The 72,089-nt window shown below is 32.4% G+C and overlaps 4 protein-coding genes across 4 annotated transcripts; 3 read left to right on the top strand and 1 right to left on the bottom strand.

Annotated features, from left to right (window-relative positions):
- The first annotated feature begins 12,477 nt into the window (after positions 1-12,477).
- LOC142235924 (uncharacterized) lies at positions 12,478-17,739 on the top strand. Its single transcript, XM_075307172.1, has 2 exons — positions 12,478-15,334; positions 15,518-17,739. The coding sequence occupies exons 1-2, from the start codon at positions 12,478-12,480 to the stop codon at positions 17,737-17,739; spliced, it is 5,079 nt and encodes a 1,692-aa protein (XP_075163287.1).
- A 921-nt stretch (positions 17,740-18,660) lies between these two features.
- LOC142235923 (uncharacterized) lies at positions 18,661-24,590 on the bottom strand. The gene is made up of 2 exons (XM_075307171.1): positions 22,452-24,590; positions 18,661-18,744 (listed from the first exon to the last, which is right to left on the bottom strand). Exons 1-2 carry the CDS (start codon positions 24,588-24,590, stop codon positions 18,661-18,663), a joined length of 2,223 nt encoding a protein of 740 aa, XP_075163286.1.
- Positions 24,591-24,798: 208 nt separating this feature from the next.
- On the top strand, positions 24,799-31,112 carry LOC142235922 (uncharacterized). The gene is made up of 2 exons (XM_075307170.1): positions 24,799-26,208; positions 30,933-31,112. The coding sequence occupies exons 1-2, from the start codon at positions 24,799-24,801 to the stop codon at positions 31,110-31,112; spliced, it is 1,590 nt and encodes a 529-aa protein (XP_075163285.1).
- A 1,227-nt stretch (positions 31,113-32,339) lies between these two features.
- LOC142236838 (uncharacterized) lies at positions 32,340-33,175 on the top strand. Its single transcript, XM_075308126.1, has 2 exons — positions 32,340-32,435; positions 32,510-33,175. Exons 1-2 carry the CDS (start codon positions 32,421-32,423, stop codon positions 33,104-33,106), a joined length of 612 nt encoding a protein of 203 aa, XP_075164241.1. The 5' UTR covers positions 32,340-32,420; the 3' UTR covers positions 33,107-33,175.
- Positions 33,176-72,089: the final 38,914 nt, after the last annotated feature.

Raw genomic sequence — 72,089 nt, 5'->3', positions numbered from 1 at the left:
AGGTCGGATAGTATTGCAAATGGGCCATATCGGACCACTTTTACGTATAGCCCCCATATAACCCGACGCTCAGATTTGGCTTGTAGAGCCTCTTGGAGCAGCAAAATTCATCCGATCCGGTTAAAATTTGGTAAATGGTGTTAGTATATGGTCTCTAACAATCATGCAAAAATTGGTCCATATCGGTTCATAATTATATATGGCCCCCATATAAACCGATCCCCAGGTTTGACCTCCGGAGCCCCTTGGAAGAGCAACATTCACCCGATCCGGTTGAAATTTGGTACGTGGTGTTAGTATATGGTCTCTAACACCCATGCAAAACTTGGTCGAAATCGGTCAATAATTATATCTAACCCCCATATAAACCGATCCCCAGATTTGACTTCCGGAGCCTCACGGATGAGCACAATTCATCCGATTCGGTACGTGGTGTTAGTATATGGTCTCTAACAACCATGCAGGAATTGGTCCATATCGGTCCATAATTATATGTAGCCCCCATATAAATCGATCCCCATCGATCGATTGGTCGAAATCGGTCAATAATTATATATAGACCCCATATAAACCGATCCTCAGATTTGAATTCCGGATCCTCATGGATGAGCACAATTCATCCGATTCGGTTGAAATTTGGTACGTGGTGTTAGTAAAGGGTGATACGGTCAAAATTTGGTCAATATAAACTTGACGTATTTCTTTCAATTTTGCATTTAAAAAACCTGAACACCCCTCATTTTGAAGGTGTGTGTGTGTAGAATGTTGCTCCTATTTTGATTTTGGAATTCACTCTTCAGTTGTCAAAATGCCGTCCAAGCAAGAAGAGCAGCGTATCAAAATTTTGATCGGGCATCGCGAAAATCCGAGCTACTCGCACGCAAAGCTGGCAAAATCTCTAAAAGTTGCCAAATCAACCGTTACAAATGTAATTAAAGTGTTTGTGGAACGTTTGTCGACAGCCAGGAAGTCTGGATCGGGGGGAAATCGAAAACCGGAAGCCGCTGAGACGACAAAGAGAGTTGCCGGTAGTTTCAAGCGAAACCCTAACCTCTCTCTCCGAGATGCTGCAAATAAGCTGGGTGTATCGTCTACAACCGTGCAGCGAGCCAAAAAACGAGCCGGACTATCGACTTACAAGAAGGTAGTGACTCCAAATCGCGATGATAAACAAAATACGACGGCCAAAGCGCGGTCCCGGAGGCTGTATACGACGATGCTGACAAGTTTGACTGCGTGGTAATGGACGACGAAACCTACGTCAAAGCCGACTACAAGCAGCTTCCGGGACAGGAGTTTTATACGGCAAAAGGAAGGGGAAAGGTAGCAGATATTTTCAAGCACATAAAACTGCCAAAGTTCGCAAAGAAATATCTGGTTTGGCAAGCCATCTGTACCTGTGGCTTGAAAAGCAGCATTTTCATAGCTTCCGGGACTGTCAACCAAGAAATTTAAGTGCCTTTCCTGAAGAAACACGGTTGTTCCGTACTGTTTTGGCCGGATTTGGCATCTTGCCATTACGGTAAAAAGGCCATGGATTGGTACGCCGCCAACAACGTGCAGGTGATTCCCAAGGACAAGAACCCTCCCAACACGCCAGAGCTCCGCCCAATTGAGAAATACTGGGCTATTGTCAAGCGGAACCTAAAGAAGACCAAAACAAGTATATACAGCAGTAAGTTCGGCCGGGCCGAATCTTAAATACCCACCACCATGAACCAAATATTAGGGTTTCCTTTGAAATTTCAGGAGGGCTTGAGGACTTCAGGACACTTCCCGAACATAAATTTAAAGATTTCACCTATGAGGACTATATCAATTCTGGATTTATAAGAACCATTTTTGTTTGAGTTTTAGAGGAATCATTAACATCTCTTGTAAGTGTGCAAGAAATTTATAAAATAACGTCTTGATTTGAAATCTTAAATCTGTAGAAGTAAAATCTGGAAATTTTACATTGAGTTTCAAGCAATTTTCATGATCAGTGCGCCTTCTACACCCTCAAGAACTGAAGTCGGTCTATATGGAGGCATTGCCAAATGGACCGATAAAAACTTAATCCGATACACGTTTTTGTGAGCCTAAAATACCAGAATATTTACAATTTCAGGCAAATCAGATAAAAACTACGGTTTCTAGAAACCCAAGGAGTTAAATCGGGAGATCGTTCATATGGGGGCTATACTAAAATATGGACCGATACTCACCGTTTTCGGCACACCTCTTTATGACCCGAAAATACCTCTAGATTTCCAATTTCAGGCAAATAGGATAAAAACTTCGGATTCTAGAAGCCCACGAAGTAAAATCGGGAAATCGGTCTATATGGGGGCTATACCAAAATATGGACCGATACTCACCATTTTCGGCACACCTCTTTATGGTCCTAAAATACCTCTAGATTTCCAATTTCAGACAAATTGGATAAAAACTACGGTTTCTATAAGCCAAGACCCCAAATCGGGAGGTCGTTTTATATGGGGACCATACCAAAACATGGACCGATACTCACAATTTTTGGCAAACGTATTTGCGGTCCTACAATACCTCTCGATTTCCAATCTTAGGTAAATTGAATAAAAACTGCGGTTTCTATAAGCCCAAGAAGTAAAATCGGGAGATCGGTCTATATGGGGGCTATACCAAAACATGGACCGATAATCACCATTTTTTGGCACACCTCTTTATGGTCATAAAATACCTATAGATTTCAAATTTCAGGCAAATTGGATAAAAACTACGTTTTCTATAAGCCCAAGACCCCAAATCGGGAGGTCGGTTTATATGGGGACTATATCAAAACCTGGACCGATATAGCCCATCTTCGAACTTGACCTGCCTGCAGACAAAAGACGAGTTTGTGCAAAATTTCAGCACGATTGCTTCATTATTGAAGACTGTAGCGTGATTACAACAGACAGACAGACAGACGGACATCGTTATATCGTCTTAGAATTTCTCCCTGATCAAGAATATATATACTTTATATAGTCGGAAATCGATATTTCGATGTGTTACAAACGGAATGACAAACTTATTATACCCCCGTCACCATTCTATGGTGGTGGGTATAAAAAAACTGCTAAGGACGAGCAGCAGTTCAAGGCAAACTGACTTTCTGCGCCGAAGAAGGTGGACAAATTCTGATGGCAGGTGTCAAGCGTGAGGCCCGACAATTCGGATTTGGAAAAGCGAAAGCCTAACTGAATATTTTTCCTGAATTTTATACTAATTGAACTTGAAAAAGAAATTTAATTTGATTTTTTAAATAAACGATTTCACCGATTTACACGCGTTTTCCCTTGACCAAATTTTTACCGTATCACCCTTTATATGGTCTCTAACAACAATGCAGGAATTGGTGTATATCGGTCCATAATTATATGTAGCTCCCATATAAATCGATTCCCAGATTTGACCTCCGGAGCCCCTTGGAAGAGCAAAATTCATCCGATTCGATTGAAATTTGGTACGTGGTGTTAGTATATGGTCTCTAACAACCATGCAGGAATTGGTCCATACCGGTCTTAGATATATAAACCCCTATTTAAACCGATCCTCAGATTTGACCTCCGCAGCCCTTGGAGGAGCAAAATTCATCCGATCCGGTTGAAATTTGGTACGTGGTGAAATTTGGTACATAGTATATGGCCGCTAACAATCATGCCAAAATTGGTCCGTATCGGTCTATAGTTATATATAGCCGATCCCCAAAAAAAACTTCCAAAATATTATTCCTATAGAAAATTTCGTTAAAATTGTATGACTATAGAAAATTTCGTTAAAATTTTATGACTATAGAATATTTCGTCAAAATTTTATTTCTATAGAAAATTTTGTCAAAATTTTATTTCTATAGAAAATTTTGTCAAACTGAATTTTTGTGTAGTATATAAACCCTATGGATTAATTTACAATTGAGAAGACGGTGTTTAGAAGTTTTAAGATACCTTGGCAAGTGTTACCGCAACCCAATTAATTCGATTGTGGATGACAGTCTTGAGTACTAGTTTCTATGCAATCCATGGTGGGGGGTACATAAGATTTGGCCTGGCCGATCTTACGGCCGTATATACTTGTTTAATTCTAATCCTAACGACAATGTCCATAAATTTTTCTCTAATGGTGATTCTTTTTTTGTAATTTGTCAGGTAATAATATTTTATATGATATTTTATTAGCGGCAAATACTCTCTGCTTTAGCCGATGACATAAAAATTTAATCGGACAAAAAAATTGTAACCTTAATAATAACAAAACTGAAAAATGCTCACTGTTGCTAATAAAGGATTTACAATTGCCAAAGTAATGCAACAACTCACAATCGGATTATAGTTTATTTACGTTTCTTTAGGAGGCAAACGGAACTTTATGGTTCAAAGGTAAATGGCTCGTCACGGCGATGGATGAAGAAGTGTTAACAACGAAGTATAATTAGAAAAGTATTGAAACAAGGATGAAGGCGTGAACTAAAATCACAGAGAAAAAAAGCTAATATAAAATATTCACGTTTTATCAGTTATCCAGGGATTATTAACGTCTTGTTCCATTGTATGGAGAATTAATACGAAGTAAACTTAGAACTTACATTTACAATGTAAATTCTTTCAATAGACAGTCATATAATAGATATGAATATGGGTTATAGGTTTCATTATCATCGGCAACTCTAACCACAACCCAACTTTATACGCAATCCATGGTGGAGGGTACATGAAAATCGATCTGACCGAACCATAGACCATAGAATGGTGATGGGGGTATAATAAGTTTGACATTCCGTTTGTAACACATCGAAATATCGATTTCCGACTATATAAAGTATATATATTCTTGATCAGGGAGAAATTCTAAGGCGATATAACGATGTCCGTCTGTCTGTCTGTTGTAATCACGCTACAGTCTTCAATATTGAAGCAATCGTTCTGAAATTTTGCACAAACTCGTCTTTTGTATGCAGGCAGGTCAAGTTCGAAGATGGGCTATATCGGTCCCGGTTTTGATATAGTCCCCATATAAACCGACCTCCCGATTTGGGGTCTTGGCCTTATAGAAATCGTAGTTTTTATCCAATTTGCCTGAAATTTGAAATCTAAATGTATTTTACGACCATGAAGAGATGTGCAAAAAATGGTGAGTATCGGTCCATGTTTTGGTATAGCCCCCATATAGACCGATCTCCCGATTTTACTTCTTGGGCTTCTAGAAACCGCAGTTTTTATTCAATTTACCTGAAATTGGAAATCTAGAGGTATTGTAGGACCACAAATACGTATGCCGAAAATTGTGAGTATCGGTCCATATTTTGGTATAGCCCCCATATAGACCGATCTCCCGATTTTACTTCTTGGGCTTCTAGAAACCGCAGTTTTTATTCAATTTACCTGAAATTGGAAATCTAGAGGTATTGTAGGACCACAAATACGTATGCCGAAAATTGTGAGTATCGGTCCATATTTTGGTATAGCCCCCATATAGACCGATCTCCCGATTTTATTTCTTGGGCTTCTAGAAACCGCAGTTTTTATTCAATTTACCTGAAATTGGAAATCTAGAGGTATTGTAGGACCACAAATACGTGTGCCAACAATTTTGAGTATCGGTCAATGTTTTGGTATGGTCCCCATATAAAACGACCTCCCGATTTGGGGTCTTGGGCTTAAAGAAACCGTAGTTTTTATCCAATTTGTCTGAAATTGGAAATCTAGAGGTATTTTAGGACCATAAAAAGGTGTGCCGAAAATGGTGAGTATCGGTCCATATTTTGGTATAGCCCCCATATAGACCGCTTTCCCGATTTTACTTCTTGGGCTTCTAGAATTCGAAGTTTTTACCCAATATGCCTGAAATTGGAAATTTAGAGGTATCTTCAGATGATAAAGAGGTGTGCCGAAAACGGTGAGTATCGGTCCATATTTTAGTATAGCCCCCATAAGAACGATCTCCCGATTTAACTCCTTTGGTTTCTAGAAACCGTAGTTTTTATCGGATTTGCCTGAAATTGTAAATAATCTGGTATTTTAGGCTCACAAAAACGTGTAGCGGATTAAGTTTTTATCGGTCCATTTGGTAATGCCTCCATATAGACCGACTTCACTTCTTGAGGGTGTAGAAGGCGCACTGATCATGAAAATTGCTTGAAACTCAATGTAAAATTTCCAGATTTTACTTCTACACATTTAAGATTTCAAATCAAGACGTTATTTCATCACTTTCTTGCACACTTACAAGAGATGTTAATGATTCCTCTAAAACTCAAACAAAAATGGTCCTTATAAATCCAGAATCTGATATTGTCCTCATAGGTGAAATCTTTAAATTTATCTTCGGGAAGTGTCCTCAAGTCCTCCTGAAATTTCAAAGGAAACCCTAATATTTGGTTCATGGTGGTGGGTATTTAAGATTCGGCCCGGACGAACTTACTGCTGTATATACTTGTTTTTTATTATTTTGATAATGCAACTTAATTATAGAACCGAAAAACACTATCATTAATTCATTAGCCAAATGTGTCTAAATTGGCAAGACGATATAATAAAGTTTTCTTCTTTCTTTCTTTCTTTCGTAATTTCTCAGATTTAATTCATTATTCATGGTCTGAAGAATAGTTTATCGCCTTTTAAATATTCTAAGGCAGTTTATTGTTTTTGTTTGGTTAAAATTTTATAGAATTTCTTCACCCCTAATAATGATCTTGATAAAATGGCATTTAATGATATTGTTTGCTAATTAATCAAATGGCCCAATACACATATACCAGCTGCTGATGTTCTAAAATATATTAAAAAATCTCAATACTTTCAAAATATTACCAACGCTTTGAGTATTTTCGCTTCTCATCTGCTAAAATATAAACTTAATTTGAATTTGTGTTTTTTTTCGATTTTTTAATTTAAATAAATAAATTTGTTTAAAAAATTTTAACATTCTCCTTTAAGCTGCTGCTATTTCCATAAACATTTAACCTTGACTATGGTAGAAAAACAAATCGATAGAGCATAAGAGATAACCAATCTGCCAATACTACTAAATCAAATAAACTTCTTTGTCGCTTAAGTAATACAGACATGAAAGATATATTTTATTAGCAAAGAAAAAAAAATCAATAAATATTTGCATTAAATTCGTTGACAAATATTTTAAATTCATTTGATCAAATTCCCAATAAAAACAAAATAAATCTTTGACATTCAAATTTTATGCCAAAGAATTTCAAATCACATTAATCTACCATTTAAAAACAAAAACCATATGATTGATGTCAAATGTAATAGTTAGGAATTCTACATCTCGCAAAAGATTCGTTATCAACACAGAAGAAAATATAAAGCAACCAATTTAGAACAAAATAATTAATTTTGGCCTGATTTATATACCCTCCAGTAGAGTCCAATCGATCTCAAAATGACTTACAATTTTGCAAAATTTTATTTCTATAGAAAATGTTTTCATATTTTGTTTTTATCGAAGATTTCGTCAAAATATCATTTCTATAGAAAATTTTGTCAAAATTTGTTTTCAATAGAAAATTTTGTCAAAATTTTATTTCTATGGAAAATTTTGTCAAAATGTTATTCTAAAGAAAGTTTTGTCTAAATTTTATTAAAAAAAATTGTTATTTCTATAGAAAAGTTTTTCAAAATTTTATTTCTATAGAAAATTTTGTCAAAATTATATTTCTATAGTAAATTTTGTCAAAATTTTATTTCTATAGAAAATTTTGTCGAAATTTTATTTCCATTGGGAATATTTTCAAAATGTTATTTCTATAGAAAGTTTTGTCAACATTTCATTTCTATAAAAAATTTTATCAAAATTTTATTTCAACGGAAAATTTTATCAAAATTTTATTTCAACGGAAAATTTTACCAAAAATTTTTTTCTATAGAAATTTTTGTCAAAAATTTAATTCTATAGAAAATTTTGTCAAAATTTTATTTCCATTGGGAATTTTTTCAAAATTTCATTTCTATAGAAATTTTATGTCAATGGAAAATTTTGTAAAAAATTTATTTCTATAGAAAATTTTGTCAAAAATTTAATTCTATAAAATTTTTGTCAAAAATTTAATTCTATAGAAAATTTCTATTTACAATTTTATTTCCATAGTAAAATTTGTTGAAATTTTATTTCTATAGAAAATTTTGTCAAAATTTTATTTCAATAGAAAATTTTGTCAAAATTTTATTTCAATAGAAAATTTTGTCGAAATTTTATTTCCATTGGGAATATTTTCAAAATGTTATTTCTATAGAAAGTTTTGTCAATATTTCATTTCTATAAAAAATTTTATCAAAATTTTATTTCAACGGAAAATTTTATCAAAAATTTTTTTCTATAGAAAATTTTGTCAAAAATTTAATTCTATAGAAAATTTCTATATAAAATTTTATTTCCATAGCAAAATTTGTTGAAATTTTATTTCTATAGAAAATTCTGTCAAAATTTTATTTCAATAGAAAATTTTATTTCAATTTTTATTTCAATAGAAAATTTTGTCAAAATTTTATTTCAATACAAAATTTTGTCGAAATTTTATTTCTATGAAAAATTTTGTCAAAAATTTATTTCTATAGAAAATGTTGTCAAAAATTTCTTTAGAAAATTTTGTTAAAAAATTATGTTTATAGAAAAATTTGCTAAATTTTATGTTTATAGAAAGTTTTGTCAAAATTTCATTTCTATAGAATATTTTGTCAAAATTTTATTTCTATAGAAAATTTTAGCAAAATTTTATTTCCATAGAAAATTTTGTCAAAATTTTATTTCTATAGACAACTTTTGTCAAACTTTTATTTCTATTGAAAAGTTTGTCAAAATGGTATTCCTAGAGAAAATGTTGTTAAAATTTTATTTCTATAAATAATTTTTCCAAGGTGTTATGTTACCAACATTTTATTTTAATACAAAATTTTTTCCATTTTTATACCCTCCACCATAGGATGGGGGGTATATTAACTTTGTCATTCCGTTTGTAACACATCGAAATATTGCTCTAAGACCCCATAAAGTATATATATTCTGGGTCGTGGTGAAATTCTAAGTCGATCTGAGCATGTCCGTCCGTCTGTTGAAATCACGCTAACTTCCGAACGAAACAAGCTATCGACTTGAAACTTGGCACAAGTAGTTGTTATCGATGTAGGTCGGTTGGTATTGCAAATGGGTCATATCGGTCCACTTTTACGTATAGCCCTCATATAAACGGACCCCCAAATTTGGCTTGCGAGGCCTCTAAGAGTAGCAAATTTCATCCGATCAGGCTGAAATTTGGTACATGGTGTTAGTATATGGTCTCTAACAACCATGCAAAAATTGGTCCACATCGGTCCATAATTATATATAGCCCCCATATAAACCGATCACCAGATTTGACCTACGGAGCCTCTTGGAAGACCAAAAATTCATCTGATTCAGTTGAAATTTGGTACGTGGTGTTAATATATGGCCTCAAACTCCCATGCAAAATTGGTCGAAATCGGGCCATAATTATATATAGGCCCCATATAAACCGATCCCCAGATTTGACCTCCAGAGCCCCTTGGAAGAGCAAAATTCTTCCCATTCGGTTGAAATTTGGTATGTGATGTTAGTATATGCTATCCAACAACCATGCAGGAATTGGTTCCTATCAGCCCATAATTATATATAGCTCCCATATAAACCGATCCCCAGATTTGACCTCCGGTGCCTTTTGGAGAAGCAAAATTCATCCGATCTGCTTGAAATTTGGTACATGGTGATCGTATATGATATTTAACAACCATGCCAAAAGTGGTCCATATCAGTCCATAATCATATATAGCCCCATATAAACCGATCCCGAGATTTGGTTTTGGAGCCTCGTGGAGGAGCAAATTTCATCCGAGTGAGTTGAAATTTGGTACATGAGCTAGTATATGGTCGTTAACAACCATGCCTAACTAGGTCCATATCGGTCTATAGTTACATATATATATATATATATATATATCCCTCAGATAAATCGATTTCCAATCACACAAAAATTGGTCCATATCAAGTTCATAATTGTATATATCCCCCATATAAGCGACCCCCATATTTCAATTCTGGCTCTCTACGTACCGTGCAAAAAGTCCATATCGATTCGTAAGTATTTGTAGACATAACTATACATAACTTTTTTGTCTAATATATACCACGTATGGACTAACTCACAATTTAGAAAACGATGTTAAGAAGTTTTAAGATACCACAACCCAAGTATTTCGATTGTGGATGATAGTCTTTCGTAGAAGTTTCCACGCAATCCATGGTGGAGGGTACATAAGATTCGGCCTGGTCGAACTTACGGCCGTATATACTTGTTTTTTTTTTTTTGGAAATTTTTCTTAAAATTCCATTTTTACAGAAATTTTTCTTAAAATTCCATTTTTATAGAATTTCTTTTCTTCAAAATTTCATTTCTGTAGAAAATGTGTCAAAATTGTATTTCTATGGAAAATTTTGTCAAAAAAAATTTTATTGAACTTTTTGTGAAGATTTTATTCCTATACAAAATTTTGTCAACATTTTATTTAGATTAGATTAGATGTATGTTTATTGATATATATTATTTACAATTTGGTTAACCACTATATGTACAATTCAAAGAGTTTAAGGTTTTTTTTTATACTTTTTCTACTTAAACATAGCACTGGAATTAATGAATTAACTTAATGAGATTAATATTTTAATTGAAGGGAAAAATTTACAAAAACCTATACAAATTTTGTTAGTTAAAAATCTTATAAACTAGGCTCATATCTTAGAAGACTAGCTCGGAGATATGATTATATTCAGAATATGAACATTTGACATTAAAACGTTCTATTAAATCGTTTATTTTGACATGTACAAGTTCGATTCCAGCGTCCTTGTGTAAACGGGCCGTAGAATAATATCTAGGCAAATTATTGATCAGTTTTAAGATTTTATTTTGTATTACTTGAATCCTCTTAATGTGAGTTATGGCTGTTTTACCCCAGACGGGAGCTGCATAATATATAACAGCCTGGAAAATTACTTTAAATATTAACATTTTATTCCTGTAAAAATTCTACAGAAAATATTGTCCTAATTTTTTTGTAGAAAATTTTGTCAAAATTTTATTTCAATAGAAAAAAAAAATAATAATAATTGTATAATTAGATATAATGCATTTGGACGTCAATTGCCTGTTTCGGTATCAGGCTAACATGAAATAGAAAATTTTGTTGTAGAATATTTTGTCAAAATTTCATTTTAATAGAAAAATTTGTCAAAATTTTATTTCTATAGAAAATTTTGTCAAAGTTTTTTTCTTAAGAAAGTTTTGTAAAAATTTTGTTTCTTTAAAAAATTTTGTCAAAGATTTATTTCTATAGGAAATTTTGTCAAAATTTTATTTCTATAACAAATTTTGTAAAAATTTTATTTCTATAGAAAAATTTTTCAAAGTTTTATTTCTATAGGAAATTTTTTCAAAGTTTTATTTCTATAGGAATTTTGTCAACATTTTATTTCTTTAAACAAATTTTCTCAAAATTTTATTTCTATGGAAAATTTTGCATTATTTTATATATTTAGAAAATTTTGTCAGAATTTTATTTCTATAGAAAATTTTGTCAATATTTTATTTCTATATAAAATCTTATTTCCATAGAAAAATCTGTTAAAATTTTATTTGTAATGAAAATTTTGTCAAAAATTCTGCTGAAGTGCCTCATGGGTAATACTGTGTTTGGGATTTTTTCCTCCCAAACTGAATATATTATTAATCTATTAACGCAATCCCTACATTAAAAATGATGTCTCCACTTGAGTTGCAAAAATCATTCTTCTACTCCCTTTTTCAACTCTTATTTGTTTACCCAAAATGCATAACTAACTGTTCTAGCCATACATACTAACATGCATATGAGTATTTATATACACACTCGTTAGTACATATTTATGTAGGTACAGACAAGAAAACATTTTTGGGTGATCTTGCTGCTATGACTGCTTGGGGCAGTAACAAACAAAGTCACTTGCGTTTGGTCATCTACAAGAAGCAGAACATTTGAATTATTTTAAATCAAAGCTATGCATTGGGACATAGCTAGTAAATAGTTGTTGTATAAAATTGAGTTTCAACCACTTACATGAAATTATAAAATAATTTATAAGTGAATATGGATTAATAAAACTTTTGAATTGTGAAATCATTATGAACTAAAAAAAACAAACAATAAGTGTTTCTTCATTTGACTATTCTGATCATGGGGATCAGAAATTAAACAAAATTCTCCTACATATAAATGGTGCCGAAACCCGGGAGCTGTCCGCGTGGAGACAAGGCCTCCCTTTACATATAAAATTACTGCCGTCAAGCCTACGGTATTTTTAACGTGCTGTCTGCACACTGATTTACTGCCGTCAAGTCTACGGTATTTTTCATACGTACTGCCTGTACATTTGTTTCTTTCCTGAATTTCGAGCCAAATTCAAAGAAACATGTCATCGTCTGAAGTAGCTATCGAAGACCAGAAGAGGATCTTCAACCATATTAAGCGCGTGGCTGCGGCCTTCAACGCTAAACCCAAAGAAGCCATATCTAAAGGTTATGTGCAAACAATTCTGGAAGACTTGGAAAACAACTTTAAATTCTTCAAGGATGGACACGATCAAATCATGGAGATTCTACGAGAAAATTCTATTAATGAAAAGGACGTGCCTTATATCAGTAGTGATACCTATTACATGTGTTATGACTCATATATTAATTTGAAAAGTAAATTACTTGATAACCTTTTCGATTTTGATTCCCCACAGACTCCAACCGTTCACGCAAGTACTTTCTCAGCCCCCAGCCGCAATGAATCGTTCTGTGCTGCAGCCCGGTTACCAAAAATTGATTTGCCAACATTTTCAGGGGATTATCTTGAATGGATTGCATATCGTGATATGTTCAATACCCTTGTGCATCAAAATAGTTCCCTTACTAAGGTACAAAAATATTTTTACTTGAAAAGTTCATGCACCGGTACGCCACTTAGCATGGTAAGTGAATACCCAGCAGCAGAATCAAGTTATGATATGGCATGGGATGCTCTCGAGAAGAGATTTCATAATGAACGTAAACTTGTAGAACAAATTTTAAAGCGCCTGTTTTCCATTCCACCATCTAACGGTACATTTAAGAATATAAAATTTCTACTGGACACCACCAGAACTTGTCTGTCTCAACTGAAGTCGTTGAACATTGATATCTCAACATGGGACTCAATTCTAATTTATTTGCTTACGCAAAAACTAGATGCTCAGACCCGCAAGGAGTGGGAACAGTCACTCAAAGCCAGTACTTCCATCCCTCCGATGTCTGAAATGTTAATTTTTTTGGAAACTACCTTTCGAACTTTGGAATCTCTAGAAGAAGATTCTAGTTGTACACCAAAAACCTTTGGTATTGAATCTCGTAAAAAGCCAACAAAAACTGTACGAGCTCACACAGCTTCAACTGTCAACGATGACAACTGCCCTTGCTGCCACAAACGTCATCCACTTTATAAATGCTTCCGATTTACTACCCTTTCGTCCGCGGAGAAAAGGAATCTCGTAAATCAGCATCGTCTTTGCCGTAACTGTTTAAATTCTGGACACCTGCATTCGTCTTGTAGACTAAACACTAGATGCCATATTTGTCGTGAGCCGCATCATACTATTATACACAACGAATTCGTGAAAAATACATCACCTATTACTCAACCGAATAATTTCACCATGGATCAAACATTCCAGCCGCCTGCTACGACATCTACTCCTGACGCTGCTACTGTAAGTACAAACCTTTCTAATTTTGGCGCATCGAACTTGAATCCAGCAATGCTGCCAACTGTGAAAGTTTTAATCAAAACTAATGACCAACATTTTTGTGCTAGAGCTCTTGTGGATCAAGGGTCACAAATTTCATTTATATCTGAAGAACTTTCACAGCTACTACCTATTACTATTTCCAAAACCAAAGTTGATGTTTCTGGTATAGGTGGAGGACGAGCCAACACTGTGCATAAAGTTGCCAATTTTACCATATACTCTAAATACAAAAAGGAATTTGCATTACCTATTACGGCTCTTATTGTTTCCAGTGTAACTTCATACATTCCGCCGAAAATATCAGTAAAAAGTATTCCCGATGTCTCTAAGTTCTTTCTTGCAGATCCTGAATTTTTATCCCCAGATAAAATTGATATTCTTCTTGGAAATGATGTCTACTCTGATCTACTTCTTCCAGGCATTAAAAAATTACAAAATAGGCAAGAAACGTATCTAGGTTGGATGATATCTGGTTCCACTAAATCATATTTTAATTCTCCAAGAATTTCCGCTAATTTATGCTCTCTTGATGAGCAGCTCCGACTGTTTTGGGAACAGGAGGAAATTATGGACGCCAAGCCGCTGTCTACGGAAGAAGATCTTTGCGAGAAATTATTCATGGAAACTCATACACGCGATGATACTGGACGCTACACTGTACATTTACCGTTTAAGAAATTATTACAAGGTCATGAGCTACCTTCTTTTTCCCACACGGACTACAATGCTTTAAAACGACTGAAACAATTGGAATTAACATTTGAACACAAACAACAATTTGCCGCAGAATACAAAAAGTTTATGTTGGAATACGAAAATCTACAACATATGGTAAAACTCGTTGAGTACCCACACTCAATACCTTCAAATGCATATTTCTTTCCCCATCATGGTGTGCTTAGAGAGAGCAGCACAACAACAAAACTTCGTGTTGTTTTTGATGGTGGTAACTGCAAACCTCCACAAACTTCTATTAATGAGGAACTCTCAGCTGGCCCTGCGTTACAAAATGATCTCCCAACAATTCTCACTCGTTGGCGAAGACATCGCATTGCCTTTACAGCTGATTTGGAAAAAATGTTTAGGCAAATATTTGTTTTTCCTGAGCACCAAAACTACCAATGTATATTATGGAGAGATGCCTCTCGCAAAATTTGTGTATATGCTTTACGAACTGTAACATACGGTACTACGTCTGCTCCCTACTTAGCAATTAGAGTATTGCAACAACTAGCCACTGACGAGGAGAAACGTTTCCCACAAGCTAGCAAAACACTGCTTACTGACACGTATGTTGATGACGTCATATCTGGAGCAGACACTCTACCAGAGGCCTTTTATTTGCAAAAACAACTTACTTATCTTTTGAAATCAGGAGGATTTCATTTAAGAAAGTGGAATTCCAATTCAGTGGAGCTCATGGAGAGCATTTCAGAAGAAGACCGTGAAGTTAAAAATTTATTTGCTATCCAAGAACCAAAAATTGCTAAAGCACTTGGTATACACTGGGATACCAAGAACGATAACTTCCGTTTTTCAATAAATTTTCAATTTTCTGAAAACATTACTAAAAGCAGTTTACTTTCAGATGCATCCAAATTATTTGATCCGTTAGGCTGGATCAGTGCAACGACCATTTTAGCAAAAATTATATTTCAGCAGTTGTGGAAATTAAAATTAGACTGGAATGATACTTTACCCAAAAATATTCAACAGGAATGGCTCCGATTTCGATCAAAATTAAAATCTCTTGAAGAGATACGAATACCAAGATGGATTGGCTACAGCTCAACCGGCTGTGAAATACAATTACACGCATTCAGCGATACCTCAAAACTGGCTTACGCAGCTGTAGTTTATACCCGAATAAAAACACAATCTGGTGAGATAATAATAAATTTATTACAGGCGAAAACAAAAGTCGTACCCCTAAAAAGTGAAACAATTCCCAGGCTGGAATTAACAGCGGCTGCCCTCTCGGCAAAGTTAGTTGCCAAGCTAAAAGCCAGCGTAGATTTCAACGTTAGCAGCACCGTGTACTGGACGGATAGTACCATCGTTCTTGCGTGGCTGAAAAATACTTCAAAACGGTTGGAAGTCTACGTGGCAAATAGAGTCGCACAAATTCAACGTTTAACTGATGTAAATGACTGGCGATATGTCCCAACTAACGACAACCCGGCTGACTGCGCGTCCCGTGGATTATTTCCTGAGCAACTGATACATCATACATTGTGGTGGAAAGGTCCAAGTTGGCTCCAATTAGAACAAGAGCAATGGCCTTTTTCCCCTACCGAATCTCATGTGGAAGATTTCAACGAAAACATTGTCACACATCATGTAACAAAAACAACTACCACATCGTCATATCCCGAAATAACTCATCGTTATTCAAAGCTGTCTACTTTAGTACGTGTGACGTCATACATTCTTCGTTTTTACAACAACATTAAATCACAAGCAAAACAAAACAGCAAAGAAACCGGTTTTCTTAAATCGTACGAGCTAAAGAGAACACTGCATTTGCTTGTCAAAATTACACAGGCCATTTCATTTCGAGAAGAAATTAGCTGCCTTCAATTGGGACACAGAGATCCAACTCGAAGTAATATTTCAAATCTATCACCATTTCTGGATGAAATGGACATTTTAAGAGTTGGTGGACGTATATCAAATGCACAAATCCCGTACAATACTAAACACCCGATTTTGTTGTCCAAACAAAATCCGCTATCTTTTCTTATATTTTCAGATGCACATATAAAAACCTTTCATGGTAGCCTCACGCTCATGCAGTCTTACGTTTCTCGTACTTATTGGATCATATCAGCTCGAAATTTAGCAAAACGGGTCCAACGTGCATGTGTTGTCTGCTTTAAATACAATGCACAAAGCTGCCAACAACTTATGGGGAACTTGCCTTCGGTCCGTCTTCAACCAACCCGAGCCTTCAAGCATAGTGGGTTAGACTATGCCGGCCCCATAAATATAAAAGTTTCGTCACTGAGGACAGCTGCAACAACAAAAGGCTACATTTGTCTATTCATCTGTATGTGCACCAAAGCAATACATCTTGAAGGTGTAACAAGTCTTAATGTGGATTCTTTCATCGCCGCCTTCCGCCGCTTCACTTCGCGAAGAGGTCAATGTACTGACCTTTACTCAGACTGCGGCACAAATTTTGTAGGCGCTAACAAAGAACTCCAAGTTCTTTACCAACGAAACAAATCATCACTCCCAGAGTACCTTGTGGAAACTTTGGCGAATCAAGGCACAACGTGGCATTTCATACCCCCTGCTTCACCCCACTTTGGCGGCTTATGGGAAGCCGGTGTGAAGTCAACAAAACACCACTTGCGTCGAATCATGAAAGACCGTTTACTCACCTACGAGGAACTGTCCACTCTATTGGCACAAATTGAAAGTTGCCTGAATTCAAGGCCCTTATGCCCCATATCATCTGATCCTGCAGATTCAAACGCGCTTACACCAGCGCATTTTCTAATTGGTGAGGCCACCAATTGCATCCCCGATGATGACTTACTTGAAATCAACATTGATCGCTTGAGCCGTTGGAAAATGGTTGAACGTCTCAAACAAAATTTTTGGCATAGATGGCACAAGGAATATTTATGCAGATTACAATCTCGCCCAAAATGGAACAAAATAGAACGCAATATCCGAGTCGGAGACTTAGTCCTACTTTTACATGAAAGAAGTGTTCCAGGTCAATGGCCACTTGCCAGAGTTGAACAATTACATCCAGGTCCTGATGGTTTGGTACGTGTTGTAACCCTATACTGTAATGGCAAGTACATCAAACGACCTATTACAAAAATATGCTTCCTGCCGTCTAACGATAACTATGTCAACAGAGAAGAAACTACAACTATAAAATCGTAGTTCTTGGCCCGGGAGAATGTTTGGGATTTTTTCCTCCCAAACTGAATATATTATTAATCTATTAACGCAATCCCTACATTAAAAATGATGTCTCCACTTGAGTTGCAAAAATCATTCTTCTACTCCCTTTTTCAACTCTTATTTGTTTACCCAAAATGCATAACTAACTGTTCTAGCCATACATACTAACATGCATATGAGTATTTATATACACACTCGTTAGTACATATTTATGTAGGTACAGACAAGAAAACATTTTTGGGTGATCTTGCTGCTATGACTGCTTGGGGCAGTAACAAACAAAGTCACTTGCGTTTGGTCATCTACAAGAAGCAGAACATTTGAATTATTTTAAATCAAAGCTATGCATTGGGACATAGCTAGTAAATAGTTGTTGTATAAAATTGAGTTTCAACCACTTACATGAAATTATAAAATAATTTATAAGTGAATATGGATTAATAAAACTTTTGAATTGTGAAATCATTATGAACTAAAAAAAACAAACAAAAAGTGTTTCTTCATTTGACTATTCTGATCATGGGGATCAGAAATTAAACAAAATTCTCCTACAACTGACCTTTCCATTTGGACTGATCTTCTTGAGGGAGTAACTTTCATCAATATCAATTTGAAATTTTCATCAATATCAATTTGAAATTTTCCATACAGTGGTGGTTATTAAAAATTTGGTCCGGCAAAACTTATGGTCATGTACTCAGAGAAAATGTCTAGGTCAGTGTCAATTTGGGTGAGTAGCCTCCCATTAGGATTTTTTTTTTTTTTTTTTTAATTTTAATACAAAACCAAGTCATTTTATTCGCAATTCAAGTAAATGTAATTTTTGTAACATACTTAATTTTCCAATTCGAAGAAATGAAGTAGTCACCAATCATTACACTATGCTTTTGAATATTTAATTTATGTAAAGGAAACGTGATTAACACCCTGTCCACTTGCAATGTAGACGAAATGAATGGTTTGTTTGTCTTTTTGAGTTTTGTGCTAAAAGAATTATGAAACTTTATGACAACATTAAATGGGTGAAAAAAAACATAATAATCGTGATTTCAGAAGCAAGATAAATTAAATGCGTTTTGCAAAGGGAAATTTACAAAGCAATGGGAAGTATACCTCTTCTGAATTTCAACAGAATTGGATTTATGTTAGTGTTCAAAATGGAAGGGGTTTTATAACTTAAACTAATATGTTATGAGTTTAATTTGTTTATATTGCAATTGCAATATCTTTGTCTTTAGTGAACCAATCTGGCACCGACTGTCCATCTGCTGACAATCGACTAATCCTCAATTTTTGTAATTAACCCATTGGATACGCTGGCAAAATATCTATGTCGACAATTACGCAGATCAATAATAAATCGTTCACATAATTTAAGTCCCATGCTTTTAATCATCTGAACATGATCTCAAAACTCGATTAATTTTAAACCAGACAAATTTTAATTACAGTCCTCTAACATGGTAGAGGTCATTGACGTCACGTTGCTTATGTGAAAATTTAGAAATTTATCAAAATGTTCATTTTAAAGTTTTTTTAATTTGATCTCTTCCCATCAAAACAGAATATAATTTTACAGAGTTCGTATTTCAAACATCCAGTGATTAATGGTAACAAATTTACATATGGTATTCTGCTAAAATCTTAATAAAACTTAAGGGCTTGGCCATGTGTGACTATGTCTAAATTGAATATTAAATGAATGTTTATCGATAGCGATGGGGATCGTCTTGATTTATGGTTGTTATACTGCTGTCCATTACATCTTGACATTTAAGACTTCGTTTTGCTACTTTGTTAATTTATTGTTTATTTCCGGATTCTTTCGTTGGTACAGAAAAAATTGTGTAACTCTTTAGGAAAGTGAGAATACACTGGCAAAAAAAAAACAATTTTTAAAAAATATTTTTTATATTAAGAATACGAATGCAATTTTTCTTAGTGAAGACATAAAGTTTTTTTTTTTTGACCAGAAGTTCATAAACTTTTCAATGTAGGCAATTTGTTATTAGTGTTAAGATATTCGACTTAAAAGTGGATATCTTTAAATAAAAGAAAATTTCATTAAACTGGAAGTATTCAAAATCTCAAACAAATAATTAAAATTTTTGAAATCGTCCTTAAATTCGATCATTTATTTTGTAATTTCACTATTAAACTGTGGTCGCTTTGAGTTGTCAGGGTTGCGTTTTGCCAACCGAAAGGGATCGTAAGTAATTCCACCTTAAGGCTTAGCTAAAATGGGTACTCTATTTAAATAAAATTTCGAGCGTAATTGAGGGTTTCAGTGGATGAATCAAGGAAACCTAAAATAAGTGCATTTACCTAGGTGACATTCCCTTACTGAGACTTTGGGATCATACATGTCCCCAACTGATCTATTGGTTCTATATGGGAATCCTTAGATTTCCAATATAGTACCGATTAATTTTCTACTCGGATCATTTAAATTCTTAATTGACGTAGTTAAAGAAACGTCAATTAAAAATTAATTGGATCAATCAATTTCGTCATTCAAAACAAAAAATATTTTCTGTGTACAATTTCCTTATTGAAGTGTTTGGACACACAGTAGATAACTTATGATTTAAAGTTCGCCTACATAGTTATTCTAGTCTGAAAATTCTCCTAACTTTTGGGCTTACAGTAGAGGTGTGCACGTGATTAATATTTTGCTCACGCACACTCACGACGGAAAAATCTTATTCACGCACACTCTCGCTCACCGAGCCTACAGTTCCCTTACTGCGGGAGGGTTTCCTTAATGCTGAATAAATTTCTGACCTACATTGTACCTATTAGGCTAATCGGGGATACAGTTTCCCTATAGCGCCCCTATGGGGACCATCGTGCCTACATTCGAATCTATGCTTTTTCCTACTAAGACCTTCGGATGCACAGTTTCGCTATTAAGATCTTCTACTACATAGATCTTATCTACATTTTCACCTATTGAGACATTGAGGTCTGCCGTTTCCCTACTGAGACTCGCGGGTGTACAGTTCGCCTACTAAAATTTTTGAGCCTACAATTTCCGAATGCCTCGGACTGTAAGATATGGGCTGTTCCGCGTTTAAATGTAGCCATTGAAGTCTACATTTCCCCTACTCAGACTTTCGAACTGACAGTATGCTTATTACGGTTGCCACAATTGGTAGAATTCTACAAAAAATTTTAGATTTTTTACTCTTTGGTAGATTGGTAGAATTCTTTATGTTTTGCTAGCTTTTGCAAAGAGGAGAAATAAACGTTAGAGAAAATTTTCTATAACATAGAATTAAACTTTTGACAAAATTTTCTATAGAAATAAACTATTGACACCGTTTTCTATAGAAATAAAATTTTGGCAATAAAATTGTATTTCTATAAAAACTTTTGTCAAAATTTTCTATGGAAAAAAGTTTTGAAAAAATATTCTATGGAAATAAATTTTAAACAAATTTTTCTATCGAAAACAAATTTTGACAAAATTTTCTATAGAAATAAAATTTTACCGAAAGTTTCTATAGAAATAAAATTTTGACAAAACTTTCTGTAGAAATAAAAGTTTGGCAATAAAATTTTCTTTCTACAGAAACTTTAGTCAACATTTTCTATGGAAATAAAGTTTTGACAAAATATTCTATGGAAATAAAATTTTTACAAATTTTTCTATGGAAAAAAAAATTTGACAAAATTTTCTATAGAAATAAAATCTTGACAAAAGTTTCTATAGAAATAAAATTTTGATAAAATTTTCTGTAGAAATAAAATTTTGATAAAATATTCTATATAAATAAAATTTTGACAACATTTTCTATAGAAATAAAATTTTGATAAAATTTTCTGTAGAAATAAAATTTTGACAAAAGTTTCTATAGAAATAAAATTTTGACAAAACTTTCTAGAAACTTTTGTCAAAATTTTCTATGGAAATAAAGTTTTGACAAAATATTCTACGGAAATAAAATTTTTACAAATTTTTCTATGGAAAAAAATGTTGACAACATTTTCTATAGAAATAAAATTTTGACACAAGTTACTATAGAAATAACTTTTTGATAAAATTTTCTATAGAAATAAAATTTTCACAAACTTTTCTATAGAAACAAACTTTTTATGATTTTTATCTCATAATCTCGGCTGTAGGTCTATAAATTAAACTCGAAATTGTTGGTTTCTAGTTTTTTATTTTCCGATATTTCGGTTGACTTCGTCAGACCGTTTTCAAGGCTACAAATTACAAAATTAAACAAAAGTTAATTACAAAATTCACAAATTAAAGTCAAACTATTGTCATTTACATTTTATCCGATGTCTTGTTACTTCGCTGTCTGGTTTTCTACTGGTGATCACTTTCTCCTGTGTTTTTGTATCGTATGTCGATATATTCTCGCGCAGTTCTCAATATCTTTTTTATAGTTTATTCTCTCGTTAGTGGGAGTGTTAATTATGTGTAACATTTCCAGAGTAAATCTTCGTCTGTAGTTGTTTTCCTTGCATAGGATTTCTACGTTATTAAAGTTAGGTTTGTGACCAGTCAATGTACAGTGGGCCGCAAGTGCTGTTTTTTGTTCCATTGGTTTGTCTGTTGTTTTTATATCCGATTTATGTGAAGACAATCTTGTTTTTAATTTTGTCATTGTCGTACCAATATATGCCTTTTGGCATAAGTTGGATTTGTCACCGTTGCATTTTATCTTATATACTACGTTGTGTTGGTCTTCATTCTTAATTTTTGTTTTTGTTTTACTAAATAATCCGTTGACAGTGTTTGTGGTTTTTAACGCGAGTTGATATTTTTCTTTATTGTATATGTCAGACTTGGACAGTCTCTCGGAGAAGTTTGGTATATATGTCACTGGTTTGTATATTTTTGAATCCTTTTTCTTGGTCAATTCTCGGTTGTTGTGTAGGTTGGCTTTTACTTTCGATAAGAGTTGATATATCGTTCGTTGTGGGAAATTGTTGTCTTGGAGAATTCGTTTAATTTTATTTTCATTTTCAGAATGAAATTCTGGATCACTAACATTAAATATCCTTCGTATGAAATTTGTCGCTGTATTGATTATTATACGTTTACTGTGCTTAGAGTAAAAATTGAGCAGTCTCCCAGAAGCCGTTGGTTTTTGGTACCAATTTAGTCTCAGTTGGTTTCCTTGTCTATGTATTATTACGTCAAGATATGGTAGTTTATTGTCCTGTTCTAATTCCTTTGTAAATTGAATTTGTCTATTAAATGAGTTTAAGGCCTTTAGTGTTTCGTCGACTTCTGATGCCTTTATGATTGCGAAGATGTCATCTACGTATTTTGTTAATATCGGTGGTTTAGTAATATTTTTAAATACTTCGTCTAAAAGTTCCTCCATAATAATGTCTGCTACAATTGGTGAAGCAGGGGAACCCATTGGCATACCTTTTAATTGCTCATAAATCTTGTCCTCAAATTTAAAATATCTGGTGTCCTTGATACAAAATGTAATTAAATCTATGAATAAATCCTTCGTCATGTTCGTATACTGCTCAATTATGGTCCATTTTCTTTCAATCGTCTGAATTGCTAGCTTTACCGGAATGCTTGGAAATAATGACACCACGTCAAAGGATATTAAAACTTCATCATCTTCAATCGTCATATTTTCCAATCTTGTCTTAAAATCCGCAGAGTCCTTAACATTATATTTAGAGTCAAGTGTTATATTTCTTAATATACCTACTATGTATTTACATAAATTGTACGATGGCGAGTCTATCGAAGAACAAATAGGTCTTAATGGTGTACTCTCCTTATGTATTTTTGGAAGTCCGTAAATCCTTGGAGCTACTGGGGTCCTGATTGTCAACTTGTTTTTCTCTTGTTCGGTAATAATATTGAGATTGTAAAGTTTTTCCACTAATTTGTTGTTCTTCGTTTGGAGTCTAGAGGTGGGATCAATTTTTATTCGTTTGTACGTACACATATCGTGTAATATTTCTTTCATCTTTAGATCATAGTCAATTTTATTCATTGCAACCGTTTTTCCCCCTTTGTCAGCACTAAGAATTAGAATGTCATCATTTTCCTTTAAATATTGTCGTGTCTGTACCACTGTGCTTGATATGTATTTATCTCTTAAGCTCATTTGCGATCTTCGTAAATGATCGTTTATCAATGTTGTCAATTTTGTTCTCGCCATCTCTTGTTCCTCTCTGCTCTCAATTGTCTGTACACAATCTTCTCCTTCGGCGATAACTTGTAATAGTGGAAAACTTTTATTGTTATGCGGGAGAGCATGTTTTGGACCCAGTGAGAGAATCCATTGCACTTCTCTCGGTATGTCTTTCTCTGTCTTATTCACAAACCAGTCGTTATGAGTTCTAATGTTAAGCTGTTTTTTGTGTTGTTGTTTAAGTACATCTAGCTTTTTAATGTGTGTTGTTTTGTTCTTGTGTGTCACGCTGTTGTACAGAGTGTTTTCACTCTCCAAGTACAGCGATAAATCTTGTTGTGATAAAAGCTGTGTCAGTTGAGTTTGCGCGGTTTGAATGTTTTGTCGATTTTCGTGTATTTGTTTGTGTTTATACTCTATTAGTAGTTTTAAGATTTTCATGTGAAAGTTATAGGTATACCTGTGTAATGTTCTCTCGATATTTGGCGGGATATTTTTGTTTTTGTGTGTTTTGAAAATGGTATATGTGTGTTTGGTTGCATTGTTAATGAAGTTTGGTATGATACCAGCTTTTTTGCATTTTATAAGAAATGTTATGGAACTTTTGAGATTTGCTGACTGCTTATGACTTTTGGAGTAATTTTTAGCGACTTTATATGTGTGAGCATTGTAATTATTCTTGATATTTGTGTAAATTGTCATGATTGGATGTTTTGATTCGGCGTGCCTTCCGGTTGTTTTATGTTTTTTGTTGATATTGTTGACCTTTTATTTTAATTTTTATGATTTTTATCTCATAATCTCGGCTGTAGGTCTATAAATTAAACTCGAAATTGTTGGTTTCTAGTTTTTTATTTTCCGATATTTCGGTTGACTTCGTCAGATAAACGATCATTTACGAAGATCGCAAATGAGCTTAAGAGATAAATACATATCAAGCACAGTGGTACAGACACGACAATATTTAAAGGAAAATGATGACATTCTAATTCTTAGTGCTGACAAAGGGGGAAAAACGGTTGCAATGAATAAAATTGACTATGATCTAAAGATGAAAGAAATATTACACGATATGTGTACGTACAAACGAATAAAAATTGATCCCACCTCTAGACTCCAAACGAAGAACAACAAATTAGTGGAAAAACTTTACAATCTCAATATTATTACCGAACAAGAGAAAAACAAGTTGACAATCAGGACCCCAGTAGCTCCAAGGATTTACGGACTTCCAAAAATACATAAGGAGAGTACACCATTAAGACCTATTTGTTCTTCGATAGACTCGCCATCGTACAATTTATGTAAATACATAGTAGGTATATTAAGAAATATAACACTTGACTCTAAATATAATGTTAAGGACTCTGCGGATTTTAAGACAAGATTGGAAAATATGACGATTGAAGATGATGAAGTTTTAATATCCTTTGACGTGGTGTCATTATTTCCAAGCATTCCGGTAAAGCTAGCAATTCAGACGATTGAAAGAAAATGGACCATAATTGAGCAGTATACGAACATGACGAAGGATTTATTCATAGATTTAATTACATTTTGTATCAAGGACACCAGATATTTTAAATTTGAGGACAAGATTTATGAGCAATTAAAAGGTATGCCAATGGGTTCCCCTGCTTCACCAATTGTAGCAGACATTATTATGGAGGAACTTTTAGACGAAGTATTTAAAAATATTACTAAACCACCGATATTAACAAAATACGTAGATGACATCTTCGCAATCATAAAGGCATCAGAAGTCGACGAAACACTAAAGGCCTTAAACTCATTTAATAGACAAATTCAATTTACAAAGGAATTAGAACAGGACAATAAACTACCATATCTTGACGTAATAATACATAGACAAGGAAACCAACTGAGACTAAATTGGTACCAAAAACCAACGGCTTCTGGGAGACTGCTCAATTTTTACTCTAAGCACAGTAAACGTATAATAATCAATACAGCGACAAATTTCATACGAAGGATATTTAATGTTAGTGATCCAGAATTTCATTCTGAAAATGAAAATAAAATTAAACGAATTCTCCAAGACAACAATTTCCCACAACGAACGATATATCAACTCTTATCGAAAGTAAAAGCCAACCTACACAACAACCGAGAATTGACCAAGAAAAAGGATTCAAAAATATACAAACCAGTGACATATATACCAAACTTCTCCGAGAGACTGTCCAAGTCTGACATATACAATAAAGAAAAATATCAACTCGCGTTAAAAACCACAAACACTGTCAACGGATTATTTAGTAAAACAAAAACAAAAATTAAGAATGAAGACCAACACAACGTAGTATATAAGATAAAATGCAACGGTGACAAATCCAACTTATGCCAAAAGGCATATATTGGTACGACAATGACAAAATTAAAAACAAGATTGTCTTCACATAAATCGGATATAAAAACAACAGACAAACCAATGGAACAAAAAACAGCACTTGCGGCCCACTGTACATTGACTGGTCACAAACCTAACTTTAATAACGTAGAAATCCTATGCAAGGAAAACAACTACAGACGAAGATTTACTCTGGAAATGTTACACATAATTAACACTCCCACTAACGAGAGAATAAACTATAAAAAAGATATTGAGAACTGCGCGAGAATATATCGACATACGATACAAAAACACAGGAGAAAGTGATCACCAGTAGAAAACCAGACAGCGAAGTAACAAGACATCGGATAAAATGTAAATGACAATAGTTTGACTTTAATTTGTGAATTTTGTAATTAACTTTTGTTTAATTTTGTAATTTGTAGCCTTGAAAACGGTCTGACGAAGTCAACCGAAATATCGGAAAATAAAAAACTAGAAACCAACAATTTCGAGTTTAATTTATAGACCTACAGCCGAGATTATGAGATAAAAATCATAAAAATTAAAATAAAAGGTCAACAATATCAACAAAAAACATAAAACAAACTTTTGATAAAATTTTCTATAGGAATAAACTTTTGACCAAATTTTCTATAAAAATAAAATTTTTACAAAATTTTCTATAGAAATAAAATTTTGACAAATAATTCTGTAGAAATAAAATTTTGACAAAAAATGCTATAGGAATAAACTTTTGACAAAATTTTCTATTGAAATAAAATTTTTACAAATTTTTCTGTAGAAATAAAATAATTGCGAAATTTTCTATAAAAATAAAATTTTGACAAAAATGTCTATAGAAATAAAATTTTGATAACATTTTCTATTGAAATAAAATTTTTACAAATTTTTCTGTAGAAATGAAATTATTGCGAAATTTTCTATAAAAATAAAATTTTGACAAAAATGTCTATAGAAATAAAATTTTGATAAAATTTTCTATAGAAATAAAATTTTGACAAAATTTTCTGTAGTAATGAAATTATGGCAAAATTTTCTATAGAAATAAAAATTTTGACAACAATTTCTATAGAAATAAAATTTTGATAAAAATTTCTATAGGAATAAACTTTTGACAAAATTTTCTATATAAAAATAACATTTTGACAAAATTTTCTATAAAAATAAAATTTTGACAAAAAATTCTATAGAAAGAAAATTTTGATAAAATTTTCGATAGGAATAAACTTTTGACAAAATTTTCTATTGCAATAAAATTTTGACAATGGAAATAAAATTTTGACAAAAGTTTCTATGGAAAAAAAATTCTTATAGAGATAAAATTTTGACAAACTTTTCTGTAGAAATAAAATTTTGATAAAATTGTCTATAGAAATAAAATATTGATAAAATTTTCTGTAGAAATAAAATTTTGACAAAAGTTTCTATAGAAATAAAATTTTGACAAAACTTTCTGTAGAAATAAAATTTTGGCAATAAAACTTTATTTCTACAGAAACTTTTGTCAAAATTTTCTATGGAAATAAAGTTTTGACAAAATATTCTATGGAAATAAAATTTTTACAAATGTTTCTATGGAAAAAAAATGTTGACAAAATTTTCTATAAAAATAAAATTTTGACACAAGTTTCTATAGAAATAAAATTTTTACTAAAGTTTCTATATAAAAATAAATAAAATTTTGACAAACTTTTCTGTAGAAATAAAATTTTTAATAAAATTTTCTATAGGAATAAACTTTTGACAAACTTTTCTGTAGAAATAAAATTTTGACAAAAGTTTCTATAGAAATAAAATTTTGATAAAGTTTTCTATAGAAATAAAACTTTGACAAAATTTTCTGTAGAAATTAAATTATGGCAAAATTTTCTATAGAAATAAAATGTTGACAAAATTTTCTATAAAAATTAAATTTTGACAAAATTTTCTGTAGAAATGAAATTATGGCAACATTTTCTATATAATAAAATTTTGATAAAATTTTATATAGGAATAAACTTTTGACAAAATTTTCTACAAAAATCAAATTTTGACAAAATTTTCTATAGAAATAAAATTTTGACAAAACATTTTATAGAAATAAAATGTTGATAAAATTTTCGATAGGAATAAACTTTTGACAAAATTTTCTATTGAAATAAAATTTTGACAAAATTTTTTTTGGAAATAAAATTTTGAGAAAAGTTTCTATAGAAATAAAATTTTGATAAAATTTCTTATAGAAATAAAATTTTGACAAACTTTTTTGTAGAAATAAAATTTTGATAAAATTTTCTATGGGAATAAACTTTTGACAAACTTTTCTGTAGAAAAAAAATTTTGACAAAAGTTTCTATAGAAATAAAATTGTGATAAAATTTTCTGTAGAACTAAAATTTTGACAATATTTTCTGTTTCTATAGAAATAAAGTTGTGGCAAAATTTTCTATAGAAATAAAATTTTGACAAAGATTTCTATAGAAATAAAATTTTGATAAGGTGTTCTATAGAAATAAAATTTTGACAAAAAATTCTATAGAAATAAAATTTTCTATAGGAATAAACTTTTGACAAAATTTTCTATTGAAATAAAATTTTGACAAATTTTTCTGTAGAAATGAAATTTTGACAAAAATGTCTATAGAAATAAAATTTTGTTGTTTTTTTTATCTCAGCTTAAAGCCATGCATTGACTAAACTACAAGTGTAGCTTAACCAACAGTGGAAAAGTATGCTTGTCAAATTTATTTGGGCAAAGCCCTATAGACTGCAAGATGGTTGGATGTACAGCTGTTTCGGAATTACCACATTCCTCATCAGCATCCTCTACTTGCAGCAAAACTATCAACCAATTATCAGAATAAATTCGGGTAATTCACTCAACCCATCGTGAACTACACTTGAACCTCCCGAAAAAGGGTTTGATAGTCGGCTACTGCCTAAACAAATTTGCCAGCATATCTCTTTTCCTTTGCCAAACTCAAATCATCGAGTTGAATGTATTTGGCTGGGTTTGTTTTTGAGCGTGCTTCCTCTATCTTCATTCGTTTTGTTTGTTATTGTTGGCTTCTCTTCAATCGTTATTGTTGTTTTTTTGTTTTTTGATCTCAGCTTAAAGCCATGCATTGACTAAACTACAAGTGTAGCTTAAACAACAGAGGAAATTTTGATAAAATTTTCTATAGAAATAAAATTTTGACAAAATGTTCTATAGAAATTTTGACAACAATTTCTATAGAAATAAAATTTTGATAACATTTTATATAGAAATAAAATTTTGACAAAATTTTCTATAAAAATAAAATATTGACAAAATGTTCTATAGGAATAAACTTTTGACAAAAATTTCTATAGAAATAAAATTTTGACAACAATTTCTATAGAAATAAAATTTTGATAACATTTTCTATAGAAATAAACTTTTGACAGAATTTTCTATCAAAATAAATTTTTGTCAAAATTTTCTATAAAAATAAAATTTTGACAAAATGTTCTATAGGAATAAACTTTTGACAAAAATTTCTATAGAAATAAAATTTTGACAAAAAATTCTATAGAAATAAACTTTTGACAGAATTTTCTATTGAAATAAAATTTTGACAAATTTTTCTGTAGAAATGAAATTATGGCGAAATTTTCTATAAAAATAAAATTTTGACAAAAATGTCTATTGAAATAAAATTGATAAAATTTTCTATAGAAATAAAATTTTGATAACATTTTCTATAAAAATAAAATTTTGACAAAATTTTCTATAAAAATAAAATTTTTGCAAAATTTTCTATTAAAATAAAATTTTGACAAAATTGTCTATAAAAATACAATTTTGAAAAAATGTTCTATAGGAATAAACTTTTGACAAAAATTTCTATAGAAATAAAATTTTGACAACAAAATCTATAGAAATAAAATTTTGATAAAATATTCTATAGAAATAAAATTTTTACAAATTTTTCTATAGAAATACAATTTTATAAAATTTTCTATTGATATAAAATTTTTACAAAATTTTCTATAGAAATAAAATTTTTAAAAAAATTTCTATAGAAATAAAATTTTTAAAAAATTTTCTATAGAAATAAAATTTTTAAAAAATTTTCTATAGAAATAAAATTTTTACAAAATTTTCTATAGAAACAAAATTTTGACAAAAAACATTGACAACATTTTCGATAGAAATAAATTTTTTGAAAAATAAGATTTTTTTGTTTAGTAGTTTATTGGTATGCAGGGCTACAGTTCCCCCTCTCTGACCATCGGAATTACAGTCTTTCTAATGAAACTGTTAAGCCTTTGGTAATCTTGCTGAGACATTGAAGCCTGCAATTCTCCAAACTGAAACAATTCGTTTCCCTTACTGAAACCTTCGCTTCTATAGCTACCCTACTGGGATCTTCGTGCCTACAATTCCACCACTGAGAGCTTTCGCTGCTAGTACTTTTAGGCCAACAATTTTCCAACTAAGATCATCTGGCGTACAGCTTTCCAAGAGAGAGCATCTTACATACATTTCACCTACTGCGCTTTTCGGATCTATCACTTAGTCTTCTGGGCCTATAGTTCCCCTGCTGACACCGTCGGGCTCACACTTTTCCCACTAAGCCTGTTGGGACCTTCATGCCCTCTGTTCTCAAAGCAGAGACTTAAAAGTATTTCATTCCCCTACTGCGATACTGTCCCCTGCTTAGATCTTCCTGCCCACATTTTCTCTATTAAGACCATATGGGTATGTAGTTTTTCCGCCGAAACTTTGGGGTCCTACTGAGACTTTCTCGCCCTCATTTCTCTGCAGAGTTGTTGAGGCCTACAGTTGTGCTTACAGTGTTGAGCCTTCCGCAGACTTGCTAAAACAATCATGGTTACGTTAGGTGGCAGCCCGATGTATCAGGCTCACTTAGACTATTCAGTCCATTGTGATACCACATTGGTGAACTTCTCTCTTATCACTGAGTGCTGCCCGATTCCATGTTAAGCTCAATGACAAGGGACCTCCTTTTTATAGCCGAGTCCGAACGGCGTTCCACATTGCAGTGAAACCACTTAGAGAAGCTTTGAAACCCTCAGAAATGTCACCAGCATTACTGAGGTGGGATAATCCACCGCTGAAAAACTTTTTGGTGTTCGGTCGAAGCAGGAATCGAACCCACGACCTTGTGTATGCAAGGCGGGCATGCTAACCATTGCACCACGGTGGCTCATGCCTGCAGTTCTACAAACTGAGACCATCGAAAGATGCGTTCCTCAACTGCGACCTCCTAGCCTAAATGGTTCTTTGGTCCTACTGTTTCCATAGAAGCCTAAATGGTTCTTTGGTCCTACTGTTTCCATAGAAAGACAATTTGGCTTACTGCTCTCCAAGTATGAACATCTTACCCACATTTCACCTACTAGCTATTGGGGTCTGCAGAGACTTCCGTTACCCTACTGAGAACCTAGAGCCTATAGTTCCCATACTAAAACCTTCACATCTATAGGTAGCCACCGTATTGCAATGATTACCAGCCCGCCTTGCATACACAAGATCGTATGTTCAAACCCAGTTTCGACAAAACACCTAAAAGTTTTTGAGCGTTGGATTAGCCCCTCTCAGGGATGCTGGTGATGTTTCTGAGTGTTTTAAAGCTTCTCTAAGTGGTTTCGTCGCAATGTGGAACGCCGTTCGCATTCGGTTATAAAAAGAAGGTCCCTTGTCATTAAGCTAAACACAGCGCTATTCAGTCCATTGTGATAGCACAGTGGTGAACTTCTCTCTCTTCATGCTTGTAGTTATCCAAACTGAAACCCTTGAGTCTAAAGGCCTTTCCAATGTGTTTTGCTTCGATTGCTCTTTCGGTGCCAATTGCTGTAATCTTCCCATTCAGTTAAACATCTGCCATTCATCTTCGAATGTGGCTTGTGCTAAAGGGTTACCTTCCCTCAATTAACAAATGAACGCCACATAATCGGAATTGTGTAACAGTCCATTTCGTACAATTGTCTTACTCTATGGTTTCGTCTTCACTTTTTTATGGTAATTTGTGCACGCATTTCTTGTATCTGCAATTGATTGAATAAATAAAGTCTCAATATAAACGGAAGCTATATAATATTCGAAAACACTTAAATAAAATTGCATTTCAAATTGAAAATTGAAAGAGCTATCATCACAATTGAAATCATCTCAAAGGGAAGTTACCATGATGACGGAAGTGGTAAGGCGATATAAAATTTGTTCTTCTGTTTTTTTTTTAACAATAGTAACCATCCCTTCTCCAATTCTTTTCAGTTATATAAGATTGCTATCCTCTTACTTGGATTACACACCATTCATGGTGGTTATGTGGGTCACCCTGTGGGATATAGCTTGGGTTATGCAGCTCACTCTTTTCCATTTGCCACACCAGCTCCTGTCAACTATGCACCATCAACATACACGGCTCCCCTAACACCGCTCAGTGTTAATACCTATGCCACGACATCACATCATACCTACACCTCAGCCGCTCCTGGACCTGTTCTAAAATATCATGAAGTGAATCCCTTCAAAACATACAGTTTGGGTCCAAGTATTACCAAATTTTCTGCTATTCCAAGTGCTCATAATTTCGTGCCAACATTTAATAGTGGCCCTCTGTCATATGAATTATCAGTGCCATCAGAATCTTTTGATGGATGGAATAGTGCTCCTGTTACAACGGTCAAATTTGCAGCACCTGTAGCAGCCGTGTCGGGAGGATTTGATGCTCCAAGAACTGTAGTTAAATTTGGTCGTCCAATAACCACCACAACAACTACCTATTCAACAGGTGGCGTAGCAGCTGGTGTTGCTGCACCTCCACCTCAGGCATATGCTGTACCCTTTTCTGGTCCTGTGGGCTGGTAAAAGTTTTACTTTACAAGGCGTTTCATGAAAACACTGGATTGGAATGTTTGAACTCAATGAAATATTCTTGGGACATTTTTGAATTTGTTGTTTTACAGTCCACTTGTTAGTGAAACAAATATTATGCAAATATAAATTATTATTATGTTTCTTTTAAAGGGTGATTCTTTTGAGGTTAGGATTTTCATGCATTAGTATTTGACAGATCACGTGGGATTTCAGACATGGTGTCAAAGAGAAAGATGCTCAGTATGCTTTGACATTTCATCATGAATAGACTTACGATCTGCCACAACGTCGAATTTTCAGTGAATGGGCCCTAGAAAAGTTGGCAGAAAATCCGCTTTTTTATCGACAAATTTTGTTCAGCGATGAGGCTCATTTCTGGTTGAATGGCTACGTAAATAAGCAAAATTGCCGCATTTGGAGTGAAGAGCAACCAGAAGCCGTTCAAGAACTGCCCATGCATCCCGAAAAATGCACTGTTTGGTGTGGTTTGTACGCTGGTGGAATCATTGGACCGTATTTTTTCAAAGATGCTGTTGGACGCAACGTTACGGTGAATGGCGATCGCTATCGTTCGATGCTAACAAACTTTTTGTTGCCAAAAATGGAAGAACTGAACTTGGTTGACATGTGGTTTCAACAAGATGGCGCTACATGCCACACAGCTCGCGATTCTATGGCCATTTTGAGGGAAAACTTCGGAGAACAATTCATCTCAAGAAATGGACCGGTAAGTTGGCCACCAAGATCATGCGATTTGACGCCTTTAGACTATTTTTTGTGGGGCTACGTCAAGTCTAAAGTCTACAGAAATAAGCCAGCAACTATTCCAGCTTTGGAAGACAACATTTCCGAAGAAATTCGGGCTATTCCGGCCGAAATGCTCGAAAAAGTTGCCCAAAATTGGACTTTCCGAATGGACCACCTAAGTCGCAGCCGCGGTCAACATTTAAATAAAATTATCTTCAAAAAGTAAATGTCATGGACCAATCTAACGTTTCAAATAAAGAACTGATGAGATTTTGCAAATTTTATGCGTTTTTTTTTTTAAAAAAGTTATCAAGCTCTTAACAAATCACCCTTTAGAATGTGAAATAAATATTTAATTGTCACTTGTCATTGGTCTATTTGTCCGTCAGACAGTCGGTTAGTATATCCACCTTTCTGTTTGAATCTTAATCTCGCTATATTCCACCGTGGTGCAATGGTTAGCATGCCCGCCTTGCATACACAAGGTCGTGGGTTCGATTCCTGCTACGACCGAACACCAAAAAGTTTTTCAGCGGTGGATTATCCCAACTCAGTAATGCTGGTGACATTTCTGAGGGTTTCAAAGCTTCTCTAAGTGGTTTCACTGGAATGTGGAACGCCGTTCGGACTCGGCTATAAAAAGGAGGTCCCTTGTCATTGAGCTTAACATGGAATCGGGCAGCACTCAGTGATAAGAGAGAAGTTCACCACTGTGGTATCACATTGGACTGAATAGTCTAAGTGAGCCTGATACATCGGGCTGCCACATAACCTAACCTAACCTAATCTCGCTACATCCTTCAATAGTGAAGTAATTTTGGTAAAATTGGTCAGAAATCATATTCTGCAGGCAAGTTACACTTTAAAGGGTGATACGGTCAAAATTTGGTCAAGGGAAAACGCGTGTAAATCGGTGAAATCGTTTATTTAAAAAATCAAATTAAATTTCTTTTTCAAGTTCAATTAGTATAAAATTCAGGAAAAATATTCAGTTAGGCTTTCGCTTTCCCAAATCCGAATTGCCGGGCCTCACGCTTGACACCTGCCATCAGATTTTGTACAGCCACCTTGTCCACCTTCTTCGCCGCAGAAAGCCAGTTTGCCTTTAACTGCTGGTCGTCCTTAGCAGTTTTTTTGGTCTTCTTTAGGTTCCGCTTGACAATAGCCCAGTATTTCTCAATTGGGCGGAGCTCTGGCGTGTTGGGAGGGTTCTTGTCCTTGGGAACCACCTGCACCTTGTTGGCGGCGTATCACTCAATGGCCTTTTTACCGTAATGGCAACATGCCAAATCCGGCCAAAACAGTACGGAACAACCGTGTTTCTTCAGGAAAGGCAGCAGACGTTTATTCAAACACTCTTTCACGTAAATTTATTGGTTGACAGTCCCAGAAGCTATGAAAATGCTGCTTTTCAAGCCACAGGTAGAGATGGCTTGCCAAACCACAAATTTCTTTGCGAACTTTGACAGTTTTATGTGCTTGAAAATATCTGCTACCTTTCCCCTTCCTTTTGCCGTATAAAACTCCTGTCCCGGAAGCTGCTTGTAGTCGGCTTTGACGTAGGTTTCGTCGTCCATTACCACACAGTCAAACTTCGTCAGCATCGTCGTGTACAGCCTCCGGGATCGCGCATTGGCCGTCGTATTTTGTTTATCATCGCGATTTGGAGTCACTACCTTCTTGTAAGTCGATAGTCCGGCTCGTTTTTTGGCTCGATGCACGGTTGTAGACGATACACCCAGCTTATTTGCAGCATCTCGGAGAGAGAGGTTAGGGTTTCGCTTGAAACTACCGGCAACTCTCTTTGTCGTCTCAGCGGCTTCCGGTTTTCGATTTCCCCCCGATCCAGACTTCCTGGCTGTCGACAAACGTTCCCCAAACACTTTAATTACATTTGTAACGGTTGATTTGGCAACTTTTAGAGATTTTGCCAGCTTTGCGTGCGAGTAGCTCGGATTTTCGCGATGTGCGAGCAAAATTTTGATACGCTGCTCTTCTTGCTTGGACGGCATTTTGACAACTGAAGAGTGAATTCCAAAATCAAAATAGGAGCAACATTCTACACACACACACCTTCAAAATGAGGGGTGTTCAGGTTTTTTAAACGCAAAATTGAAAGAAATACGTCAAGTTTATATTGACCAAATTTTGACCGTATCACCCTTTATCGGGTTCTGTAGCAGCTACAGCGTGGTATTAGTTTCGTATCAGTTTAAGAATTGCCGACGAAAGTATGATATGAGTTAGGGACTTGTATATTTGAATAACTCAGTGGGTATACAGTGGATTCTAAGAACTCAGTGGGCCACAATAAATCCGAAAAGCTCGGTGAGAGACCTATAACAGGTTGGCTGATAATACCCCGGTCTGACACATAGATGGCGTCGCTAGTATTAAATGCATATTATTTTTATATAGTACCGACCTTCAAATGATTCGTGTCAAAATTTGACGTCTGTAAGTCAATTAGTTTGTGAAGCAACTTTTGTTATTCTGAAAAAAAAATTGGAAAAAAAGGAATTTCGTGTTTTGATAAAATACTGTTTTCTGAAGGGAAAAAATACGGTGGAAGCAAAAACTTGGCTTGATAATGAGTTTCCGGACTCTGCCTCAGGGAAATCAACAATAATTGATTGGTATGCAAAATTCAAGCGTGGTGAAATGAGCACGGAGGACGGTGAACGCAGTGGACGCCCGAAAGAGGTGGTCACTGACGAAAACATCAAAAAAGATAGCAGAGGCCTTAAAGATATCAAAGAAACGTGTTGGTCATATCATTCATCAATATTTGGATATGCGGAAGCTCTGTGCAAAATGGGTGCCGCGCGAGCTCACATTTGACCAAAAACAACAACGTGTTGATGATTCTGAGCGGTGTTTGCAGCTGTTAACTCGTAATACACCCGAGTTTTTCCGTCGATATGTGACAATGGATGAAACATGGCTCCACCACTACACTCCTGAGTCTAATGGACAGTCGGCTGAGTGGACAGCGACCGGTGAACCGTCTTCGAAGCGTGGAAAGACTCAAAAGTCCGCTGGCATAGTAATGGTCTCTGTTTTTTGGGATGCGCATGGAATAATTTTTATCGATTATCTTGAGAAGGGAAAACCCATCAACAGCGACTATTATATGGCATTATTGGAGCGTTTGAAGGTCGAAATCGCGGCCCCATATGAAGAAGAAAAAAGTGTTGTTCCACCAAGACAACGCACGGTGCCACAAGTCATTGAGAACGATGGCAAAAATTCATGAATTGGGCTTCGAATTGCTTCCCCACCCACCGTATTCTCCAGATCTGGCCCCCAGTGACTTTTTCTTGTTCTCAGACCTCAAAAGGATGCTCGCAGGGAAAAAATTTGGCTGCAATGAAGAGGTGATCGCCGAAACTGAGGCCTATTTTGAGGCAAAACCGAAGGAGTACTACCAAAATGGTATCAACAAATTGGAGCGTTGTATCGCTCTTGGAGGGAACTATGTTGAATAATAAAAACGAATTTTTGCAAAAAAAAAGTTTTTTCTTTGTTAGACCGGGGACTTATCAGCCAACCTGTTATATCCGAAGAACTTCGTGGAGAAATTTTAAAACCGAGGAACTCTGTGAAAAAATATTTGTACAGAAATTCCCAAACTATAGATAAGAGGATCTTTTAAAAGTACTGTTGATCGAACATACTCGGTAAGGAAACTGTTGATCCGAAGATCTCAGTGTGAAAAGTGTATATCCGAACAAGATCATAGGACACTGTAAATCTGATGAACTCTGGAAAGAAACAGTAAATTAGAAAATCTCAGATATGAAGATAAGAAGACTATTTAGAGGAACTGTTCGACACCGACACACAAACAGTTTCCCCACCCAAACTGTTTGTCCGGAGATCTCAATGGGGACTCTGCAGATCCGAAGAACTCAATGGGGAAACTATAAATACTAGGAATTCTGCAAGGAAACTCTAGATCCAAAAATCTCAGTGGAGAATCTGTAAGCCAAAACATATCTTGGGTGAACTGCTGAACCAACAAACTCAGTAGGGAAACTTTTGATTTTGATTTCAAAGGAAATGTTAAAACCGGGGAACTCTGTGAAAAAACAGTTATACAGAAATTCTCAAACTGTAGAATATAGAAAGAAATCAGTCGAGCAGTACTAAAATCTCAGTTGAAGAACCGAACTTTTAAGAACTGTCAGTCCGACAAACTTCGAGGGAGCCTCTAAATCCAAGAAATTCATTTCATTTATTTATTCTGGGTGAAAATTGTAAATTAGACAAACTCAGTGGAGAACCTGTTGATCAAAAGAGCTCAGTGAAGAAACTGTAGATAGAAAGATCTGTTAGGTGTACTGTTGATCCAACAAACTCAGTGGGGTCTAAGAACTGTTGTGGTCTAAGAACTCAGTGAAGGAAACTGTGAATCCTCGGAACTCACTAGGGAAACTGTCGATCCAAAGATCTCAGTGGACAAACTATACATCTTCCCAACAAATTGCGGAGAAACTATGATCAGAAGCTTTTTTGCATCGCAAGAACTCATTGGGAGAACTTTGGGGAAAATGTGATCCGAATATATTTTATGAGACTGTTGGTACGGCAAGCTCCGTGGGGCAACTGTAAATCCGACGTGCTCTATGGAAAAATTCGACGATCCGAAGAATTACATAGGGAAGCTATAAGACCGTGGAACTCTGTGGGGAAACAGTTGATCCAAAAGTCTCAATGGGGAACCTTTAGAACAGATCTTTCAGAGGAACTGTTGATCCGACATACTCAGTGGAGATACTGTTGGATCAACAGATCTTTCAGAGGAACTGTTGATCCGACATACTCAGTGGAGAGACTATTAATTCGAACACCTCAATTTGGAAACTGTAAATCTTAGGAACTCTGCTAGGAAACTGTTAATCCAATGGGGCCATTGTAATCGAAAGAACCCAGTCGCAGAACAGTTGACCGATATATCTCAGTGGAGGAACCATGGATCTCATGAACTCAATTGAGAAACTGTGGGTCCAACGTGTGAGTCTAAGTAACTGTATTTCGCAAGATCTTTTAGGGAAACTTTTGATCTCAATGGGACTATTGTAGATCTAAGAATTCATTCGGGGAAAGTGCGAATCTAAGAAAAAGTTAATCCAAAATCAGGCGGAGAAAATATAGATCTAAAGTTCTTTATTGATCCGACAAACTACGTGGGGAAACTTTTGATCTCACTGCGGCTATTCTAGATCGAAGAACTCAACTTATTATTATTATTAACTTAGTGATTCTGTTTGTAAGATATCGATATATTCGTCAAAGACCCCATAAAGTATATATATTCTGGGTCGTGGTGAAATTCTGAGTCCGTCTGGGAAATTACGCTAATTTCCGAACGAAACAAGCTATCGACTTGAAACTTGGCACAAGTAGTTGTTATTGATGTAGGTCGGATGGTATTGACAATGGACCATATGAAATCACGTTTACGTATAGCCCCCATATAAACCGATCCCCTGATTTGAGTTCCAGAGCCTCTTGCAGGAGCAAATTTCAGCCGATCCGGTTGAAATTTGGAACGTAGTGTTAGTATACGGTCTCTAACAACCATGCAAAAATTGAATCTTATCAGTCCATAATTATATATAGCCCCCATATAAACCGATCCCCAGATTTGACTTCCGGAGGCTCTTGTAGGAGCAAATTTCATCCGATCCGATGGAAATTTGGTACGTGATGTTAGTATAATAATCAAAATCATGCAAAAATTTATCCTTATCGGTCCATAATTATATAAAGTCCCCATATAGTCCTATCCCCCAGATTTGAAATGCCGAGCCTCTTGGAGGAGCAAATTTCTTCCGATCCGGTAGAAATTTGGTACGTAGTGTTACTATATGGTCTTTAACAACCATGAAAAAATTGGTCCATATCGGTCCATATATATATATAGCCTCCGTATAAAGCGATCCCCAGATTTAACCTCCGTAGGCTCTTGGAGGAACAAATTTCATCCTATTAGTTGGAAATTTGGTACGTGGTGTAAGCATATAGTCTCTAGCAACTATGAAAAAAATTATTCCATATCGGTCCATAGTTATATATAGCCCCCACACCAACCTACCTCCGGAGCTTCTTGGAGGAGCAACATTCGTACGATTCGGTTGAAATTTGGTACATTCTGGTAGTATATGGCCGCTAACAACCATGCCAATCATGATTCAAATCGGTCTATAGTTATATATAGCCCCCAGATAAACCGATCCCCAAACACTCACAAATTGATCCATATCGGTTCATTAGTGTATATAGTCCCCGTATAAAGCGACCCCATATATCAATTCTGGCTCTCTAGTTACCGTGCTAAAGTTCATATCGGATTGTAATTATTTCTCGACTTCCCTATATATACCGGTCAAGGATTGAATTATATACGTATTTAATCTACTTTTTATGGTCTAATATATACCACGTGTGGACTTAAGATACCTTGCTATCGGAGATATTAGCACAACCCAAGTAATTCGATTTTTGATGACAGTCTTTATTAAAGGGTGGTTAAAATTTCAAGGGCCGATGTTGAATTTGAATAAGACACAAACTATTTAGGAAATTATTGTAATTTTATTTTATTATGATATAATGGTATTACTCAATTATGTATGGAACAAAATATCGGCTAAATGGGCGCCGCGACCTCGGTGGCACACCTTCATCCGATGGTCCAAATTTTCGATGACGCTGAGGCATAATGAAGGTTCTATGCCGTTAATGTACCGAATTATCTCATCCTTTAGCTCTTGAATTGTTGCTGGCTTATAGACGTACACATTTTCTTTCAAATAACCACAAAGAAAAAAGTCCAACGGTGTCAAATCACATGATCTTGGCGGCCAATTGACATCGTCATTACGTGAGATAACACGGCCATTGAATATGTTGCGCAAAAGAGCCAGTGTTTCGTTAGCTGTGTGGCAAGTGGCATCGTCCTGCTGAAACCAAATATCGTCCACATCCATATCTTCCAATTCGGGCCATAAAAAGTTGGTTATCATCTCACGATAGCGAACACCATTCACAGTAACTGCCTGACCGGTCTCATTTTGGAAAAAATACGGCCCGTTGATGCCGCCAGCCCATAAACCGCATCAAACAGTCACTCTTTGTGGGTGCATTGGTTTTTCGACAATCACTCTTGGATTCTCATTCGCCCAAATGCGGCAATTCTGTTTATTGACGAATCCACTGGGGTGAAAATGTGCCTCATCACTGAAGATGATTTTCTTCGAAAATTGATCATCCACTGTTGCCATTTCTTGGAACCATTCTGCCCATTCACGACGTCCATGGTTCAAATTGAGTAAGTCTTAAATAGAGAAATGTCAAATAAAATTCGGAAAAAAACTTGGCGTTTAGGTGTGGTTCACATTCAACATCGGCCCTTACAATTTAATCAGCCTTTAGAAGTTTCTACACAATCCATGGTAGAGGGTACATAAGATTCGGCCTGGCCGAACTTATACTATATATACTTGTTGTAAATTGACGTTTCCTCGATTCACAACAGCAAATTATTGTGATTAATTTGTCGAATAATATTAAATTAACTTTCAAATCAAACTTTCTCTATGAGCACTTCATACATTAAAAAATTAAGACTACGATCGTTTTCTATGATTGTTTTTAAACAGCTGATGCCAGGGTTGCACTGTTTTCTTTTAGTCTGTCACGGCTTGGGTATCCGGTCCTTTAGTACACGAAGTTATATTGAACAAGTAAGGAAAGTCTAAAGTCGGGCGGGGCCGACTATATTATACCCTGCACCACTTTGTAGATCTAAATTTTCGATACCATATCACATCCGTCAAATGTGTTGGGTGCTATATGTAAAGGTTTGTCCCAAATACATACATTTAAAGATCACTCGATTTGGACAGAATTTGATAGACTTTTACAAAATCTATAGACTCAAACTTTAAGTTGGCTAATGTACTAGGGTGGAACACAATTTTAGTAAAAAACAAGTAAGTAAAGTCTAAAGTGGGGCGGGCCGACTATATTATACCCTTCACCCCTGTGTAGACCAAAATTTGTGTTACCATTTCAACTACTTCACATTTGCTGGAAGCTATATAAAGGAGACAATTTTTTATACCCTGCGCCACACTGTGGAACAGGGTATTATAAGTTAGTGCATATGTTTGCAACACCCAGAAGGAGACGAGATAGACACATGGTGTCTTTGACAAAAATGCTTAGGGTGGGCTCCTGAGTCGATATAGCCATGTCCGTCTGTCCGTCTGTCCGTGAACACATTTTTGTAACCAAGGGATTAGGTAGTAATTTAAGCCCAATCGACTTCAAATTTGGCACAAGTATGTGTTTTGGGTCAAAATAGAACCCTATTGATTTTGGAAGAAATCGATTCAGATTTAGATATAGCCCCCATATATATCTTTCGCCCGATATGCACTTATACGGCCCTAGAAGCCTGAGTATTACCCCAATTTGGTTGAAATTTTGTACTAGGAGTTCAATTAGTAGTGTTGTCTAGTGTGTCAAATTTTATTGAAATCGGTTCAGATTTAGATATAGCTCCCATATATATCGTTCGCCCGATTTACACTCATATGACCACAGGGGCCAATTTTTAGCTCCGATTTAGTTGAAATTTTGCACAGGGAGTAGAATTAGCATTGCAGCTATGCGTGCCAAATTTGGTTGAAATCGGTTCAGATTTAGATATAGTTCCCATATATAGCTTTCGCCCGATTTACACTCATATGACCACAGAGGCCAATTTTTTGCTCCGATTTAGTTGAAATTTTGCACAGGGAGTAGAATTAGCATTGCAGCTATGCGTGCCAAATTTGGTTGAAATCGGTTCAGATTTAGATATATCTCCCGTATATAGCTTTCGCCTGATTTACACTCATATGACCACAGAGACCATTTTTTAACTCCGATTTAGTTGAAATTTTGCACAGAGAGTACAATTAGCATTGTAGCTATGCGTGCCAAATTTGGTTGAAATCGGTTCAGATTTTGATATATCTCCCCTATATAGCTTTCGCCCGATTTACACTCATATGACCACAGAGGCCAATTTTTAACTCCGATTTAGTCGAAATTTTGCACAGGGAGTAGAATTAGCATTGTAGCTATGCGTGCCATATTTGGTTGAAATCGGTTCAGATTTAGATATAACTCCCATATATATGTTTTTCTGATTTCGACAAAAATGGTCAAAATACCAACATTTCCCTTGTAAAATCGCCACTGCTTAGTCGAAAAGCTGTAAAAATGACTCTAATTTTCCTAAACTTCTATTACATATATATTGAGCGATAAATCATAAATAAACTTTTGCGATGTTTCCTTAAAATTGCTTCAGATTTAAATGTTTCCCATATTTTTTTTTACTAACATTGTGTTCCACCCTAGTGCATTAGCCGACTTAAATTTTGAGTCTATAGATTTTGTAGAAGTCTATCAAATTCTGTCCAGATCGCGTGATATTTAAATGTATGTATTTGGGACAAACCTTTATATAGAGCCCCCCCAACACATTTGACGGATGTGATATGGTATCGAAAATTTAGATCTACAGAGTGGTGCAGGGTATAATATAGTCGGCCCCGCCCGACTTTATACTTTCCTTACTTGTTTACTTCTACAAAATCTCTAGAATTAAAATTTAAATCAGCTAACGCTACCCAGTTAATTGGAGGAAACTTCCATTGAAAATGGGTCTAAAATGTATAACAGTCTACCATATTTCCGCAACTCTGGTGTACGTATATATGGGAGCTATATATAATCTGAACCGATTTTGACTAAATTTGACATGTAACATATAGTTAGAATAATAATTCTGCTATCTAAGCGAAATTTCACGTAAATGGGAGTATAACTTTAGCCCCCCTGGTCATATGAGTGCAAATCGGACGGAAGATATATATGGGAGCCATATCTAAATCTGAACCGATTTTAACCAAATTTGGCACAATTACAAAGTTGACACAAATAATACTAAACGTACTCCTTGTGCAAAATTTGAAGCAAATCACGGCAAAACGCTGGCTTTTGTAGCCATATAAGTTCAAATCGTACGAAAGATATATATGGGAGCTATATCTAAATTCAATTCTACCCTCTGTGCAAAATTTCACGAAGATCGGTAGTAAACTTTGGCCTCTGTGGTCATATGAGTCTAAATCGGACGAAAGATATATATGGGAGGTATATCTAAATCTGAACCGATTTGGCTGATATTTTGCAAGATTTTCGAGATTCATAAAATATTTGGATGTACGGTATTTCAAGAAAATCGGTTGATAAACACGCTAACTATGACCAAATCGGGGATAAATATATATGGCAGCTATATCTAAATCTGAACCGATGTTTTCCAAAACCAATAGCGATTGTCTCTGTGCCAAGGAACGGCCCTATGGCAAATTTGAGCACGATCGGACTTAAATTTCGAGCTGTACTTTGTGCACAAAATTACATATACAGACAGACGGACGGACAGACAGACAGACGGACATAGCTAAATCGTCTCAGAATTTAATTCTAAGCCGATCGGTATACTAAAAGATGGGTCTATGACCACTATTTCTTGGCGTTACATACAAATGCACAAACTTATTATACCCTGTACCACAGTAGTGGTGAAGGCTATAAAAAGTACAGAAATTTATTTAGACATAGACAAAAAAATGTTGTCTATGTCACGCCCATTTCGTAAGATGCGTATATAATTTCTCCTTTTAACCAAAAAGCCTGTTGGAACAACGATAGTAAGACTACGCAAGATATTCCAATAAGAGAGGTGGCAATTTGTAACAGGTTGGCTGATAAGTCCCCGGTCTGACACATAGATGGCGTCGCTAGTATTAACAAATTTTGATATTTACTTCTTTTATTTATTCTTATTTCGGATGCACTTGGAATCTTTCCTTGAGCGTAATCATCCATTTTGACTTTCATAAATTATTTCCTCTTTTTGTTTCATTGTCATTGGGTTAATTTTTTGAGTTATGATTAAATCAAAACAATCATTGTTTTATAATTTTAGTTTGATGGATTAACAATAAAAGCCCATCAATCATTAATAAATTCTTTTGAAATGAATAAGCAAACATTCATCCCATTGGATGAATGACTAGTTAGCTAGCCATGCTCTATGTAGTTCCATAGATAAGATCATGACTCCAAGAAATCTATCATCTTATGATCGAAATTTAGTGAAAAACCCAATCATACAATTCCGATTGGACAAAATACTGTCAACAGTCTCATCACCATCTATAGAAAATGGCATTGTCATCGATGACCTTTTCTCATCTAAGTCATTTAGCATAGCAATCTTGCGCTCTTGTAACAACCAACAATACCAAAACTTTGATTTGATAAAAAATATAAGAAAATTTATTTTTTTTAAATAGACCTCAACTAGTTTAGTATTCGTTATCGAATTTGGTGTCAATTTCAATGAAAATCAATAGCATCCGGTTTAGGTTCTATTTGAATCGTGGGTTTTGGATATTCTTATCACTGAACGCAATGGAGTTATTAAGCGTTCAAGCCAACATGTAAGCTCAAATCCGTTTCGGACAAACAATTTATTAAAAAAAAAAACAAAAAAAACAAAAGTTATTGCTTTGTCATGCAAATGCGTGTTGACTGTTGCACGACTTTTCATCGTCACCTGAAACGCAATTCATACAAAATATGCCGTAATTGAAGTGAATTTGATAAGGCTTGAAGCAATTTAACGATTTGACTGGGGCAAGGTGTTTTTATATTGAACATTACTTTAATAAAGACACAGACAGAAATTTAAAGACATTTTAGCAATATGTTCGTTTCATAGAAAATTTTTACAAATTTCATTTCAAAAGAAAATTTTTACAATTTTTCGTGTTTATAGAAAATTTTGCTAAACACTTATGTCAATAGAAATTTTTGTTAACATTTTATGTCTATAGAAAAAAACTTTGCAAAATTATGTTGGTATAGAAAATTTTGTTCGAATTTTATTTGTATTAAAAATTTTGTAAAATTTTATTTTTATAAAAAATGTTATCACAATTTTATTTCTATACACACAAAAAAAAAATTTTCTGATTCAATCACGAAATTATTTGATCCAATTAATTTTTAATTGAAATGTCTTCAATGATAGTATCAATTAAAAAATTAATTGAAGGTCAATTAAAAAGTTAATTGATCAAATTAAACAATTAATTGATACTATTATTTTTGTGATTGATTTTTGTTGCAATTAAAAAATTTGTTGAATCAATTAAATTTTTAATTGAATATTTTTAAAACTCAATTAAAATTTTAATTGGAAAAATTTTCGTGAAATTTTTTTGTGTGTAGAAAATTTTGTCAAATTTTTCCTATAGAATTTTTTTTTTAAATTTTATTTCCATAGACATTTTTGTCAAAGTTTTATTTTTGCGGAAAATTTTGTCAAATTTTATATCTATATGGAATTTTGTCAAAACTATATTTCTAAATAAATTTTCTAAGCAAAAATTATTTCTACAGAAAATTTTGGCAAAATTTTATATCTACAGATAAATATGTTAAAATTTTATTTCTATAGAGAATTTTGCCAACATTTTATTTTATTAAAAAATTTTAATTTTTAAAAAAAATATTTTATTTACAACTTTTTTTCAAAATTTGTATTTCTTTAGAAAATTTTGTCACAATTCTATTTCTATTGAAATCTTTGTCAAATTTTAATTTCATTCGTTTTGTTTTCTTATTGTTGGTTTATTCGTCAATCATTTTGTTGTTTTTGATTTCAGCTTAAAACCATGCATTGACTAAACTTCAAGTGTAGCTTAGACTGTAGCTTAATGCGTGATTTTAAGCTGAAATTAAAAACAACAAAAAAAATGTTTTTTAGGGAAAAATTTAATTAAATTTATTTATTGAAAACTTTGTCAATTTTCTTTTCATCAGAAAATCTTTGTAAAATTTTATTTCTATAGATTGTTTTTGAAAATTTTATCTCAATACAAAATGTTGTCAAAATTTTATTTCTATAGAAAATTTCATTAAAATTTTATTTCCATAGAAAATTTCATTAAAACTTTATTTCCACAAAAAAATTTGTCAACATTTTATTTTTATAAAAATTTTGTCAATTTTTTTTTTTCTTTAGAAAATTTTTGTAAAATTTTATTTCTATGGATTTTGAAAATTTTATTTCAATACAAAATGTTTTCAAAATTCAAAATTTCTATAGAAAATTTTATTAAAATTTTATTCCTACAGAAAAATTTGTCAAAATTTTATTTCCATATAAACTTTTGTCAAAATTTAATTTTTATAGAAAATTTTAGCAAAATTTCGTTTATTTAAAAATTTGATTTTATTTAAAAATTTGATTTTATTTAAAAATTTTTATTAAAATAATTTTTGTTTTCTATAGACAATTTTGTCAAAATTCTATTTCGATGTCAAAATTTTATTTCTATAGAAAATTATGTTAAAATTTTATTTCTATAGAGAATTTTGTCAACATTTTATTTTATTTATATTTATATTATAAAAATTTTAATTTTTAAAAAAAATATTTTATTTACAACTTTTTTTTTCAAAATTTGTATTTCTTTAGAAAATTTTGTCACAATTCTATTTCTATTGAAAACTTTGTCAAAATTTAATTTCATTCGTTATGTTTTGTTATTGTTGGTTTATTCATCAGCATTTTGATTTCAGCTTCAAACCATGCATTGACTAAACTTCAAGTGTAGCTAAGGCTGCAGCTTAATGCATGATTTTAAGCTGAAATCAAAAACAACAAAAAATTTAATTTCTATAGAAAATTTTAATTAAATTAAATACATTTTGTCAATTTTTGTTTTTCTTTATAAAAGTTTTGTAAAATTTTATTTCTACATTTTTTTTAAATATTATTTTAATAAAAAATGTTGTCAAATTTTAATTTCTATAGAAAATTTTATTAAAACTTTATTTCTACAGAAAAATTTGTCAAAATTTAATTTGTATAAAAACTGTCAAATTTTTTTTTTTTAGAAAATTTAAATTAAAATTTTATTTCTACAGAAAAATTTGTCAAAATTCCATTTATATAAAAACTGTGTAAATTTTTTTCTTTAGAAAATTTTTGTAAAATTTTATTTCTATAGATTTTTTTATTGAAAATTTTATTTCAATACAAAATGTGAAAATTTTATTTCTATAGAAAATTTCATTAAAATTTTATTTCTACTGAAAAATTTGTCAAATTTTTATTTGTATAAAAACTTTTGTCAAAATTTTATTTTTATAGAAAATTTTAGCAAAATTGCGTTTATTAAAAATTTTTTATCAAAATAGTTTTTTTTCTATAGAAAATATTGTCAAAATTTTATTTCTATATCAAAATTTTATATCTATAGAAAATTTTGTAAAAACTATTTTTCTGCGTAAATTTTGAAAAAAAATATTTCTACAGAAAATTTTGACAAAATTTTATTTCTACAGAAAATTTTTTTCAAAATTTTATTCTATTTATTTTTCTATAGAAAATTTTAAATAAAATATATCAATTAAAAATTTTGTCAAAGTATTTTATTTTATTTCTATATCAAAATTTTATATCTATTAAAAATTTTGTTAAAATTTTATTTCTACATAATTTTTTTTCAAAATTTTATTTGTATAGAAAATTTTTTTACAAATTTTTTTTCTAAAGAAAACTTTGTTGTTTGATGTCTATTGGAAATTTTTTCAAAATTTGTATTTCTTTACAAGTTTTTAACTTTTATTTCTATAGAAGATTTTGTCAACTGATTTTTTCTATAGACAATTTTATTAAAATTTGGTTTATATGGAAAATTTTGTCAACATTTGATTTCTATAAAAACATTTTTTAAATTTTATTTAGAAAATTTTGCCAAACTTTTTTTCTATAGAAAATTTTGTCAAAATTTAATTTCTAAGGACAATTTTATCAACATTTTTCCTATAAATTTTGTAAAAAAAAAATTTATTTCTATTGAAAATTTTGTCAAAATGTTATTTTACTTCTACAGAGAATTTTGATAAAATTTTATTTTATTTAAAAATTTTTGTCAGCAGTTTTTTGTATAGAAAATTTTATCAATATTCTATTTCGATTGAAAACTTTGACCAAATTTAATTTCTATAGAAATTTTTACACAAATTTTATTTCTATGGAAAATTTTGTCGAAAATTTATTTTATTTAAAAAGTTTAATAGTTACAAATTTTATTTTATTTAAAAAATATTGTCAAAATTTTATTTCTATAAAAATTGTTTCCAAATTTATTTATAGAAAATTTTGTAAAATTTTTATTTGAATAGAAAATTTTATCTCTATAGAAAATTTTTTTTATTTTTCTATAGAACATGTTTGCAAAATTTTATTTCTATAGAAAATTTTGTCAAATTTTATTTCTATAGAAAGTTTCGTTTATTTCTATAGAAAATTTCGTAAAATTTTTATTTCTATAGAAAATGTGTAACAATTTTATTTCTATAGAAATTTTTGTCAAAATTTTGTCAAATCTTTATTTATATAGAAAATTTTGTCAAAATTTTATTTTTATAGAAAATTTAAAAAAAATTTTTTTTGTATAGGAAATTTTGTCAAACTTTTTTTCTATAGAAAATTTTGTCAAAATTTTATTTCTATAGAAAATTTTTCAAATTTTTTTTTGTATAGGAAATTTTGTCAAACTTTTTTTCTATAGAAAATTTTGTCCAAATTTTTTTTCTATAGAAAATCTTGTTAAAATTTTTTAACCATTGGAAATTTTAACCAAATTTTGTATGGACCATTTGGTTGGCATTTTTTAAAAAGCAAATTTTATATTTTCATTGGTAAATTTATGCCTTTTATTATAGTCAGATATTTATGTGAGGTGACCAGAGATATATTGGCTTCAATTAATTTGCTTAATTAAACTTTTAAAATCTTAATCTATCATAAACGAAAACAGTATCAAGTAACACAAAAAAAAAGAATGAAACAAAATGAAATCCAAAAAAACCCACAGCCAAAGAATTTAAAACGCTTATTTTTTTTCAAAAACCAAAAAAAGAACTCAACAGACTAGAAATAAAACCAATCAAGGCACACATGTGAACGTTATAGAAAACAAATTTTGTGACCAGTCAGAAATTTTAATTACAAATCCATTGACTTGTTATGGAGAATCTAAATTCTAACACTTCTACTGAGTGTATACCATTGAAGTGGTTCTTGAGATACATTTAGGCATCCAATATCAAGACTTTGGGTATAGGCATATTTAAATAGTTTTGCTAGTTATGCTTTAATAATTTATTTATTTTGTATAAAGTGCGGTTGCCATGTTGACTCATTAGTAAAACATTAGCTAAAGATACTGGTCAATATCGGAAATTTTGACATTATGAGGGTGTACGATTGAATGAAGGGGAGATGTTGATTTGGTGTGATGAGACGATGGCATTTGCATACAGTTCGATAACTACGGGTAATAATTCGCCTTGTTTAAAGGCTTGGCAAAAAATTGTGATCTTAATGGCGTTATGAATATAAATGTGATCATTTCAAAAAAATTTAGATATATTTAAAAGATTGATGAGTAACAAAATAATTCATAAAAATTTGTATGCTAATTGTCAGAATTATTTGTTATATTTTTTAGATATAATTGAATACAATGGAACAGCGGGAGATCTTCGAAAATATTTAAAAAAATGCATAAGAAAAATGTGTATGGTAAATGTAAAGTAGAATTAATATATGACACTGACAGAGTTATCAAATCCGATGGACCGGTCTATCGATTTGTTTTCTAAAAATCCCTTATTTGTGAACCAGTAGAACCGGTATAAGGCCTCAAAACCTCAGTTTAAGATTGGAGATTGCAATGCAAAATTACTAATTTAGGCAGATAGAGCAGGGTATAGCAATTAACTGCTACAAAAACTATAGCAATTTACTATAAAAAATAAATGCAATATACATATTAATAAAGAAAATCGTGCCCATACCTTATAAATTATTGCAGAATTTTTTACAGTAAAATTAGACTTTAATTTCTAACTAACGTATTTTTATTGGGAGCGCAAAGTAAGAATGCATTCCACATTTCAAAAGTTTTATTCCGAAAAAAAATATATTACAGATTGATCAATCATTACTGGTAACAGCCGGATACCGAGACGGAAAACGACGTAGAGTTTGACCCAATCCGCGAATATACCCATTTTTTTTGGCATTCTCACAAGAACAAAAATGGTAATCAGAACGAGCAATGCCTGTGCTACGAGTATGTGGCGGGTAGGGTAGGGCTTACCATTTGAATGTTTCCACATAATATCAAAGGTACACTAAAAAAAAATATTTGCGTGATATTAAAGATTACGCAATTTACACACTATTAAGGACAAATTTTTTTAAAATAATGACATTTTAATTAAAAGAAAGTTTGTAATCTTTGCTTAATTTTTTTTTTTTGTTTTTATTAAATTTAGGACACACAATTTGAAAATTTGCGTCCCTTCGTTAAAGTTGCATGTCTTTAAACAAAGGCAAGTTTTCCTTAAAGTAAAGAAATACATTTTTGATTTAAAGACATCATCGATAAATTAACTGAAATATTGAATCTTTAGATTTAAGATAAAAACGCTTCAAAATCTTATTATGAGGATATAGCATCTTTGGTTTAAAGTTTTTTTCGAATTAAGAAAATATTTTTTACTTCGAAGTATCCGTTGTAATGTGGCATTTGTTTGTACGTTATTACCTTTATTAATAAACCGCGAAAAGAGTATGAAAATTTGATAAATGAGATCTGTATCCTAATTTTAATTTTATTGGTCCTAGATTTAAAGCCAGATAGGTCGCTAAAAAATTTCTTTATTTTAAAGAAGCCGCATCTATGGCTCGGAATCAATACCAAAATCCTTAAGGAAAGGTCAAAATCTGTGGATCCAAGAAAACTTTTTTTTTTGAGTTTAGAAAAAATTTTCTATAGAAATAAAATTTTGACAAAATTTGTTATAGAAATAAAATTTTGACAAAATTTGTTATAGAAATAAAATTTTGACAAAATTTGTTATAGAAATAAAATTTTGAAAAAATTTTCTATAGAAATAAAATTTTGACAAAATTTGTTAAAGAAATAAAATTTTGACAAAATTTGTTATAGAATTAAAATTTTGACAAAATTTGTTATAGAAATAAAATTTTGACAAAATTTGTTATAGGAATACAATTTTGACAAAATTTTTTAACCTAATTTTAATTTTATTGGTCCTAGATTTAAAGCTAGATAGGTCGCTAAACAATTTCTTTATATTAAAGAAGCCAGTCTTTGGCTCGGAATCAATATCAAAATTCTTAATGGAAGGTCAAAATCTGTGGATCCAAGTAAACTTTTTTTTTGAGTTTAGAAATAAAATTTTCTATAGAATTAAAATTTTGACAAAATGTTCTATAGAAATAAAATTTTGACAAAATTTGTTATAGAAATAAAATTTTGACAAAATTTATTATAGAAATAAAATTTTTACAAAATTTTCTAAAGAAATAAAATTTTGACAAAATTTGTTATAGAAATAACATTTTGACAAAATTTGTTATAGAAATAAAATGTTGAAAAAATTTTCTAAAGAAATAAAATTTTGACAAAATTTGTTATAGAATTAAAATTTTTACAAAATTTGTTATAGAAATAAAATTTTTACACAATTTTCTAAAGAAATAACATTTTTACAAAATTTTCTAAAGAAATAAAATTTTAACTACTTTTATATAGACATAAAATTTTCTATAGAAATTAAATTTTGACAAAATTTGTTATAGAAATAAAATTTAGACACAATTTGTTATAGAAATAAAATTTTGACAAAATTTTTTATAGAAATAAAATTTTGACAAAATTTTTTATAGAAATAAAATTTTGACAAAATTTTTTATAGAAATAAAATTTTGACAAATTTTGTATAGACATAGAATTTTCTATAGAAATAAAATGTTGGCAAAATTTGTTATAGAAATAAAATTTTGACAAAATTTTGTATAGAAATAAAATTTTGACAACATTTTCTAACCTAATTTTAATTTTATTGGTCCTAGATTTAAAGCCAGATAGGTCGCTAAAAAATTTCTGTATTTTAAAGAAGCCACGTCTATGGCTCGGAATCAATATCAAAATCCTTAAGGAAAGGTCAAAATCTGTGGATCCACGTAAACTTTTTTTTGAGTGTAGAAATAAAATTTTCTATAGAAATAAAATTTTGACAACATTTTCTATAGAAATAAAATTTTGACAACATTTTCTATAGAAATAAAATTTTGACAAAATTTGTTAAAAAAATAAAATTTTGACAAGATTTATTATAGAATTAAAATTTTGACAAAATTTTTTATAGAAATAAAATTTTGACAAAATTTTCTAAAGAAATAAAATTTTGACAAAATTTGTTATAGAAATAACATTTTGGCAAAATTAGTTATAGAAATAAAATTTTGACAAAATTTGTTATAGAAATAACCTTTTTTTGCAAAATTTGTTATAGAAATAAAATTTTGACAAAATTTGTTATAGAATTATAATTTTGACAAAATTTGTTATAGAATTAAAATTTTGACAAAATTTTTTATAGAATTAAAATTTTGACAAAATTTTTTATAGAAATAAAATTTTGACAAAATTTTCTAAGGAAATAAATTTTTTACAAAATTTTCTATAGAAATACAATTTTAACAACTTTTATATAGAAATAAAATTTTGACAAAATTTGTTATAGAAATAAAATTTTGACAAACTTTTTTATAGAAATAAAATTTTGACAAATTTTGTATAGACATAGAATTTTCTATAGAAATAAAATGTTGGCAAAATTTGTTATAGAAATAAAATTTTGACAAAATTTTGTATAGAAATAAAATTTTGACAAAATTTTCTAACCTAATTTTAATTTTATTGGTCCTAGATTTAAAGCCAGATAGGTCGCTAAAAAATTTCTGTATTTTAAAGAAGCCGCATCTATGGCTCGGAATCAATATCAAAATCCTTAAGGAAAGGTCAAAATCTGTGGATCCACGTAAACTTTTTTTTGAGTGTAGAAATAAAATTTTCTATAGAAATAAAATTTTGACAACATTTTCTATAGAAATAAAATTTTGACAAAATTTGTTAAAGAAATAAAATTTTGACAAGATTTATTATAGAATTAAAATTTTGACAAAATTTTTTATAGAAATAAAATTTTGACAAAATTTGTTATTGAAATAAAATTTTTACAAAATTTTCTAAAGAAATAAAATTTTTAAAAAATTTTCTATAGAAATAAAATTTTAACAACTTTTATGTAGATATAAAATTTTCTATAGAAATAAAATTTTGACAAAATTTGTTATAGTAATAAAATTTTGACAAAATTTGTTATAGTAATAAAATTTTGACAAAATTTTCTATCCTAATTTTAATTTTATTGGTCCTAAATATAAAGGCAGATAGGTCGCTAAAAAAAATCCTTATTTTAAAGAACCCGCATCTTTGGCTCGAAATCCAAAAACCTTAAAGGAAGGTCAAAATCTTTGGATCCAAGTAAACTTGTTTTGAGTGTAGTTAATATCAGAGGAAAATTGTCACCTCTTTTGACAAAATTTGTTATAGAAATAAAATTTTGACAAAATTTTCTAAAGCAATAAAATTTTTACAAAATTTTCTAAAGAAATAAAATTTTTACAAATTTTTCTATAGAAATAAAATGTTAACAACTTTTGTATAGACATAAAATTTTCTATAGAAATAAAATTTTGACAAAATATGTCATAGAAATAAAATTTTGACAAAATTTTCTATCCTAATTTTAATTTTATTGGTCCTAAATATAAAGCCAGGTAGGTCGCTAGAAAATTCCTTATTTTAAAGAACCCGCTTCTTTGGCTTGGAATCAATACCAAAAACCTTAAAGGAAGGTCAAAATCTTTGGATACAAGTAAACTTTTTTTGAGTGTAGTTAAAATCAGAGGAAAATTGTCACCTCTGCTCTGAGAACATATAGATAAGTGGAAAGACGAAAAATGGCAAAATGACCACAGGTAGGGATTTTTGGATTGGATGGACAGGTTGACGTACAGTCAGGCAATCTTGTCTTGGTTGCCCGTACATCCTTTATTTTGTCCGTTTTTTGCCCAATAGTTGGCTGATATTACGAGAGGTATTATCTGATCCAATATTACCAATATCTGGATGCAAGGATTTTTACCTTCCCTTTGATATTGATTCCGAGCCAAAGACATTTTATAGTGACATAACTGACTTTAAATCTATGATCAATAAAATTACAGATCTTATTTATCAAATTTTTATTCTCTTTTCGTGGTATATTAATAAAGCTATTCTCACGTACAAACAAATGCCAGTTTAAAAATCCAAATTATAACGGATACTTTAAAGTAAAAAATATTTTCTTAAATCCAAAAAAAAAAAAACTTTAAACCAAAGATGTCAAAACCTCAAAATAAGTCTTAAGCCTATATATGAATCGTTAAATCTAAAGATTTAATATTGCTTTTAATTTGAGGACGATTTCTTTAAATCAAAACTGTGTTTCTTTAATTTAGGGAAAATTTACTTAATTCTTCTTTAAATCAAAACTGTGTTTCTTTAATTTAGGGAAAATTTACTTAATTCAAAGACAAACGACTTTATCGAAGGGACGCAAAATTTGAAAATTTTTGTCCTAAATGTAATATATATTTTTTTTTGAAGCAATGATTAGAAACTTTATTTTAATTAAAATTTCATTATTTTGAAGAAATTTGTCTTTAATATTTTTTACAATATTTACTCAAAACAAATTGTACTATAGGAAATTTTGTCCATATTTTATATTCATAGATCATTTATGCAAAATTTCATTTCTATATATTCTTTAATCGTGTCTATAGAAATTTTTTGAAAATCGTTGGTAAATTGTTTTTTTTTTTTTTTTAATTATGACTTCCAAACAATTGGACAAACAGAAAGACATCCCAGCAAAAAGAGTTGGAAGTTCTTCTAAAGGAACAACTTTAATAGCACTTCCAAAAATGTCCTTCCAAAGATGTTCTTTAATTTAACTACAGAGGAAGTTCTTTTAATGAATTTTTTTTATTTATTTATTTATTTTTTAATTCACATCCAAAACACTGAATTCGGATCACACCTTAAGAAGTGATGCAAATCCAGTGCAGCGGCTGTTGAAATTTTGGACATCCGTCCTATAACAAGCCCATGTTAAATTCATTGCTTCTGCATCAATTTTACACCACATTCGGATCCAAGAAGAACATTTTAACAACTTTTTGGGCGACGTTTTTTTTGCTGGGTAGCTAATTTTTAAAATCTTCATATGTCATGTCGTTGGATTATCCCCTCTCATTAATGTTGGTGACGTTTCAAAGCTTCTCAAAGTGGGATCACCGCAATATGAAACGCCATTCGGACTTGGCTAAAAAAAAGGAGGTCCCTTGTCATTGAGCTAAACATCGAACATCGGGTATCACTCAGTTATAAGAGAAAAGTTCACCACTGTGGTAAAACACTGGACTGAATTATCTAAATTAGCCTAAATGAGTCTAAATGAGCAAATTCTTTACTATCCATATTCAGTGAAAAGCGTCTTACCACAGATGTATTTTAATTTCCTTCGTTATGATGCCCATGTTCTGAGAGGTGGGGATTTTTTTTTTTTTCAACCAACCATATGTGGTTGAAGAAATTTAAAGGCATGAATATTTGCTTACTACCCGTATATGGTTTGACCACATGATAATCATTTCTTTTCGAGAAAAGAATATACCATGATATTCATAAAATCTTTTTTATACCCTCCACCATAAGATGGGGAGTATATTAACTTTGTCATTCCGTTTGTAACACATCGAATTCTGGGTCGTGGTGAAATTCTGAGTCGATCTGAGCATGTCCATCCGTCCGTCTGTTGAAATCACGCTAACTTCCGAACGAAACAAGCTATCGACTTGAAACTTGGCACAAGTAGTTGTTATTGATGTAGTTCGGATGGTATTGCAAATGGGCCATATCGGTTCACTTTTACGTATAGCCCCCATATAAACGGAGCCCCAGATTTGGCTTGCGGAGCCTCCAGGAGAAGCATATTTCATTCGATCCGGCTGAAATTTGGTACATGGTGTTAATATATGGTATCTAACAACCATGCAAAAATTGGTCCACATCGGTCCATAATTTTATATAACCCGATCCCCAGCTTTGGCTTGCGGAGCCTCAAAGAGAAGCAAATTTCATCCGATCCGGCTGGAATTCGGTACATGGTGTTTGAATATGGTCTCTAACAACCACGCAAAAATGGTCCACATCGGTTCATAATTATATATAGCCCCCATATAAACTGATCCCCAGATTTGGCTTGCGGAGCCTCAAAGAGAAGCAAATTTCATCCGACAAGGCTGAAATTTGGTACATGGTGTTGGTATATAGTCTCTAACAACCACGCAAAAAAATGGTCCACATCGGTTCATAATTATATATAGCCCCCATATAAACTGATCCCCAGATTTGGATTGCGGAGTTTAAAAATTTGGTCAATATAAACTTGACGTATTTCTTTCAATTTTGCATTTAAAAAACCTGAACACCCCTCATTTTGAAGGTGTGTGTGTGTAGAATGTTGCTCCTATTTTGATTTTGGAATTCACTCTTCATTTGTCAAAATGCCGTCCAAGCAAGAAGAGCAGCGTATCAAAATTTTGCTCGCGCATCGCGAAAATCCGAGCTACTCGCACGCAAAGCCGGCAAAATCGCTAAAAGTTGCCAAATCAACCGTTACAAATGTAATTAAAGTGTTTGGGGAACGTTTGTCCACAGCCAGGAAGTCTGGATCGGGGGGAAATCGAAAACCGGAAGACAAAGAGAGTTGCCGGTAGTTTCAAGCGAAACCCTAACCTCTCTCTCCGAGATGCCGCAAATAAGCTGGGTGTATCGTCTACAACCGTGCATCGAGCCAAAAAACGAGCCGGACTATCGACTTACAAGAATGTAGTGACTCCATATCGCGATGATAAACAAAATACGACGGCCAAAGCGCGATCCCGGAGGATGTACACGACGATGCTGACGAAGTTTGACATGTCCCGGAAGCTGTTTGTAGTCGGCTTTGACGTAGATTTCGTCGTCCATTTCCACGGAAACCTACGTCAAAGCCGACTACAAGCAGCTTCCGGGACAGGAGTTTTATACGGCAAAAGGAAGGGGAAAGGTAGCAGATATTTTCAAGCACATAAAACTGTCAAAGTTCGCAAAGAAATATCTGGTTTGGCAAGCCATCTGTACCTGTGGCTTGAAAAACAGCATTTTCATAGCTTCCGGTACTGTTAACCAAGAAATTTACGTGAAAGAGTGTTTGAATAAACGTCTGCTGCCTTTCCTGAAGAAACACGGTTGTTCCGTACTGTTTTGGCCGGATTTGGCATCTTGCCTTTACGGTAAAAAGGTAGTCCGCCGCCAACAACGTGCAGGTGGTTCCCAAGGACAAGAACCCTCCCAATAGGCCAGAGCTCCGCCCAATTGAGAAATACTGGGCTATTGTCAAGCGGAACCTAAAGAAGACCAAAAAACTGCTAAGGACGAGCAGCAGTTCAAGGCAAACTGGCTTTCTGCGGCGAAGAAGGTGGACAAGGTAGCTGTACAAAATCTGATGGCACCGTAGTGAATAGCACCCCTAACCTTCCCAGAAAATTCTTAAAACTTTCCTTCAAGTGTGGGCAAGGAAGGTTGCCTCTTCGTTCATAACGTTCCCCCACTGCTTTTGTAAATTTCAAGAAAACTTATTTTTTTTTTTGCAGTTTTAGAGGAGGACCTCCTCCCCGACCAAATATCGAAAAGTGATGTAGCGTATCTTTTGTAAACGTCCCAAAAAATGTCAAACAAATTATAAGCCTAAAGGGGCGGCCTCTCTTCCGTCCAAATATCACAAAATCAGGTATCAACTATTAATATCGTAACCTCTCCCCAGTCCTCAAGTAACTCGGTAAAGTTTAATTGTTTCTCTGTATGTACTTAAGAGAAGCGGATGTCTCCCTATGCCCTTTTATTTTTATTAAAAAATCAGGAACCTGGTATAAATTTCATAACCCGTTTCTTCCGTAAAATTTCAGTCGGGGGAGTTTAGTTTTGTTTGTACTTTCAAAAAAAAAAAAAAAATCGGCAAAGGGGAGGTCCCCCTCCCCGACCAAATACCGAAAAATAATGTAGCGGATTTTTGTCTAGATGCCAACCCCAACATTCAATTAAAATTTCAAGCAAATCGCATAATTTTGTTCCAAGTTTCAAAAAGTAGGGCAAGGGGGAGGTCCCCCTCCCCATCCACATATGAAATCATCAGGTACCCCATATTAATTCCATAACCTCACCACATGTTTTCTGTAAATCTCAGATAATTTAGATAATTTTAGTTTTTTCACAGTACTTTAAAAAAGTCGAACAAAGGGGAGGCCCCCCTCCGCCACCAAATATCGAAATAAAAAGTAGCGGATCTTTGTCTAGATGCCCACACCAATCCTCAATGAAAATTTCAAGCAAATCGGTCAACTTTGGTCTAATTTTCAAAAAGTCGGACAAAGGGGAGGTTCCTCTCCGCGACCATATGTCACAAAATGAGGTACCCTATTTTCAGCACATGAGTGCCCACCACGATCTCTGAAAGTTTCAAGTAAATCGGTTCAGCCGTTTTCGCGCCAACCCGGAACATACAAATAAACAAACAAACAAACAAACAAATAAACAAACATAATTTGAATTTTATATATATAGATTTTGTCAAAATTTTATTTCTGCAGAAAATTTGGTTAAAATTTTATTCGGTTCATAATCATGGTTACCACTCGAGCCAAAAATAATCTACCAAAATTTTATTTCTACAGAAAATTTTGTCAAAATTTTATTTCTATAGAAAATTTTGTTAAAATTGTATTTCTATAGAAAATTTTTGTTAAAATTTGTTTAGGCAGTAGCCGACTATTAAACCCTTTTTCGGAAGGTTCAAGTGTATTTCACTTTGGGTTGAGTGAATTACCCGAATTTATTCTGATAATTGGATAATTGCAAGTAGAGGATGCTGATGAGGAATGTAGTAATTCCGAAACAGCTGTACATCCAACCATCTGGCAGTCTATAGGGCTTTGCCCAAATAAATTTGACAAGCATACTTTTCCTCTGTTGGTTAAGCTACACTTGTAGTTTAGTCAATGCATGGCTTTAAGCTGAGATCAAAAACAACAATAATAACATTTTATTTCTATAGAAAATTATGTCAAAATTTTATTTGTATAGAAAATTTTTAAAAATTTATTTATATAGAAAATTTTGTTAAAATTTTATTTCTGTAGAAAATTTTGTCAAAATTTTATTTCTGTAGAAAATTTTGTGAAAATTTTATGTCTATAATTTTTTTTTTTTTTTAATTTTATTTCTATAGAAAATTTTGTTAAAATTTTATGTCTATAGAAAATTTTGTCAAAATTTTATGTCTATAGAAAATTTTGTCAAACTGAATTATATACTTATTTGATCGATCTTTTTTGATTTAATATATACCACGTATGGACTTACATACAATTTAAAAGACGGTGTTATAAGGTTTTAAGATACCTTGCTATCGACAAGTGTTACCGCAACCCAAGTAATTCGATTGTGGATGCCAGTATTCAGTAGAAGTTTCTACGCAATCCATGGTGGAGGGTACATAAGCTTCGGCCTGGCCGAAATTACGGCCGTATATACTTTTTTTTTTGTTTTGATTATATTACCAATTAAATGATATGATTTACTTCCACTAAAAATAAATGTTATGGATCAGTCATTCAGTCACAATGAAGAGAATAGCGAGAATAATTTAAAAAAGGTAAAAGGTAAGATATTTTCCCATGTTTGAAATTTTTATTGACTTTGTCGAAGTTACCAATTTAGTGATGAATCATATCATAGAAAAGAGCGTCATCTTAGATCATCGATTTACTCATGTAAATACCTCGTGTCATATTCATTATCAAGTTCGCATGAGTTTTCTTTTATTAAAATATTACTAAACTTTTAAAATTCTAATGATTAAAGTGTTAGTAGCATCATCCTAAAATTATATTTTTATAACCATTTCTTTTGTTACACATCAAAATATCGATTTACGACTATGTAAAATACAGAGACACCTGTCAAGCTTGGACACTCTGAAAACCGGTCACCTTTCAAATGTAGGCAGTTGTCTGGGAACATTTGCTATATTAACACATTAAAATTAACCTCTCATAACTGGACATCTCCCAAATATGTACTAAATTTAGGTTACCGTTTGATTTCTTGGGTTTCTAGAAAACGCAATTTTTATCAGTTTTGTCTAAAAATAAAAATGTAAAGGTATTTTAGGAACTTAAAAACCAGTATCGGATTGAGTTTTCATCGGTTCATTTGGAAAAAACCGGTCTCCCAATTTCATTTCTTGAGAAGAAATGAAGAGAAGACGTACTGGCCATCCAAAGTGTTCGAAACCAAAAGTATAATTTCCAGATTTTACCCCTCGTAATCATTCGAATAATGAGGGTAAACAATTTATATTTCAAATTAAGGCGTAATTTCATCACTTTTTTTTACATACGAGTACTTACACGAGACGGTTACTACACTGAAAAAACAGTGAACCCACCAGGAAAGAAATTTTAGTTAGTTTTCGAAAAAATATATTAATTTTAGAAAATTTTAACTAAACTGTATTAGAAACGCAGATGTCACGCCGATTTCACAGAACTAAGTAAATAACTTTCGATAAATTCAAGAAAATTTATTAGGCGGAATTCATTTTTTTCACTTGTTAAAGAAAATTTCAAAGTTTGAAGGAAAAAATTGGAGTTAAAATTTGCAAAAACGTCTTTAGTACCATACGAAGTTCATGATGGACACATTACTGGTAAAATTTACAAATTTTAAGAAATTCTGAACTATTTTGTGGGAGACCGAATTTAGTTAATCTTTATGCTTCATTTGTGCATAATTTTTTCCTTTATTTTAGTTATTTTAACTAACGAACGCCAAAGATTATTAAAGTCATGGAAACTTTCTTAAAATGTAAAAATTCCATGAACTTAAATTATTAAATTAAATCAGCTTTAGTGAAATATAGAGTTCACTTTTTTTGAGTGTACAACACAACGAAAATGGTTCTTATAAATCCAAAATCTAATGTAGTCTCCATATGTAGAAACTTTAAATTTAACTACGCACTGAAAAAAATATTAACCTTATATTAAAGATTGCACAGGATTAATTTTAGTATGCGAAATTGACAAAATATTAAGGTCAAATTTCTTTAAATTTTTTTTTTCATTAAATTTAGGACACAAATTTTGTAAATTTGCATCCCTCCGTTATAGTCGCATGTCTTTGAACTAAGGCTAATTTTTCTTAAAGTAAAGAAACACATTTTGGTTTTAAAGAAGTTGTCCTTAAATTAACTGAAATATTGAGACTTTAGATTTAAGATAAAAACGCTTCAAATATAGACTAAGACTTATTATGAGAATTTAGCGTCTTTGGTTTAAAGTTTTTTTTTTTTTGGAATTAAGAAAACATTTTTATACCCTCCACCATAGGATGAAGGGTATATTAACTTTGTCATTCCCTTTGTAACAAATCGAAATATTGCTCTAAGACCCCATAAAGTATATATATTCTGGGTCGTGCTGAAATTCTGAGTCGAACTAAGAATGTCCGTCCGTCTGTCTGTTGAAATCACGCTAACTTCCGAACGAAACAAGCTATAGACTTCAAACTTGGCACAAGTAGTTGTTATTGATGTAGGTCAGATGGTATTGCACATGGGCCATATCCGACCACTTTTACGTATAGCCCCCATATAAGGGGACCCCCAGATTTTGCTTGCGGAGCCTCTAAGAGAAGCATATTTTATCCGATCCGGCTGAAATTTGGTACATGGTGTTGGTATATGGTATCGAATAACCACGCAAAAATTGGTCCACATCGGTCCATAATTGCATATAGCCCCATATAAACCGATCCGCGAATTTGGCTTGCGGAGCCTCTAAGAAAAGCATATTTTATCCGATCCGGCTGAAATTTGGTATATGGTATATAGTCTCTAACAACAATGCAAAAAATGGTCCACATCGGTTCATAATTATATATAGCCCCCATATAAACCGAGCCTCTTGGAGGAGCAAAACTCCTCCGACGCGGTTCAAATGTTGAACGTGGTGTTAGTATATGGTCTCTAACCTCCATGCAAAAATTGGTCCACATCGGTTCATAATTATATACAGCCCCCATATAAACCGATCACCAGATTTGACCTCCGGAGCCTCTTGGAAGACCAAAATTCATCTGATTAAAATTTGAAATTTGGTGCGTGGTGTTAATATATGGCCTCAAACACCCATGCAAAAATTGGTCGATATCGGTCAATAATTATATATAGGCCCCATATAACCCGATCCCCAGATTTGACCTCCGGAGCCCCTTGGAAGAGCAAAATTCATCCGATTCGGTTGAAATTTGGTACGTGATGTTAGTGTAAGGTATCCAACAACCATGCAGGAATTGGTTCATATCAGTCCATAATTATATATAGCCGCCATATAAACCGATCCCCAGATTTGACCTCTGGTGCTTTTTGGAGAAGCAAAATTCAACCGATCTGGTTGAAATTTGGTACGTGGTGGTAGTATATGATATTTAACAACCACGCCAAAAGTGGTCCATATCAGTCCATAATCATATATAGCCCACATATAAACCGATCCCGAGATTTGGTTTTGGAGCCTCTTGGAGGAGCAAATTTCATCCGAGTCAGTTGAAATTTGGTACATTATGCTAGGCTATATTTTAACACCACGTTCCAAATTTCAACTGAATCAGATGAATTTTGGTCTTCCAAGAGGCTCCAGAGGTGTTCGGTTTGTATGGGTGCTATATATAATCATGGACTGATGTGGACCAATTTTGCATTGTTATTAGAGACCATATACTAACACCATGTACCAAATTTCAGCCGGATCGGATGAAATTTGCTTCCCTTAGAGGCTCCGAAAGCCAAATAGGGGGATCGATTTATATGGGGGCTACATATAATTATGGACCGATGTGGACAAATTTTTGCATTGTTATTGTAGATCATATGCTGACACCATGTACCAAATTTCAGCTGGATCGGATGAAATTTGCTTCTCTTAGAGGCTCCGCAAGCTCCATCGGGGGATCGGTTTATATGGGGGCTATATATCATTTTGGACCGATGTGGCCCAATTTTTGCATTATTTTTAGAGACCATATACTAACACCATGTACTAAATTTCAGCTGGATCGGATGAAATTTGCTTCTCTTAGAGGCTCCGCAAGCTAAATCGGGGGATCGGTTTATATGGGGGCTATATATAATTATGGACCGATGTGGCCCAATTTTTGCACGTTTGTTAGAGACCACATACTAACACCATGTACCAAATTTCAGCCGGATCGGATGAAATTTGCTTCTCTTAGAGGATTTGCAAGCCAAATTTGGGGGTCCGTTTATATGGGGGCTATACGTAAAAGTGGACCGATATAGCTCATTTGCAATACCATCCGACCTACATCAATAACAAGAACAAGTTTCAAGTCGTTAGCTTGTTTCCTTCGAAAGTTAGCGTGATTTCAACAGACGGACGGACGGACGGACATGCTTGGATCGACTCAGAATTTCATCACGACCCAGAATATATACATACTTTATGGGGTCTTAGAGCAATATTTCGATGTGTTACAAACGGAATGACAAAGTTAATATACCCCCATCCTATGGTGGAGGGTATAAAAATATCCCATACCACCTAACTTCAAACTAAAAATTTCATCATTCTTATGGGTAACACCCTATGGAATTTGGAATTTTTGTGATATGTTTACATTAAATTTTTCACCTCTTCTAAGTAATTTAAATAACTTGTCTTAAAAAAATTCTTGTTCTTCTGTACCCAAAAATGATTTTATTTGAAATTGCTTTATGAGTGTTTACTATTAAAAGAGGCTTACTTAAAAACAAATCTAATTTCCGCCTATTGATGAATTGGATGGGTCGACTCCTCCTATGGGCTTCATTTATGTTTTCATTTATGTTTTATAATCGACACCTTTTTTGTTAAGAGGTTCATACATACATACTTGCATATACGATGTGATATAAATAAACCAAATGTGTAAATACTTTAGAATATGGAATATCAATACCATGGATTGTCCGTCCACCTATTAGCTTTTGACACGATAGATGTGGCAATTTTTGTCCAAACCGTAATGAAATTTAAGATAACACTTTGGCCAAAACAAAAAGTTCCGCAAAATTGCAACCTATTCAGCTTAACAGTATTTGACCGTTCGGTCTCGTTTATGCTTTGACATAAAAATCGATATTATTGCTTGGGAATGCAAATACATGACAAAATATCCAGTGGACGCATTCCTCATACACAGCAGTGGCTTAATGTGAATGTCTTATCACCTAAAAAATTTGACAAAGAGAAATCCAGTAATTACTGTTGCTTAAATGTCATACGCGGTGTGTTAATTAACTATAACACATATGACACAAAACTTTTTGCGTTTATTTAACAATAATTTGAATGCATTAATTGGTCACCAGAGATGGGAGATTGCATACACACGGACAAGGTAACTTACAAAAAACTAGGTAAGCTAAATTAAAAAAAAAAGAAGTAAGGAAATACCAAAGTCGGGCGGGGCTGACTATATTATACCCTGCACCACTTTGTAGATCTAAATTTTCGATACCATATCACATCCGTCAAATGTGTTGGGTGCTATATATAAAGGTTTGTCCCAAATACATACATTTAAATATCACTCGATCTGGAAGAATTTGATAGACTTCTACAAAATCTATAGACTCAAAATTTAAGTCTGCTAAAGCACTAGGTTGGAACACAATGTTAGTAAAAAACAAGTAAGGAAAGTCTAAAGTCGGGCGGGGCCGACTGTATTATACCCTGCACCACTATGTAGATCTAAATTTTCGATACCATATCACATCCGTCAAATGTGTTGTGGGCTATATATAAAGGTTTGTCCCAAATATATACATTTAAATATCACTCGATCTGGACAGAATTTCATAGACTTCTACAACATCTATAGACTCAAAACTTAAGTCGGCTAATGCACTAGGATGGAACACAATTTTAGTAAAAAATAAGGAAAGTCTAAAGTCGGGCGGGGCCGACTATATTATACCCTGCGCCACGTTGTAGATCTAAATTTTCGATACCATATCACATCCGTCAAATGTGTTGGGGGCTATATAAAGGTTTGTCCCAAATACATACATTTAAATATCACTCGATCTGGACAGAATTTGATAGACTTCTACAAAATCTATAGACTCAAAATTTAAGTCGGCTAATGTTAGTATAAAATATGGGAAACATTTAAATCTGAAGCAATTTTAAGGAGACTTCGCAAAAGTTTATTTATGATCTATCGCTCGATATATATGTATTAGAAGTTTAGGAAAATTAGAGTCATTTTTACAACTTTTCGACTAAGCAGTGGCGATTTTACCAGGAAATTGTTGGTATTTTGACCATTTTTGTCGAAATCAGAAAAACATATATGTGGGAGCTATATCTAAATCTAAACCGATTTCAACCAAATTTGGCACGCATAGCTACAATGCTAATTCTACTCCCTGTGCAAAATTTCAACTAAATCGGAGTTAAAAATTGGCCTCTGTGGTCATATGAGTGTAAATCGGGCGAAAGCTATATATGGGAGATATATCTAAATCTGAACCGATTTCAACTAAATTAGGCACGCATAGCTACAATGCTAATTCTACTCTCTGTGCAAAATTTCAACTAAATCGGAGTTAAAAATTGGCCTCTGTGGTCATATGAGTGTAAATCGGGCGAAAGCTATATATGGGAGCTATATATAAATCTGAACCGATTTCAATCAAATTTGGCACGCATAGCTACAATGCTAACTCTACTTTGTGTGCCAAATGTTAACCAAACTGGGCCAAAACTCTGGCTTTGAGGACCCTATTAGTCAATATCGGGCGAAATATATATATGGGAGCTATATCTAAATCTGAACCGATTTCAATCAAATTTTGCACACTTGACTATACGACTAGGTGTTATGTTTGTACAAAATTTCAAGCAGATCGGTATAAAACTCTGGCTGCTGGTTCCATATTAGTGCATATCGGGCGAAAGATATATATGGGAGCTATATCTAAATCTGAACCGATTTCTTCCAAAATCAATAGGATTCTATTCTGACCCAAGTTAGGAACATGTGCCAAATTTGAAGGCGATTGGACTTAAATTGCGAACTAGACTTTGATCACAAAAATGTGTTCATAGACAGACGGACGGACGGACAGACGGACATGGTTATATCGACTCAGGGACCCACCCAGAGCATTATTGCCAAAGACACCATGTGTCTATCTCGTCTCCTTCTGGGTGTTACAAACATATGCACTAACTTATAATACCCTGTTCCACAGTGTGGCGCAGGGTATAAATATGGGAAAGATTTAAATCTGAAACAATTTTAAGGAAACTTCGAAAAAGTTTATTTATGATTTATCGCTCGATATATATGTATTACACATTTAGGAAAATAAGAGTAATTTTTACAACTTCTCGACTAAGCAGTGGTGATTTTATAAATGTTAGTATTTTGATCATTTTTGTCGAAATCAGAAAAACATATATATGGGAAATCTAAATCTGAACCGATTTCAACCAAATTTGGCACACATAGCTGCAATGCTAATTCTACTACCTGTGCAAAATTGCAACTAAATCGGAGTTAAAAATTGGCCTCTGTTGTCATATAGGTGTAAATCGGGCGAAAGCTATATATGGGAGATATATCTAAATCTGAACCGATTTCAACCAAATTTGGCACACTTGACTACACTACTAATTGTATTCCTAGTGCAAACTTTCAACCAAATTGGGCCAAAACTCTGGCTTCTGGTGCCATATAAGTCCATATCGGACGAAAAATATATATGGAAGATATATCTGAATATGAACCGATTTCAATCAAATTTGGCACACATGACTATACTACCAATTGTACTCCTCTGCAAAATTTCAAGCTAATCGGGATAAAACTCTGGCTTCTGGGTGCATATAAGTGCATATCGGGCGAAAGATATATATGGGAGCTATATCTAAATCTGAATCGATTTCAACCAAATTTGGCACGCATAGCTATAATGCTAATTCTACTCCCTGAGCAAAATTTCAACCAAATTGGGCCAAAACTCTGGCTTTTAGGACCATATTAGTCCATATCGGGCGAAAGATATATATGGGAGCTATATCTAAATCTGACCCGATTTCAATCAAATTTTGCACACTTGACTATACTACTAATTGTACTCCTAGTGCAAAATTTCAAGCTAATCGGGATAAAACTCTGGCTTCTGGATCCATATAAGTGCATATCGGGCGAAAGATATAGATGAGAGCTATATCTAAATCTGAATCGATTTCAACCAAATTTGGCACGCATAGCTGTAATGCTAATTCTACTCCCTGAGCAAAATTTCAACCAAATTGGGCCAAAACTCTGGCTTTTAGGACCATATTAGTCCATATCGGGCGAAAGATATATATGGGAGCTATATCTAAATCTGAACCGATTTCAATTAAATTTTGCACACTTGACTATACTACTAATTTTACTCCTAGTGCAAAATTTCAACCAAATTCGGCCAAAAATCTGGCTTCTGGGGCCATATAAGTCCATATCGGGCGAAAGATATATATGGGAGCTATATCTAAATCTGAACCGATTTCAATCAAATTTTGCACACTTGACTATACGACTAGCTGTTATGGTTGTACAAAATTTCAAGCAAATCGGTATAAAAATCCGGCTGCTGGGTCCATATTAGTGCATATCGGGCGAAAGATATATATGGGAGCTATATCTAAATCTGAACCGATTTCTTCCAAAATAGGGTTCTATTCTGATCCAAATTAGGAACATGTGCCAAATTTGAAGGCGATTGGACTTAAATTGCGACCTAGGTGTTAGGTTAGGTTATCTGCCAAATACCGATGTATCAGGCTCACTTAGACTATTCAGTCCATTGTGATACCACAGTGGTGAACTTCTCTTGCGACCTAGACTTTGATCACAAAAATGTGTTCACAGACAGGCGGACGGACGGACAGACGGACGGACATGGTTATATCGACTCAGGGACCAACCTATCTCGTCTCCTTCTGGGTGTTACAAACATATGCGCCACAGTGTGGCGCAGGGTATAAAAAATAACATATATGAAACTTCAATTTTCTATAGAAATAAAATGTTAAACAAAGGTTGACAAAATTTTAAATAGAAATACAATTTTTACAAAATTTTCTACAGGAATAAACTTCTGATAAAACATTCAATAAAAATAAAATTTTGACAAAATTTTCTATAGAAATAAAATTTCGACAAAATTTTCTATAGAAATAAAATTTTGACAAAATTTTCTATAAAAATAAAATTTTGAGAAAATTTTCTATAGAAATAAAATTTTGACAAAATTTTCTATAAAAATAAAATTTTGGAAAAATTTCTATTGAAATAAAATTTTGACAAAATTTTCTATATAAATATAATTTTGACAAAATTGTCTATAGAAATAACATTTTGACAAAATTTCCTATAGAAATTAAATGATGACAAAATTTTCAATAGAAATAACAATTTGAAAAAATTTTCTATAGAAATCACATTTTGACAAAATGTTCTATGAAATAATATTGTGACAACATTTTCTATAGAAATTAAATTTTGACAAAATTTTCTATAGAAATAAACTTTTGACAAAATTTTATATAGAAATAAAATTTTGACAAAATTTTCTATAAAATAAAATGTTGACAAAATTTTCTATAGAAATAAAATGTTGACAAAATTTTCTATAAAAATAAAATTTTGAAAAATTTTCTATAAAAATAAAATTTTGAAAAATTTTCTATATAAATATAATTTTGACAAAATTGTGTATAGAAATAAAAGTTTGACAAAAATTTCGATGAAATCAAATTTTGACAAAATGTTCTATTGAAGTAAAATGTTGACAAAATTTGCTATAGAAATAACATTTTGACAAAATTTTCTATAGAAATAACATTTTGAAAAAATTTTCTATAGAAATAAAATTTTGACAAAAATTTCTCTTGCGACCTAGACTTTGATCACAAAAATGTGTTCACAGACAGGCGGACGGACGGACAGACGGACGGACATGGTTATATCGACTCAGGGACCAACCTATCTCGTCTCCTTCTGGGTGTTACAAACATATGCGCCACAGTGTGGCGCAGGGTATAAAAAATAACATATATGAAACTTCAATTTTCTATAGAAATAAAATGTTAAACAAAGGTTGACAAAATTTTAAATAGAAATACAATTTTTACAAAATTTTCTACAGGAATAAACTTCTGATAAAACATTCAATAAAAATAAAATTTTGACAAAATTTTCTATAGAAATAAAATTTCGACAAAATTTTCTATAGAAATAAAATTTTGACAAAATTTTCTATAAAAATAAAATTTTGAGAAAATTTTCTATAGAAATAAAATTTTGACAAAATTTTCTATAAAAATAAAATTTTGGAAAAATTTCTATTGAAATAAAATTTTGACAAAATTTTCTATATAAATATAATTTTGACAAAATTGTCTATAGAAATAACATTTTGACAAAATTTCCTATAGAAATTAAATGATGACAAAATTTTCAATAGAAATAACAATTTGAAAAAATTTTCTATAGAAATCACATTTTGACAAAATGTTCTATGAAATAATATTGTGACAACATTTTCTATAGAAATTAAATTTTGACAAAATTTTCTATAGAAATAAACTTTTGACAAAATTTTATATAGAAATAAAATTTTGACAAAATTTTCTATAAAATAAAATGTTGACAAAATTTTCTATAGAAATAAAATGTTGACAAAATTTTCTATAAAAATAAAATTTTGAAAAATTTTCTATAAAAATAAAATTTTGAAAAATTTTCTATATAAATATAATTTTGACAAAATTGTGTATAGAAATAAAAGTTTGACAAAAATTTCGATGAAATCAAATTTTGACAAAATGTTCTATTGAAGTAAAATGTTGACAAAATTTGCTATAGAAATAACATTTTGACAAAATTTTCTATAGAAATAACATTTTGACAAAATTTTCTATAGAAATAAAATTTTGACAAAAATTTCGACGAAATCACATTTTGACAAAATGTTCTATGAAATAATATTGTGACAACATTTTCTATAGAAATTAAATTTTGACAAAATTTTCTATAGAAATAAACTTTTGACAAAATTTTATATAGAAATAAAATTTTGACAAAATTTTCTATAGAAATAAAATTTTGACAAAATTTTGTATACGAATAACATTTTGACAAAATATTCTATTCAATTCGATATCTTTTAATATTCATGATAGTTCAAACTATCAAAGTTCATTGTGATTAACTTATCCCTTTTTGTAGAAGTAGGAACTTTCCCTTGTTAAAGCAAGCTGAAATCGTTAAATTATTTAAAAGTCGAAAAATTTACAATTAAGGACATAATTATACACCTAATAAAATGTCGCTAATAGGAAAGACCATAATACTGAAATAAACTTTTAAAATAACAACCTAAAATAACATAATAAAACATTTCTTTCGAAACAAAAAAAAAAAACATTTTTTCATAGTTACCACAACATTTTAATAAAAAACTTCAAAATAAGATTTTTTTTTTATTTATTAGATTTTTGGTGAAATTTTCTTCAAATGTTTTTATATTATTTTTGGCAAGAGTAACAATGTATTGCATCCTAAACTTAAGGTCACACAATTTTTGTAATGGAATAAGACTATGTTTACAAAAATAAATCGCCATTTTTTACAAATTGCACAAATATCACAATTATCTAGAGCTTGTATACTTTGTGGATATTTCGATCAATATATCGTTAATAATTAAAATGAAATAGATAATCTAGAATTCCCACCATCCTTCAGGGTCCAGTATCAAAAGTCATTAACACTGTAACGGATATTTAGATAATCATTCCGGTTAGCTTTCTTCGACTCGTTTAATAAAATTATTTTTTCAATTTTTTTTA

This window comes from Haematobia irritans, chromosome 4, assembly GCF_050003625.1.
Source record: "Haematobia irritans isolate KBUSLIRL chromosome 4, ASM5000362v1, whole genome shotgun sequence".
Classification (NCBI taxonomy): Eukaryota; Metazoa; Arthropoda; class Insecta; order Diptera; family Muscidae; genus Haematobia; species Haematobia irritans.
This window is presented reverse-complemented; position numbering and strand designations above follow the sequence as displayed.

Coding starts and splice junctions, on each gene's coding strand:
- LOC142235924 (XM_075307172.1), top strand. CDS start 12,478: ATGTCATCGTCTGAAGTAGCTATCGAAGACCAGAAGAGGATCTTCAAC. Junction 15,335..15,517: donor AAAAATTGCTAAAGCACTTG/GTATACACTGGG, acceptor AATTAAAATTAG/ACTGGAATGATACTTTACCC.
- LOC142235923 (XM_075307171.1), bottom strand. CDS start 24,590: ATGACAATTTACACAAATATCAAGAATAATTACAATGCTCACACATAT. Junction 18,745..22,451: donor AGAATGAAGACCAACACAAC/GTAGTATATAAG, acceptor TAATTCTTTTAG/CACAAAACTCAAAAAGACAA.
- LOC142235922 (XM_075307170.1), top strand. CDS start 24,799: ATGAGCTTAAGAGATAAATACATATCAAGCACAGTGGTACAGACACGA. Junction 26,209..30,932: donor AGAATGAAGACCAACACAAC/GTAGTATATAAG, acceptor TCCCCTGCTTAG/ATCTTCCTGCCCACATTTTC.